This window comes from Glycine soja, chromosome 3, assembly GCF_004193775.1.
Source record: "Glycine soja cultivar W05 chromosome 3, ASM419377v2, whole genome shotgun sequence".
NCBI classification, from domain to species: Eukaryota; Viridiplantae; Streptophyta; class Magnoliopsida; order Fabales; family Fabaceae; genus Glycine; species Glycine soja.
The window spans coordinates 35,472,003-35,542,197 of record NC_041004.1 but is presented as its reverse complement, the minus strand read 5'-3'; the positions used below and the strand labels follow the sequence as shown (position 1 = coordinate 35,542,197).

Below are 70,195 nucleotides of genomic sequence, written 5' to 3'. Positions count from 1 at the left end.
AAAGGTTTAAGGAGGAAGAGTGGTGTAGACCTACGTTGGAGGGAGTTCATTTCCAAATATTTCTCAAGACGAATATGGTAATTTTGAGGAGGATGAGATAAAGAAGGCTATTTGGGAGTGTGGGAGTTCAAAGAGTCTAGGGCCAGATGGATTCAACTTGTAAATTCATTAAGGCTTTTTGGGAGATGTTGAAAGAAGATATAAAAAGCTTTGTCAAGGACTTTCATGGTATTGGTGTTGGAAAAGAACAAATTGAGAAATATGTGGATATTCTTAATTGTAGGTTGAGGTCAATTCCTTTTACCTACTTGGGATTACCTATTGGTTCAAATCCTAGGAAGTTTTCTATGTGTGAACTTATCGTGCGAAAATTTGAAAGGAAGTTGTCTACTCGGAAACACAAAATTTTGTCATTTGTTGGGAGGCTTTGCCTCATTAACTTGGTTCTCTCTTCTCTCCTTCTTTTATTTTTTATTTTTTTAAGGTTTCAGTTTCCATTGTTAACATTTTGGTGAGGTTACAAAGAGAATTTTTGTAGGGTGAAGAGTTAGGTGTGAGGAGGATTTGTTGGGTTAAGTGGGAAAAGGTGTGTAGCGCAAAAAGGATGGAGGGCCAAGGTGTTAGACACCTACGTTGGTTCAATGAGTGTCTTCTTGCTGAGTGGAGTTGGGCGTTGTTCAATGATCATGACTCCTTATGGAGGCAAATCATTGTTTCTAAGTATGATGGGTGGAGAGGCCTAGATGAGGAGGTGGATAAGTTTGTTTCTTTATGGTGGAGGGATGTGCAAAAAGTGTGTGGATATGTGGTTCCATAAGCTGAGAGTGTGGAAGATTGGAAATGGCCACATCACAAGGTTTTGGGAGGATAGTTGGTTGGAGGGTGACACCTTAGCTTCTTTTTTCCTGAGATTGTACAATAATTCTTTGCAACATGGGGTATGTATTGAGAAGATGGGTAGGTGGGCATCAGGTAAATGTGAGTGGGCTTTTAGTTGGAGAAGGAGTTGGTTTGTATGGGAAAGTCTTATGGTGGATCCTTTTATGGGTAAGTTACAAAATTGTAACTTCGTTCAAGGTGTGCCTAATGTGTGGGTGTGGTCTACTGACAATTCTAGTTCCTTCTCGGCTAAGTCGACTTATGCAACACTCCACGATCTTAGATTAGGATCGAAATTGGATGAAACTCTGAGAAGGGTTTGAGATTTGGAAATTCCACCAAAGGCTCAGTTCATGGTGTGGAGGCTAATATTGGGTCGACTCCTGACTAAGATAAACTTGGTAAGGAGAAACATTGTTCTCGAGGAAGGTTAAACTAAATGCATTTTTTTGTGGACTGATTGATGAGAATGTTGATCACTTGTTCCTTCACTTTAATGAGATACATTCATTATGGATTTGGTGTTGGAAGTGGTTTAATTATTCCTATATATGTGCGGGTAACTTGAGGGCTAACTTTGATTTGGCTCCTTCATGCATTTTGACATCTGCTGATCGACGGAGGTGGGAGATAGTGTGGTGTGTTTTTCACTTGGTTTGTTTGGAATTACATGAATGTTTGCTTATTTAAAAATAAGCCTTTTGTGAAGGATAAAATTTGGCAGGAATTTATGCTAGTTGCATGAAAATGGCTTGTGGGTAACTCCTTCGAATTTAGCTACTCAAGCGTTTAATGGCAGTTAAATCCAGGGGTGTGTCTTTATTCTAATGATGGTGGGCTAATCACTAGGTGTCTATCGTGATGGCGAGATTGATATTTTTTGGAGTGTATGGCTATAAAGGCATAGGTGGTGCTAAAAATAGCCAAAATTTCTATTGTGCAGAATCGTTTTCAATAGTTGGATTGTGCTAACACCTTTAGCACATCTTCGTCATTCTTCAATTCTGTTATCACATATTCAATTAAATTTTTTGAATACTTAACATGACCTGGTTGTCGAAAGAACAATCGTCTAACCAATTGTGAGTTGTGAATTCCATTAGGGAGAACCATTATAGGTGCAACTTGCTTGATTAAATCCTTGAGTTTGTCGATGCTGCATCCCGAAGGAATGTCAAATCTTATTGGATTAGTTCCAGTAAAGGAGTAACCCAAAAACTCACCTTGACATGGTATGTTCCACTTCCCGTTGTAATACATAAGTGCATCATCATCATCATTTTTCAATTGTATAGATTGAAAAAAATATTGTTGACCTGCATCTGTGAATGGTTGTCGATAGTAGATTTCATCCACTAATTGATCGTTGGTTAGTTGAAGGGTGTTGTGCATTCTATGCTTGAGTGTATCAAAAGAATTGTCGTTAGGAACTCGCATTGGTGTTGGAGTGGGACTTTAAAAATAAACACCAGTTTGGTTGTGAGTGATTGATCCATTTTGGAAAAATGAAGGCTAATTTGGAGTTAGTAATGGTTTGGCTGCTTGTTTCTCCCAAAAATGACATAGTAATAAGATTGAATTTGGTTTATGAGAGTATGTTGTGTGAGATTGTGCGTTTGTATTGTGTGTGTATGTTGTGTTATTTATAGTTGTATGAGTATCTTGCCACGTTGATGTGTATTGGAATCCAATGTTTCTTTTTTCCTAATAACTGATGTACGAGACGTCCATTATAATTTCAGAGTGAAAAAAGAGATTATGAGTTATCCATCTCATGTCAGTTTTGCACATGTCTCTGAAAATTAAATGTCTCACCTGCAAAACTGACATGAAATGGACAACTCATAATGTAGAGTGTTGTCAATTTAGACTGTGATTTTTCCCATGTAATGATGATTTTTAGAGTGAAAAAATAGATTATGAATTGTCCATTTCATGTTAGTTTTGCAAGTGAGACATTTAATTTTTAGAGACGTGTACAAATTGTAAAGTGTTGTCAATTTGGACTGTGATTTTTCCCTTGTAATTAAAGCAGCAGACGTCCATGATTACTTTCAGAGTGAACAAAGAGATTATGAGTTGTCCATTTCATGTCAGTTTTGTCGATGAGATATTTAATTTTTAGAAACAGTATAGTGTAAATTACAAAGTATTGTGAATTTTGACACTTATGTTACCATGTCAACTACTGCAGTAAAAGTGAGTAGACTAAAAATTGCTAATTTAAATTTAAAGGAAAAATTATTTCAATACGTAAAGTGATAACTGAAGACGAACATAAGACATTACATGAAAATCTCAAAGAAGAAATAACTTAGACATGAATGATCTGTAGATTACCAATCTCGTTTGAATATTGGTTCGTGGGATGGAGACAGGTTACTTCCTTCGGGCCTAGAAGATGAGTCAATATCACTATCATGGTTTTTAACCCAACAAGTCTCGTATTCATCTGATAAGTCCTCAAGATTAGAGGTTGAGCTATGTTGGTTGTCTGGTGGGTTATTATTGAGACAAATTATGGCAAATAACTCCACAAATGGAAGTGATGGGTTGTTGTAAAAAATGTTGAACATTTTTCGAACATCAGCATCATCTCGCAAAATAAAAGATGTGTACATATAACGTTGTCCTGACTCAAATATAGGGCACCGAAAGTGGAGATGTTGGATATGTTGTTGTGGGTCAATGTCTAGTTTTTGGTGAACAAGTTCAAGCAATTGTGTAAAGGTTATGACCTTGTTGACCATGAAAGTTTTTGTGTTGTTACTAAAGAAGGTGGTGCCCTCATTAGTATTGCAAATTTGGTCGTCGTAGTGAACACAAACATATGCAGTTAAGTGACACATTGTGGTAGGGATTGAGATGAAAATTTGAAATTGTTACGAATGTCTTTAGTTATAGTGGTATTTATAGAATTTGATTATAGTTGGGTGAGTCACATAATTAATTATGCATTTAGATGAATGGGTAAATGAACACTTAAGCATATTTACAAGGGTCCATAATGTGCAAATTGCAGAGTGAACAAAACAACTGAGTGAAAAAAAAAAACTAAGTTGTCCACACGTCATGTCAGTTTTACTGGTGTGACATTAATTTTTTTAGAGACATATGCAAATTGCCGAGTGTTGTCAATTTCAACTGTGATTTATCCCTGATAATTGATGGAGCAAAAGTCCATTATAATTTTGGAGTAAAAAAAACTAATTTGTGCAAATTGCAAAGTGTGTTACAAATATTTTTTTTTTTAGATTTTTTGACGTTATTACCATGGAAAAAGTGTCCAAATCATAGTTCTTTTTTATTTTGTGCTTGCATTTTGAGGTGATATCCCATGGAACTAGTGCACGATATAATTTTTTTTGGATTCTTTGACATTCAAAACATAGAAAAAGTGTGTCACGAATATCATTAATGTGTTTGACATCATTTGAAAAAAATGGAGAACATGGATACTCACGCATAGTTGCTAGGGTTCAAATCATAGTTTTTTTTTGTGCTTGTATTTTGAGGTGTCTTTTAATGGAACTAGTGCATGATATAATTTTTTTTTATTCTTTGACGTTCAAATCATAGAAAAAGTGAGTCACAAATATCATTAATGTGTTCAATATAATTTTAAAAAAATGCAGAACATGGGTATTTAACCATAGTTGCAAGGGTTCAAATCATAGTTTTTTTATTTTGTGCTTGTATTTTGAGGTGTTATTCCAGGGAATTGGTACACGATATAATTTTTTTAGATTCTTTAATGTTATTACCATAGAAAAAGTGTATCACGAATACATTAATGTGTTCGACATCATTTGAAAAAAATGTAGAACATGGGTACTAACGCATAGTTGCAAGAGTTCATATCATAGTTTTTTTGATTTTGTGTTTGTATTTTGAGGTGTTATTCAATGGAACTGGTGCACGATATAATTTTTTTTGGATTTTTTGACGTTCAAAACATGAAAAAAGTGTGTCATGAATATCATTAAAGTGTTGGACATAATTTGAAAAAAATGCAGAACATGGATACTTACGCATAGTTGCAAGGGTCCAAATCATAGTTTTTTTTATTTTGTGTTTCTATTTTGAGGTGTTATTTCATGGAACTGGTGCACAATATAATTTTTTTTTAATTCTTTGACATTCAAACCATATAAAAAGTGTGTCACAAATATCATTAATGTGTTTGAAAAAATGCAGAACATGGGTACTTACGCATAGTTGCAAGGGTTCAAATCATAGCTTTTTTTAATTTTGTGCTTTTATTTTGAGGTGTTATTTCATGAAACTGGTGCACGATATAATTTTTTTTAATTCTTTGACGTTCAAACCATGAAAAAAGTGTGTCACGAATATCATTAAAGTGTTGAAAATAATTTGAAAAAAATGCAGAACATGGGCACTTAAGCATAGTTGCAAGGGTCCAAATCATATTTGATGATGTCGTTACAGGGGTACTTAAACATATTTGATCCCATTATCACAACATTTTATACTTCAATGACCAAGACGATGACTAGTCCCACAAGGTGGTGGAAGCCGATTACGTCACGGATTTCTTCTTTCCAGTATGACTGGTTCTCCCACATCATGATAATGCTGTTGTTCTATGTTAGTATTTTCAATGTTGGTTGTTGCAGCTGAAGAACTTTGACCTTGTTCTCCAAACGAATGTGGTGCATCGAACTATTGTAAAGTTGTTAAATATGATGCCGCTGAATTTGGTGTATTGAAATCGACGCCAAATAAATCGGTCATCCATTCATGGGTGGTTGCGGTGACTGACTCGCTAGTGTGGCCAAAAGTTTGATGAACAAGTGAAGGAGTAGAATACATTGGCTGAGGATGTGAAATTTCAAAATGTGTTTGTTCAACACCTAGCCCTGCAACATTATGGGTAATCGTTGTGCATGGATCATGTAGTTGTTGTGCAACAGACAAGAACAAAGTAGTGTTTTTCCTATACCATTCCATGTACGCTGGTGTATGTGTCACTATTCCTTCAACCCATTGTCCAGCTAAAACATCATTGCGTTTGTTTTTCCAGATATTAATCCATTCCGCATGGTATTCCATCCAATCAATGTAATGATTGCCTCGCATGTCAATTTGGTGAAGTAGATCAAGATTCATGGGATCAACAGGGATATCTTGTTGTAGTCCAAATTGTAGCTTCACCTGGTTTGTTTGATGTCATTCGACAATCGAGAAACAAATAATTGCAGTACATGCAGACCAAATCTCCATGTCTCTATATGCACGTCTGGGTAGGTGTTCTTCAAATCCTTTATATTGGACCCAAGAAAACTGAAATATATGCCAACAAGGCAACATGTTAGTATGTATGTACATATTTAAGGTGTAGATCATGATAGTATTATACCTCATGGCTCTCCATATGATCTATAAGAGACCTATATCCGACCAAGTCACCATGAGGTGTGGCCCTATATTCTAATCTACCACCACTCTATTTGAAATGTAAAACATACAAAATTAGTATTCATTATAATGTTATAATACACGTCATTGAAATAAAAAATTTACATTTCGCTATATGTAAATAACCTTTTAGCCAGTGGAAAAGTTGTTTCGGGTCATGGGACTCTTGGTGCAATAAAAGGCATGTAGTACCAAGCCCATGACTGCAATAGTATGACACAACCACCCATAGCTTTACCAAACTCCGATGATGCTCGACATAGTTCTCTATACAGGTTTGCTAAACAAGCCGAACCCCAACTATATTTTTTTGTGTTGTTCAAATCACGTAATAGGTTCAAATACATTAAATGAACTCTATTTCCAAATTTATCAGGAATTAAAGTACCGCCAATCATGTACATTATGTAAGCTCTACACCTGCATTGTAGTTGGTGAGTTGTTGGTTCTTCAGGCAATGGTGCACGCAACATGCTTAGCAACCATGTTAGCTTCAGTGCAGCTCCTTTACGTGCATTTTTGGGAGGGAATTCCCCTAGTAACTCATGGCATAACTCATCCCAGTGTAAGAAGCTAGGTCCAGTCACAACACGACCATCGACTCTAATGCCTAGATGAAGTGCAACATCTTCGAGTGTGATGGTGTACTCTCCCCATGACAGGTGAAAGGTATGTGTTTCAGGCCTCCATCGTTCAACCAATGTAGTAATCAATGCAGTATCAATTTTACACTGTTTGATTAGGGCAATTTGTTGGAACTCGGTACACAATAGTAATGGTATAATTTGTGGTTTTGGTTCAGGTATTGTATGGTAATAGGAAGTGATTAAGTCATTAATCGTAGTACGTGAATGATAAACATATTGATGACGCAATAGAGGTTTATGATCCATGACAATGATGTCAAATGGTAAATCGAATACAAATGATTTAAAATTTGAAGTTGGGTGATGCAAATGTGGTATTGACATGCACCTCCCATCTATTTATCGTTTAAACTATGTTCAATTTTGCAAACACAAATACACTTAAGGTAACTGTGATGCCTCGAGATTCCAAAACACATTTATAATTTGTCTCGTTGTAAGGCCTCGAGATTCCAAAGCACGTTAACACGACTTTGGTATTGTGATGCATCAAGATTCTAATGCACGTGAACCAATGACATTTTTGTGCACATTATTCACCCGAATGCGTATGTTAACCGCATTAACTTCGTTCTCAACTATTCGCATGGGCTCAGCATTACACTTAATGTAACTTTAATGCCTAGAGATTCCAAAGCACATTTATAATTTGTCTCGTTGTAAGGCCTCGAGATTCCAAAGCACGTTAACATGACTATGGTACTGTGACACATTGAGATTCTAATGCACGTGAACCAATAACATTTTTGTGCACACTATTCACCCGCATGAGTACGTTAACCGCATTAACTTCGTTCTCAATTATTCGCATGGCCTCAGCATTACACTTAATGTAACTATAATGCCTCGAGATTCCAAAGCACATTTATAATTTGTCTCGTTGTAAGGCCTCGAGATTCCAAAGCACATTAACATGACTATAGTATTGTGACGTATCGAGATTCTAATTCACGTGAACCATGAACCCATTATTGATTGCATATATAAACATACCATGTCATTCAATACTTTGCACAGTTGCGTTAAATCAAATTGTGAAGGAAAATAGAGAGGGCAAGCAATAAGGTCAGAGCCTATTTGTGCATACGTTTATATCAATGGTGAAATCATTCAAAGTTCAAGTGCAAATGCAATTTTCAGAGGTGACAAGACAAAGTCGTTACACTTGAATCCAACAATGACGCTGCCAAATATAATCACCGCAATACAGTCATCTATTACAGATAATGGTGTTATGCCTATAATTAATGCCCTTTGGTATCGTTGTCATGTATATCAATTCAATGGTGAAGTTCAATATAGGGTAATTCAAATTATTGACGAAGAAGGTGTTTTGTGCATGTTTCATACATTTCTCAATATGACAAGTGTAATATGTATGAAACTTAAAGTTGATGTTCATAATTCATTATCACCTACTCAAGTTAATGACCTAAGTTAGGCCGACATGAAGCAGAATCTGGAGAATACCCAGAAATTAGAATGAATAATTTAACATATTTTGTTGTTGTATTGCGTTGAAGTTTTTCTCCGTCTTTATTATCTAGTTGTAGTTGTTGCATGCTTTGAAGTTGTTATTTCAATTTACTTCAGTAATAATAGTCTACATATGTATGATTTCAGAGATGCGGAGCAATGTCAAACCTAACCCTCACATGCACTAACACCCCATTAAAGTGCGGTGTTGTACACTGTTCACTCACATGCGTATGTTTATCCCATTAACATGTTTCTGAACAATCCGTGTGACCTTGGCATGCGATGCGAAACACTACGGTCAACAATCATGATTAAACGAACAGTCTATCATGTATATTAATGTGTGGGGTTGCACACTGTTCACTCACATGTGTACACTGTTCCGCAGTTGCACAATATTTACTCACATGCACTTAATGTCCTACCTAACCCTCTCACCTAACCCTTGTAACTAACTTTGCTGCTTAACCCTCCCACCTAACCTTCTCATCTAACTCTCTTACCTAACCTTCCAATCTAACACTCCCACCTAACCCTCCAACCTCACCCTCATAACTAACTTTGCCACCTAACCCTCCTATCTAATCCTCGTAACTAACTCTCCCACCTAACCTTCCAATCTAACTCTTGTAGTAAAATTTCTCAGCCTATATATAATATCACCAATTGACAACAACATATCACAAACAATAACTTTCTCACAAAACAAAACTTAATTTGTAACTCTCACACTATTTCCACTCATATTCCATAAGCACCACCATGGCTCCACCTAAAGAAATTGCGACCATCATTTGCCACAATGGTCACATTGTAGACGATCCAGTTCAAGGATCGATGTACACATCTGTGAACCCAATATTTTTTTATGTCAGTCGTTCTATTACATTTACATAATTCATTCGAAACATTAACAATCGTCTCCCTGCTCGAGCAACTGAACAAGTTGCTCAATTGTTATTTTGCATCCCTATTTCATTTCATCTAGGTTAGACACGTTTTATTTCAGCACAACTATTCGACAATGATGATCTCAGAGGCGTGATGGAAACAATTCTCCAGAATCCACAGTTGAATTTTGCCGAATTCTATGTTGTTACTGACCTTATTTCTCAACCACAACCATCGTCTCCATAACCCTCATATCCACAACTACAACTACCGCCTCCACAACAGTTATCGTACAACAACATAGACCTCAATAATCTAGTATCTTCATACAACAACCTTGAATCACAAGATCCCTTTGACATGTATACTTCATACACACAACTATTATCCAAAAATGATTCTTTTTTTCATGCCCAACAAACCTCCTTTGACCAATAAAACCATCATTCATCCCCTTTTACGCCACCTTCACAACTACCACAAACACAAACATCAAATCGAGATGAACATCCTATTGCTAACGAAGATCCCATTATACGATTTCATGATGAAAACATGGATGATTTTATTGAGGATGAGGATCAACAGTTCTTTGATCACATCAATCACCAAAGTGATGACCAAACCGATTACGAGGGTGTTGACAGACCAATGACACCTCTGTCACCTTCGTTGCAATATCACTAACCTAGATGTCTAGTAGACTTGAACTTTGACCACCTACCACATTACAATGATCGACACCATTTTGTTCATCAGCAACACAATGGACAACCACCAATCAGTATACTCGAGGTTGGTATGACCTTCGATGACAAAACACAATGTATTCGAGCAGTCAAAGAATACAACATCATAAATCATTTTGATTGCACAACAATTTACTCTGACCAGAGAAGGCTAAACTTAGTTTGTAAGTTACATGAAAATGGTTGTACATGGAGCTTGGACTCATGTAATTCAAAAAGGCATAACAAATGGATTATCAAGAGTATCAGATGTCATCACACTTGTCTCATGCCAATGCTCAGACAAGATCATCGCCAACTCGACAAAAATGTCATAGCACAGATGATCCAACCAATTGTCAAAACAAACTCAACCGTCTCCATCAAGGCGTTGATTGCAGAGATCAAAATGTTCATGAGTTATACCCCATCCTACAAGAAGACATGGTTAGGAAAGCAAAGAGCATTGGAGATGATTCATGGAAATTGGGAAGAATCATACGCCAAACTGCCAAAACTTTTTGGAGCTTTACAATCTTGTGTTCACGGGACTGTGGTCGCTGCTCAAACAGAATCCTTGTATGAGGGGAGACAAAAATGGGTACAATGCTTTGATGAGGGGAAACGTTGGGGACATATGAATACCAATTTTTTGGAGTCTGTTAATTGCATGTTCAAAAACACAAGACATTTGTCTGTGTCATCATTGGTTGAGGAGACGTATTTCAAGACCGCACAAGTCTTTGCAAATAAAGGTCGACAAACTGGCTCACATTATTCTGAAGTCATCTTCAATGTAATGAATAGCAGTCAACAAGAATCTAATACACACATTGTAAATGAATTCGACAAACACAATCTCACTTTTATTATAACAGAGACTCAATCCCCACTTGAAACATCAGACCACCTGGTAGGTTTAGAGTAATGTTACAATCCCAAAAGTGTGATTGTGGTGAATATCAAGCTAAACACTTACCGTGTTCTCACGTCATAGTTGTCTGTAAATCTGTCAATGTTGATCTCATGACCTATGTGCCGATGTTATTCACTTTGCAACACATTTTGCACATCTACGAAAACTCCTTTGGTTTATTGCCACACGAAACAATGTGGCAAGAATATGAAGGAGATCAGTGGGATCTTGATCTAAGGAGAAAGAGGACTACAAAGGGTCGTCCCGTTTCAACTCGCATTTCTACTGAGATGGACGAAGACGAAAATGAACGAGCAAGTAGAAAAAAATGTGGATTTTGCTAGCAACATGACCATAGCAGAAACAATTGTCCTAATATATTCTCATCTTAAGTTTTTTCTTAGCCAAATGTCATTGTTTAAATATTTTATTGATAATGCAGTATAATATTCTTCTATAAATAAATTGTTAAAAGCTTTAGTTTTATCATTTTTAATTAAATCTAATGTCATAAAAAAAATAATTATATTTAGTAAAATAATTAAATTTAATATTTAAATTTTTTACTAAAATAAATATATTATTATACAAAATTCAGATTTTAAAACAAATATTCAACCAAAAATATCTTAAATAAATTAAATAATGTAACAAAAATAATTAAATTTAATAATATCATTTTTTAATAATAAAGTTAATTTAATCGATCGTTCAAAAAATAATTTAATAAATAAATAATTTTAAAATCAATTAAAAATAATTTTATATAATATAATATTTAATTTTAATGATATTTTAATTTATAAAAAAAAAAAAGCTTCAACAAGGGAAGTCGGGGGGTGGCCAAACCCGACTTCCGTGAATGAAGAAAAAGAGGTGTACTTTGGGAATTATATCTCAAACAAGTGTAGTTTGAGAATTAAGAGGTGAGAGAAGGTGCACCTCCGTAAAAAAACCACTTTCGTGCTTTGGGGTTACTTTGCTTTCATAGCAATTGAAAGCTTGCCCGAAAATTAGTTTTGGGAGAGAATATTATATCTTTTCACTGCTCCAAGTTGAAGATACAAGTATATGTATGCTCATAGTTAATTATATTATTTTCATGGTCCTAGTATTCAAGGATTTAAATATTGTGTAAAATTTCTTCCAACACCAACTTACTAATTTCAGTGCATAAGATGATAAGAAGCATGCATTCTTTGTCATTTTGTAGAATTCCACTATTTACATTTATTTATTTTTACTCAAATAATGATGGAAAGTTGTTGACATGTTGGGATGTGCTTATTCCAAGACTCCTTATCCATGTTGAGATTAATTAACACGTGTTTGCATGTTCATCTTTAGCATCATCATTCTTCCTCTATTTTGTTTTGCCCAAGTCATGTGCAGTTGGGTTTCTCATGCCCAAATTTGAACCCGGTGAAGGGAGCACAAAATTTCCTCCTGCATTAAGGCCATATGCTCTGCCTAAGTTTGATTTTGACAAAAGCCTTCAAGGGAATTTAAGGTTTGATGATAGTTTGGTTGAAACTGAAGTTTACCTTGGTATTGGAAGTAACGAAGATGACTAGTGGATTGACGCATACTCCTGCAGGAGTAGTGGCATAGAGTTTGGCACAACTGTAGTTGAATCTTGCTCTATACCAAGGCATAATAATGTTTGTTTTGAGGCCACTTCCTCAAAAAACAAGGTTGAAATGCTATTAAAATTCGTTAGACAAGAGGAATTTATCCCTAGAGAAATTGTTATACAAGAGTCGGATGCTTGTGATGAACTGGTATGCTTAGCTAAGAAAATGGAGCCCGATCCAAAACCTGATGGTAGAAATGAATTTAGAGATAATATTACTGATTTACAACCTACAGGTTTTATCGATGAGAACTTGGATGGATTAAAGGATGAAGAAAGGGAGCAGTCTCTGGCTGGAGTTTCCCAAGGTGTATTATCCATTGATGGAAGTTTAAGCAATCTGCAATCACATGATATGCTTGGCAATATTGACTTGGCAATGGCTAAGGGGATTCTCTTTACTAATGACAAAAGTAATTATACAAATCAAGGAAAAGTTGAAACTATGGCTGATGGTTCTCTTGAAGAAAAAACTCAAGAGGACTTTATTGCTTCTGGGGGGAAAACTAATATTACTGTAACTTCTTTACAAAAGTTCACTTCTTGTGATGTCTTAAACATTCAAAATGTGCAAAATCATGTAGTTGGCATGGGTGGTGAGGAGCAAAGTTCTTTACAGATAAATATAATGAATAACATTTGGATTCTTCTGTGATTAACAAAGATTCTAATGTTAACACTGGAACTTTGGATGTAAATGCAATTGGGGGTGAAGCGCATCATTCTGATAAACCTCTTTGTTCATTTCCTAAGGAAGAAGCATTGGAAAGTGGCAATGCAGTTGAAGGCCTTTAGACTTCTGGAAGTAGTTTAGAGGGGCTCCTTGAGCATGGTATCTGATGGTATTCCTGAATTGCAGAACACAGAGAAATTGGCAATGAAGATGCATGTTTAAGAGATTTGTCTAAGGACAATGCAAAAAAAGACACAATTTTTACAATTGTGGATAATCAATTTGTAGTAGATACAATAGGCTCACCAATCCTTGCGATTAAAGATGATTCCAGTTCTAAGGGCATATAGTTGGGGTCAGCAAATCTGAGTGTACGTATTACATCTCCTAAATCTGATTGTATCCCATATTCTTAAAGGAAAAATCAATTAAGAATACATGTCTTCCCCTACAAGGCACTTAATTTGAGTTCTAAACCAGGCAACACATGTGAAGTATATTTAACCTTGCTTGTCCTAGGTTTCTTCCCTTTCAAATAAGCACCAACCACTCTATGATTAGTTGATATTAACAAAGCATGTTGCTAATAAAAGGGAAGCTAGAGATAAAAAAAGTCTTATTTCTTCCTATAGAATTTAATGAAGCAGATAAGGTTAGCAATTTTTCTTTCATCCTATATAGCAATGTCGGATGGTAACATGCATGTATCATTTATTGTATACAATAAATTATGTTAGTTTCTGTTTTACATAATTTGTTTCACATATTAATTAGAGGTCTTTAATTTAACTAGGCGTCATTGCCTGTAGCATTCAACAAGTGGGACCAGGGATCAAAAACATAGTCTATATGCTAAAAACTTTTTGCTACAACGAAATTAACTGGTTTAGAGGAGGGAAATAAAGTTGATGTAGGTGGGACTAGGGATCAGAAACTTACAAGATAGAAAACCCCATCCTTCAAAGGTGATGTAATTAATTTTTCCATTGCAGGGTTTGTTAATTATAAGTAGTAATAGGCAACACAAAATATTATCAGGAAAGAGCTGGCAATTTGGGATATTGTGCCACATCTTTAACAAAATGAAATTAATCACATCTTTAACAGAAAAAAATGTTGAGATATTTGGATTAAGCTGAATAATGTGTCTTGTTTTGGTTCTTATACATTTTGATACAATGGTTTTGATCTTCATATTTTTGAAGATTGGTGAATTTCCTCCCTCTTTATAGAGCTTAGGATATTAGGGAGATGGAAATTTCCTCCCTCAAAGGAGTGCAGGCTTTTATGTATTTTGTTGTCATTGATTACTTATTATATTGTGCAATTTGGTTGATATTGATGTGTTAAAAGAGCCACTTTCATTAAATATCTTGTTTATTTTTTGTTTCAAAATTCATATAATTATCTAATATTTATAACTTTTACACTTTGCAAAGGGATGAAAGGATGCCATGACATTCTGGCTCTAAGTGCTTTGTCACAGCTTTGCAAAAATTGACTTTAAGTCATACCAGTGGATATATGCACATTGCTACCTTGCTAATAGGGTTAACGAAGAGTTGTAGTGTGTGTGTATATATATATATATATAAAATGGTAGACCTTTCAAAAAATTATTAGGTGGCAATTAATAAAAACGTATTGGTTTGAATTATTGTAATATAGGTGGTAATGAAAACAAAAAATAGCATTAAAAAAAAAAACACATTCTAAGACAGTTCTAAGGGATCGTCGTCGTAGACGCCTAGACTTTCTACAACGTCCGCTATGACAATGGTTCATAATTGACGTTGCATGTGAAAAATAATCAATGTAATAGGCCGTTTGTGTAGTAGTGGAGGGATGCATGGGTGATACAATGATTATTCTTTATTAATTTTACTTATCTCAATTAATGTTGTGTAACCATTTTGGTGGGTGTATAGTTGGTTACAACCGATGCTCTGTATGTAAATGAGGTATATCTTATACCTTCTTTAATGAAATGCTATTTAGTTGGTTGGCTCACCAAAAGTAGTAGAAAATAGGAAAAATATATTAGCATGTAATGAATTGGAATAAAATATAATAAAAACATTATTTCCATACCATTATACAAAAAGTAATACTTTCTTATTTTATCAATCTAGAGTATTACAAAAGTTAAAATTTGTAAGTTTTTTTCATATACTGTAATAGTCATCATAATATCTAGCATGGACCACCTTATTAGGTGGTTTATGATGAACCATTATTTTTAACCTCTAGATTAGTCTAGTTATTATGGGTCATGTCACATCTGATTTTGCAAAACTCATTTAGTAAATTTTTTTACCATCATTCATCGTCATCTGAGGTGATTCCGACGGAGGAGTTTTATTTTCTTTTCTTTTCTCACCACCTCTACCCGTTCTTTTCTCTGCTGTGGTGATCTCAACACTCCATTTTGATAGACTTGTTTATCTTTGCATTTTGCTGAACTTCTTTGGCAACTAAATTTTGGCAATGATTACCAAGCCCTAAATCAAATATGAAAAAAAAAACAATGATGAGGTTGAGGCAAAATGGGTCATCGAGAAAGGATTTGAAAGGTGCAATTTTCTTTGACGAATTGTTCGACATGTGAACCTCTCATCATCGTTAGTGAGGCTCGCAGCTTGATCATGTCTTTATAGGATGTTTGTCGGCATCCTTGTCAGCCACCATGGGTTTGAACAACAATGCTTTCTTGGAAAACAGACCTGTGGTGGCGGCTCGTGTGGCTAATGGAGCAAATATGGTGGTGCAATGGGTTCTGGAAGATCTTTGTGGTGGTGGCGGATCTTTTGGTAGCGATAATGGGTCTTAAGAAAATTTTATATCTAAAAAAAGTTCAAAAAACAATCGCTACTCATAAACAAAATCATAATGTCAAAAACTTAAAACAATCCAGCACAAACACTCATTAACACAACAAATTAAATAAGTAATATTAAAAACAAATCAACAATCACATTGCAACAATAAAGTGACATCCTTTTGAGTAATTTGAAAGAAACAAAACTACATGGTTCTGCTCAGGTTAATTATCAATTCAACCACATATTTAATCGAATTGCATTGGAATAATTAAATTAATTGAATGACAGATTTGATAAGTAATATGACCAAATAGAATTCACAACCAAATTGGTCAGATTGGTCCAAATCTTAAGACTATGTTTTAAAGTATAAAATATTTGTATATTATATGAAAACTCAATAATATTTTATAATTCATACTTGATTAGATGATGTGTACTGGTTTAAAGCTAAAAAGAAAATAAAAACAATTATATCACAATCATTCTTCTTAGTGTACGAACAAGACAACAATAATCGACCTAGTCTAGTTTGCAATTTTGAAAAGTGATTATATTTATCTCTTTACTTATTTTTTTCTTCTCATATTTACCCTTTTTCCCCCTAATATTATTGGTTATATATTAGTATCATTTTCTTTTATCTTCACTCCCATCCACGTGACAGCGAAGTACTTTGAGCCTTTGAGAGTAGAATGGTACAGTACATGTACAATGCATGTAAGGAACTCTCAAAATCAAATACCGTTCAGAATGGTACCATGCCGCTGTTGTGTCTGTAGTTTGGTTTAAATCCTTTTTGTAAGTAAGAAAATTTCAATTAAATCATTAAACAAGGTTTAATTTTTTTCAATCAATACATATTTTTTTTATCAATCAATAACAATACAGTTTTGATTCAAAACATGATATTTTCTAGTGAATAAATTTAGCCTAATTCAATTCATTATTTATATATAATTAGGATTAGATTTTTTAGTTACAATGACAACATAGAAGTTAGAACTTCAAACCTTTTGAATTTTATTTTTTAAAAGTTTTTTAAGATATATTATTTATTTTATTTCCTTTTTCTTTTTTCTTTATCTTTTTTGTATTTTTTCATTTTTCAAAAAAATAATTTTTATTTATTTATTTTTTTAGTTAATAAACAATAAACAATAAATGCTATAAGTTAATAAGATAAATTTGTTTTCTCTTTAGAAAAGATTAAAAAAAGATGTCTTATACACATAATTTAGCAAAAAATAATTAAATAGAAAGAGTAAAAATTAAATCTCGATAGTCTTAAAAATATTTTTGAAGAAAATAATACTATAAATTCTTTAAAAAATTAACATTATTAACTAATCAACATGTATTAAATAAGGAAGTTTTGTATATAAATGTGTGTTTGATTTGTTAACAAGACACGATAGATAGAATAACACTTGACAAGTAGTTGAATCACAAATAACTTTTTGTATTATACATTGTTTGGTGATCGTTGTACATTACAAGTAATTTTGTGTTGTATCTTGTTTGATGTGGTTATGTACTAGACAAAATAATGTAAATTTTGCTATAATACCATTGGTATTGTACAATGTTTGGTTTGCACTAGGAAAAGATACAAAACAAGATTTTGAAACTTTTTAAATTATTTTATCATTTAACATAAAATTTATTATCACGCAGTATTTCGGCTAACGCTACTTTTAAGTAAACAAGTTTCTTCACTTTTTTGAAGTCCACTACCTCCTCCATCCAGCGTCGTCGATCACTGCCACAAGTGGAAGTAAGCACCGCCATTAGCTCTGCGACAATCTTCTCTTCCACGACGGGGTGGTTCATGATGAGCCAAAAGAACCAGCTTAGCGTCATCGACGATGTGTCCTTGTCAGCGAGGAGGAAGTTCAGCACGGTGAAGTTCAACGGCTTTCTATTGTCGCCACACTTCTTTGTGAAGGAGAGGATGGTGGCGTTGGAGGGAGAGTACGGTGCATGGGAGCAGATCGAGATGACGTCAGATTAGGAGTCGCGGGTGAGGATCATGGAGCTGAAGTTGTTCATGGCGTGGGTGGTGGTTTGAAGGAGCGTGGTGATGAGCTTGTCGAAGGGGGTAGGGCAGGGAGGTTGGACCAAGAGAGGAACCAGAGAAAGACGTGGTAGCGAAGGATGTCAATGAGGGTGGCCAGGGAGAGGTGATCATTGTCGACGAGTTAGGTAGGCGTTGGGGACGACAAGAATGGAGAGGGAGGGGCGATCCCTGGCAAGGGGCGTGATGGAAGTGAGGAGGGAGGTAAATTAGGAGAGCTCTTGCACGATGGAGAGGAAGGTGGTGAGATTGTTAATGTTTGAAGAAGAATATTTAGATGAAGAGGGCATATATGAAAAAATAAAAAAACTTGGGATAATGAGAAGTCAGACAATAAGAATAATATTATATTTTTACTTTTGTTAGACACTCAACAAAAAGTTAAATTAGGTGTAATGATTTATAAGTTTTTGAATATTTATCTAATCTATTGTTTTTTATTTTATACCGCCTCTTAATCATTTTTTAAATTAAATGTTAAAAAACTATTTTTATACCGTCTAATCCTTGTTCACCTTTTAAAAAGAAAAGTCATTTAGAACGTGACACCGTACGTCGCGGTCGTTGAAAGCAACCGAGCGTAGCGGAAACGTAACTCCTCGTCACTGGATTTTGTTTTCCAAATCTCCCCATTATCCCTTCCCACACTCAGAGAAGTTTCCAAGGCACACTTTTTTCACATTAGTATATAATTAATTAAAGGAAAATGCTAATTAGTATCGGGTATCGATTAAGAAAATAAACATTTTATTAGTTACATAATCTAGCAAGATCCTTAATTAAATATAATCATTATCCAAAAAATTGTTGTCGTTGATTGATGATAATGATATAATAATATTGCTTCAAAATAATAATAATAATAATAATAATAAACAATAATAAAAAAGAAAATGCTAGTAAGTAATTTTAGATATTGATTAAGAAAAAAATGATACTCTCATCATCTACCCAAGAAATTTATAAGAAATATAAATAAAAAATAATTATTTTAGATAATTTTTTGTTTTTTTAAGGGACAAAAGCAGTAATAATAAATAATAAAACTGTGTCTCCTGCAATAACACTCCATAAAATCGCATTAATAAGCAACGGCCGCTCCTCGCAACGCGTGGCACATACGAGTCAGCGGAAGACGAGAACACAGACAAAGTAACTATTTCATTGATGTACAGGGTTTTAGCGCGTGAACCACGCGCCCTGCTACAAATAACGAACGAAACCCCAAAAATTCCCAAAACCCATTTCTTCTCCTCCATTTCTCAGAAACCCTCTCGAATGACTGAGTCAATGCCCGCCGTGGAACCGTCGCCGGAGCCTCCGGCGTCCGATATCGTGTTCGATGACTTCTCCACCGACTTCAGCGCCTTCCCCATCCCCTCCATGGACTCGCTCTTCAACACTACTGATGGGCTCCCCTTCCCCTCCGATCTCGAATTCGGCATGGATTTCAACAACAACAACGGAGAATTCGAAATCACCTTCGACGACCTCGATGACATCTACATCCCCTCCGACGCCGAGGATTTCCTCCTCCCCGACGCCTGTAACCCTAATTACGCCTCCGTTTCGCCGCCCATCGACGATTCCTCCGCGAAGAATTCCGATTCCGACGCATCCGCGGTTTCCGGCGACGGCGTTTCCAGGTTTTTCAATTCGCAAGTGTCGGAATCTGATTCCGCCGATAATGTTAGGGTTCCGAGCGTTCCTTCGCCGGAGGCTGAATTCTGCGAACGGGAGGAGTCTTCCAACGGACCGGTTTCGTCGCAGGGTTCCGGCAACGGCGGATCGGGTGTATACGAGGCCATGCACTCGCCCTCACCTGATTCTGGCCCTTACGAGAGAGACATAACATCGTTTCATGCACATGCAGCTACAAACAATGGTGTGAAAATGGAGGAAGTTCCAGCTTTTGATCTGAAGAGGAAGAAAGGGAGTTGCGAGGGAAGTGCTACCAAGCACAGAAGGTTCTCTTCCTCTGTGGAGAATAATAATAATAATAAGACTGAGAAACAGTTTCAATCTGATTTGAATGGAATTGAAGACGAGGATGAGAAGAGGAAGGCGAGGTTGATGAGGAACAGGGAAAGTGCACAGCTTTCTAGGCAGAGGAAGAAGCATTACGTGGAGGAGCTTGAAGAGAAAGTTAGATCATTGAATTCCATCATTGCTGATATGAGTAGTAAGATGTCGTATATGGTGGCTGAGATTGCTACTCTTAGACAGCAAGTGGGTGCTGCTGCTGGTGTGATGTGTCCTCCTCCTCCTCCTCCTGCTCCTGGGATGTACCCTCATCATCCTCCAATGGCACCCATGCCTTATCCATGGATGCCATGTGCTCCTTATGTTGTTAAGCCTCAAGGGTCTCAGGTTCCTTTGGTTCCCATTCCTAGGTTGAAGCCTCAGCAACCTGCTTCAGCCCCCAAGAGTAAAAAGAGTGAGAGTAAGAAGAGTGAGGGGAAAACTAAGAAGGTTGCTAGTATTAGTTTGTTGGGTTTGTTTTTCTTTATCATGCTTTTTGGTGGGCTTGTTCCTGTTGTTGATTTTAGGTTTGGGGGTTTAGTGGACAATGTTCCCGGTACTGGTAGTTCTAATTATGTTAGTGATAGGGTGTATGGTCATGGTGGAGGGAAGGTTTGGTCTTTGAATGGTCCTAGGAATGGGTCTGGAAGAGATGGGGATGTAGGATTTTCTAATGGGAGGTTTAGTGTTTCTGACAGAGTGAAGAATTATGAGAAGAGAGGCCGGAATTTAAGAGAAGAAAGGCATGATCGGAAAGGCCCAGATGATTCCAGTCGTCAGGGCAATGCTAGTGAGCCCCTTGTTGCTTCTCTGTATGTTCCTAGGAATGATAAGATGGTGAAGATTGATGGGAACTTGATTATCCATTCCATTATGGCCAGTGAGAAAGCCATGGCATCTCAAACTGCTGAGGCAAAGAAGGACAAGAGGGAAACTGGGTTGGCCATTCCTAAGGATTTGGATTCTGCATTGGCTATTCCTGGAGTTGGAAGAAGCAGAGATCAACATCCACATGTGTATAGGGTTTCTCCTGAACAGAGGAAGGCTCTTGGCTCTGGTTCAACCAAAGCTTTGAAGGACCATATGAAGTCCTCTGCAACTGATGGTAAAATGCAACAGTGGTTCCGTGAAGGTCTTGCAGGTGATTATCCGTATATTCTGGCTTTCCTTCTGAATTTTACTCTGTGTAGGTTGCATGATAGGGATGAAAATGTTACATTAACTCTTTCTCTATTGGCTTATGTTATGTCTTCCTGGTTTCTGTCTAATCTTAATTGTGAATATTCTAGGCTTAAGGTTTTTAATTTTGGCGATGATCAAGTCTTGAATATGCTAACATGTTTTGTGTTTCCTCAGGCTGTTCCTTAGTTTCCCTCGACTACAAATCATGTTGTTTGGTCATTGAAAATTTGTATGATATAAATATTTATGCAATAAGTTTCCTTAGTTCTTTCATATTTCTTCCAAATTGGTTGGTTAGATGGACTAGTTTGATGAGCAAGGTTTTAAATGTTCTTGATTTAAAAATATCTTTCCAGTAATTTTTGCATTGTTGGTTCATTTCTTCATTGTTGTAGCTGTGGAATAGTTTTTCTTAGGCCATGATATACACTCATTATTGATGGTTTCTTCTGAATATAAGAGCTGAAAACAATGTCTTTGCGGTGTCCACCTCTCAATCATGCCTGAGCAAAGTATTTTTCTTTTATGCCAAAATAAAGGACCTGTTGGCCTATTTTGGTACCCTGTATAACGTTGAAAATATACTGAGTTTTCTTGTTCTCTAATACAGGGCCAATGTTAAGTTCTGGCATGTGCACTGAAGTTTTCCAGTTTGATGCTTCTCCAAGTCCTGGAGCAATAGTTCCTGCAACATCAGTAGCCAATGTTTCCACCGAAAACCATCAGAATGCTACCAGTGTTAAGAAGACCAGGAATAGAAGAACCCTTCATGAGCTCCCAGAGCCGCTTAATGGGTCTAGTCTGAACATAACTGAAGAACAAGTGAAAAATTTGCAGAAAGACCACTTCCATGGTAACAAGTCTTCTATGGTGGTTTCAGTCCTTGTTGATCCCAGAGAGGCTGGTGATGGTGATGTTGATGTTGATGGCATGATGAGGCCAAAGTCACTCTCTCGGATTTTTGTGGTTGTGCTAATTGATAGTGTCAAGTATGTCACTTACTCGTGTGGTCTGCCTCGTGCTTCTCCTCATTTAGTGACTGGTTATGTATGACAATCCATCCTTCGGTAAAAAGTTTTGATGCAGCCGAAGCATCTAACCTGAGTTGTTCTAGTTTCTGTAACAAAGGATGTGGGGGACTGGGAAGGAAAGAAACTCATCTCCAGTTTTGTACATATTAACATATTTAAAGTAGCAGTCTTAAAAATGTACCTGAGAGAATTTAGAAGCTGGGCTTGACCAACTGCGTGTACTGAGTTGAGACCTTTCTTAGAAACTTAATAATATATGCCCACCTTAAGTTTAAAAGTGGATCCCTTGTCATGCGTTGTTGAATTTATAGTTGAAATGTGTTTGGCTTGATTTTGGATAATTATGATTTTACACAGTTGATTTTTTTTTATCAAAGCACGAGCTTGATTTTATGATGGTTATTTTTCTGTAAAATTGATTTAGATTAAAAACCTGCTGAAGTGTCTTTAGTCGCTTTCATTACATATTGGTTAATAGCTTATTATTTGAGTAAATTATTCTTTTAATTTCTAAAAGTGGATAATACTGTCATATTGTCTTAGAATTTTAAAAAAATTCAAAAAAAATCGAAAGTGTAATTTGTCGATTATATTAGTTCAAAATTTATAAAACTGTGATTTTGGAGATAATATTATATATTTAAGAACTAAAAACATAATTAGTAGTTAAATTTAAAAATTTAGATGAAAACGAATAAAAATTTTAAGGACTTATTTAAAACTTTAGTACTCAAATGACAAAAGGTAAAATTTGGGGGTAATATATACTAAAAATTAAATTAGAGTAAAAAATATAATTAAACCTAAAAGTAAAATCAATGTTGTTTTATAATAGTTAATACATAAGTCGTTAGTTCGAGTGATATTTGAAAAGAATAATCATCACTAAAATTGATAAATATTTCGTATCAATAATATTATTAAAAAAATAGTTGGTACTATATAGGTAACATTTTCGAAGACTACAATATATTTATGTACATTTCAATGTTCAGCATGTCTAATATTATGGGAACGAATCTCCTCAATTTATAAAAAACTGCATAATTTTAATTTAAATAAATAATAACTGTTGATTAAAATGAATGGTTAGAATGAATTTTAACAAAACTCGTTGTTTCATTAAAGTTAGAAACAACTCTCCAGCCCTAATTTTATTCCCCCTTTCCCAAATCAATTTGTCCTAACAGGATAATTTCAAGAAGGTTGGCAACGAGCAGTCGAAAGAAGACGCGATAACCTCAACGTTGTGGTGGCTCCCGTGATCGAAAGCGAGGCTTTATAAAGGTTAGTGACAAGGGATGAACAAGTTTTTGAAGAAGACGCGATAACTTCGGCTTCATGGTGACTCTAGCAACTAGAGAGAGTGATTGGTGGCGACGATCAAAGAGCGACACCAACAAAGCTCCACCACGAGACACCAGCGGCAGCGACCAAAGGATGTGCCAAACCCAATTTTTGGCATGATTCATGACTAATTCAATAAAATAATGAATTTTTTTCTATTTCTGAATAAGATGGCCATTGATCATTTTATTATTATTGACAAAGTTGATTTTTGTTGTTTTTTAATTTTAAGAAAATTGAAGAAAGTAAAAAAAGACAATTGGCAAATGCTAGCCATCAATGAAATATGCATTTATCAATTGTCCTAATGTATTCTTCTTTATCTAGGCTTGTCAATTATTGTTCTAAAATGAATTACTTTAAGAACTAATTACTTGTTAAGATTTTGTGGATAATAACTTTAATTAAGTTGAAGATTCTGATAGTGTTTGATGAGTATTTTTTTATGTGTTTTCTATTTTTTAGGATGAAAAAGTGGCCACCATTAAAATTGTTTTTGTTGGCATAGGACTAAAATTGGTGTCTATAGAAGTTTTTCTTTTCACATCTACAACCTCATGTTGTGTCACAAGAGGGGAAACTTTTGTATTAAAATGAGATATTTGGAAGGGATTAAAATCACATCAATATTGTAACTTAACAAAGATAGGAAGCAAGCAAGAACCAATATGAGCAAGACGGTAACAGGAGAAACTTTTTGGTGGATTTTGCTCAAGAACTTATATGTGCTTATATGAAAGTTTAAGATGAAAAATTCTTTAGGAAAATTTCTGTATTGAAATGAGTTGTAAAAGGAAGTTGCCAAAGGAAGCAATGTTTCAGTTCTAGAAGTCATGCATTTAATGTGAGTTAAAAATATGTTAAGGAAAACGGTGTCAAAATTCATCTTAATCATTAATTTTAATCCAACGGTTATTATTTATTTAAATTGAGATTTTGCAACTTTTTATAAATTGTGGAGATCTGCTCCCCTAATACTATTCCATGGATTTAACATCAACCATGAAATAATAAATTTATGTCGGTCTACATAAATGGAGCAAAAATTCGAACTCGCTATGTTAATTTACTATATTTATCATTCAGCAATTTTTTTTTACTATATTTACCCATACTACCATGTTTTACAAAATGTCACTTGAAAGACTGAAAGAGCAATAATGACACAGACAGAAATAAATTGACAGAATTGAGCCAGAATTTGTCAAGATTCATGGGTCCTTGTTGGATAAGTCAAAAGAGTTGGTACTGTTCAAATAACAAAGAGTTAAAAATGTAAAATCATTCTAACAAAATTTCTATCAACAGAATTCTGGTTATCTATTATTTTCCTATTACAAATTTCTCTTTTTTAAGGGAGGATGATTGTGTATGTTTAGAAAAGAGAAATGCAAAACATAAGGTTGATAAAGGGAAGAATGAAGCAATATGCTCAATTTAAAAGCTGGCCACAGCGCTAAAAATATAGCAGTGTGCTTTCTCTGCCAAGATGCATTGGCTTTATAAAAGGAGTGTTTCAAGTGCTTTGGTTTTAGAAGTCCTTAATACAAATAAGAAAATCTTCCTAAAACTTAAGGAGGATTAGTAGAAAGGTTTAGAATCATTCAACAAATAATGTATTTAAGATCCAACAGTCTAACAGTCAGTATATTTTGATAAAAAAAATGCATTAAAATTATACATTAGATGATTAAGGTAAAGGGAACACTTATGTTGAGGCCATTGAAATTTCAATTTTGTACAATTACGTGCGAAGATATTTGTCCTCACCTAAGGTGAAAATAAAAGAGGGCTGGAAGATATTAGAGCTCTTACCATTGAAAATAACTAAGGTTTTGAAATGAGAAAGTTGTAGAGCTCATTAACACTGAAAAGTGTTGAAAACATCAAGAATAATTGTGAGGATAATATGAAAAAAGATTCAGGCAAATGATATTGGTTTCAGAAAAATGAAATTTTTTAAGCCAAAGTGATTGTTTCTACATTGGAAGGAGATAATAAAAATAAATATAGGACAAGAGGAGTGCTATGCAAATGAAGTTAATGAATCAGCTACTGTACTGAACATCTTTATTTTCTTCTTCTTGTTCTTATTTAACTTTTTTTTTTTTGTTAATTTTACTCTTTTGGTTACAAGATAAAATAAAGATAATCAATACATATGTCATTTACTCAATCAGGTATATATATACAAAGAAGAAAAAGGCCAGACTGTTGAAGTTAAAGGTTAACTACGGAACACAAAATTGAAATGGGTGCCAATGCAGCTCTTGCTGAGTAATTTTGTATAAACAAAAACTAGAAGGAAATAAACTGAAGGTAAACTTCTCTTATTTACCTTTGAGAGAAAACTAAACTTCAAAGGAATTAAGCACGGCCTTTAGAGTCTCCTCAGAAGTTTGCCACTGCTTGTCATTGGCACTAACCACAAACAAAACAACAGTGTTTCCCTTTGCTGTTGCTTTTGCAAGATTGTGTGTTCCTGTGAGAGCATATGGTGTTTCGAGCACGTATTTGTAGTACTGCAGACACCATTTCAGAAATGTTAGTCACTAATAATAGGCAACAGCAGTTTTCTATACTAAACAATATTTAGCCAGCAACATGAAGAGAAGATATTTATAAAGAGTATGCAATACAATCTATAATGGTGTGAGTTTCAGTAGATACAAAACTTGGTTTTGTGTTCTGTTTATCGTTTTCAATAGCGGCTGCACAAGGCACAGGGTGTTTCTTAAGAATAGACATGTGGACAGATAAAACTGTTATAAGCACCATATTGCAACACAAAATAATAAATGAAATGCTACTGGTAAAAAGACACTACAGAAAGTTCACAATGCTCCTTCCAGAGATTTCAAATACTTAGTTCTCTGAAATTTCTTATTGCAACTTGTGTAATACATGTGTGCATAAACCTCTTCTACATTGCTCATTTTAGAGAAATGCTTCAACTGGAACATTCTTGTTCTCTCTACGTAGCTAATGCTTGGAGGATAGGAACTGAAGTTAATATCATTGATTTTGTCACAATGTTGAAAAAAATAAAAGACTATTAATTGTTAAACTCATTACTTGAGAACTTTATTCAGTTTCTTCATTTTCTAATAAGTAAAAACAAAAGAAAAGCATAAGTGTTCAGACAAGTAGGCTATGGAAAGAAAATGTACTGTCTGATCGCCAATCTTTTCAACAGAAGTCTCAAGGAGCTCATCTGGATCCAAAGTGTTTCCAGTGACAAATGGCCCAAGAGAAGCAATCAGTTTTTCTGGGCTCCCGATGTCCTCAATTGATGCATTCGGTTTGTTGGTAAGGCGTATCAAAGGCGAAGCAACAACCTGAACTTTTCCTTGTTTTTCATCTTCAAACTTAACCTCCACCCAGGGCTCTGCACATTTAGGCTGGCAGTAATTTCCAGATAATATATTTGCTACACGAGCCTGTTTCCAAGTCGGGGGGAGGATAAACTTGTATGGCTGCACATTTCCTGCAAAGAACTAAATCTAGAGTATCAATTGCACAGAACAAGAGCAGACAAGATCAATTGCCTGAGATATGGTTTGATCTCTTAAATATAAACAAGTTTGGATATATACAAAGAACATATAAAAAGGTCAACAGTAAAATTCATCAGAAGCCGATAACTTTATGGACCATTTTCCAAAAAGGGTGCAATTTAGAATTGTAGATGCATGGGGATAACCTCATAACTACTATTGACTATAATCTATGAATCAGTGAAGGTGGGTGGCAACTTGTACTGCTTTGGTCCTGAAAGGTATTGTCCATACAAATTAGTACTTTGAGGGATGAAGGGTAAACTTGTTATCAAGTTGATACTTCTGAGGATCAATTTGTATAGACCTGAACTTTTTTTTGGTGCTAATGATGTGGTAGAATAGGGAGACATCCCAAATACTACCAAGTAGAGCACTAATGGAATACTGGGACTGCCAACATAAGCCTATCTAGATGGTAACAGCATCACCTAAACTGCAAGCAATTTTATCTAATCGTAGCTACTCACTAGCCGTTGGGTGCCAACCGACCTTCCTGAGGAGGTTGCTCGCCAAGCGGGATTTTATTAGCATCAGGAGGAATCAAACCCACATCCATGGGGAGGATGAGAGTTTATTATAGACCTTCCCTTTTAGGTACCAGATTGTACAATACCCCAGAGTTAATTTTACAAAATTGAATTCTACCTAGATGATAATAACAATAATAAGACCTTCGGAGAGTCATAACCCTCCAAAATTCACAGCTATAATATCAAAATATGCAATTGAAAGGCATCCATTAGATCAAATGAGATATCCAGGGGGCAAAATCATCCCTAGGAAGACCCCAGCTATCAATGAAAGCACCAAATAGTTTGCAGGAAAAGCATCAAAATCATAGTTTCCCTAGGCCAACTATCAAATTATTCAGGTTCTTGGAATATCATAATCATAATCATAATCACCACTTGTCCTTCCACATGAAACCAAAACAATGTGATGCACAAACACATAACCATGCAATCACTAAGTAACCACTCTCTAGTTTCAAATCAATGTACCTGCTCGAAGGGCTGGAGTGTCCTTGGGAGTGGCCTTGAAGAGAACGAAAGAAGGGTCAGAGGGAGAGGGTGGAAGGAAGGAGCCAACCTCAACTTCTCTAGCATGTGAAGGGGGTGGTTCTCTCATCACAACAAGTGGCAGAGGCATCAAAGCAACACCCTTCAAGAATTCCCTTCTAAGGGTGTGTCGGGAGGCAACATACTCAGAATCTAATGAGGCTCTGATAGCATGAAAAGCTGAGAATTTGGAAGATGAAGATGGTGATGAGACTGTAAGTGGGAGCAAGGAAGTGAATGCAAAGGTTGTCATTTCAGATTGAGGGGATTGATGTTAGTGAAATGTGTGTATGATGAAAGGACAAGGTTTAAAGTTGATGTTAGAATCTGAGTCACTGTTTCTTATCCATTGTGGATACACCAGGATCACACTTCTTAGTTCTTACACTTCATTACTCCCCCTCTTCGGAGAAATTTTAACTATGAACATTATTTCTTTACGATTAAGTGGATTTAGTATTTTAATTTTTTGAATTTTCAAAAGTTGTTAATATATTTTTCAAAGTCTCTTACTATATACGACAATTGGTATTTGATTCTATGAATTCTATGAGATAAATATTTATATGTAAATAATTATAATTCATAAAAATAAAATATTTATAAATTTATTAATCATTATATAATTAAAGATTATGTTCGAGAAAACATTTTAACTTTCTAATTTTTTTATTAGTTGAAAAATTCATTTGATTATTTGATAAACAAATTGTTTTAGTAACTTTTCATTAACTTCTAATATTTTTTGGAATGTTACTTCAAATAACTTTTTTTAAAACCTTCTAACTTTTTAAATATTTATATTTTTTTCTTTTTATCTTTAATATATTTATCAAATTTTCTGTTTATCATTTTTAAATAAATTAATATTTTATTATTTTCCATTCATTTTATACTTTTCAACTATTTTAATAGCTAATTTTATCGAATATTTATCATTTAATAAGCTGGTTTTTTTACTAATTTTGTCAAATATAACCAAAATTCATATTAAATAAATATTTTAAAACATTTAAATTATATGTTAGATTTATAGTAAATTTAAATTGTGATATAAAATTATTTTAGAATAATATGAATATATGATTAAAAAATCAAATAAGATAAAAAAAAGGATAATTTAATATAATTGAGAGAAATACTTTTTTTTGCCTAAAAGGGAAATAATGTATCAAATGTACCTTTTAAGGAGAGAATAGAAAGAGGTTGAGAGTTTCACTCTCCAAAGTAGGGATTCTGTTTTATAGTATACAAATACATGTATAATTAAATAACAGTATAAAGCAGATTTAATACCACTAATGTATTGTTGGGAGAAAAATTTTCTTCACACACAATCATGATTAAAGGTATGAGACATACATCATAATATAAATAGCGAAAGACATATCTTTTACATGGTTCGACACCTGTTATTTAAATCCATGAAAACATCCCAACAAATATTCATTACTATCTCATAAAGCATTATAAGTTTTCTAGACAAACTCATCTCATTACAAAACTTTCTTTTTTAGGGTGGTGACCCCTTCTCTAGGTTGGTGGTGACTTTTGTCTTCACATGACCCCTTTATATAGCAAAGGTTCATGGCTTCCTTCATCACTTAGTGGACATTAAGTATTTCACCTATCAACTTACCCTCTTATTATGCAAGTGGAATTCTCCAAGAGTCAAGATGCATTTACCAGCTCTTGGGATGTACCTCTTGACTTTCCACATACTTGTATTAATGATTGGAAATTTGGATTCAATTTTCTCACATGTCTTTTATTTGTTAAAATTTTTATGTGAACTATCTTTTAAAAGTATTATGATTGGACATTAAATGTGGGAGACTAAGCTCTTTCATTAAACCCAATATTTGTTGATACTATCATTGTATTCTTTTTTGGGGTGATACAGAGTATTTCCTAACTTTGTCAATGATTAATTTTCATTAAAAATCTGACTGATCATCTTAGCCAGATCTTCCATCCTAACTAGGAATGACAAAAAAATATGCACCCGTAGAAAAAATCTACAACAAATAAAAAATGAGTATGTTTAATGGGTACCTACAAGTAGTATGGGGTACAAATACTTTTATTAATTGCTTGTTAATGTGGTTGTGACGATCATGGTAGCCATTCCCGTGGGTATCCGTTACCCATTAATATTAAAAATACCTTAATACTCATATATATATATATATATATATATTAATGAATTAATATTTATAATTTTTATTATTAACATAAATTCAAATTAATATTGTATAAAGTCTATTATAACAAAAACTGAAAGCAAAATAGTAAGTAATTTGTATAGTTTTGATTTTTTTTTGTAGAAATACATATTTTTTAAGATGTTGACTAAAAGTTAGGGGCCGACCCAACTTAAATGACAAGGGGACCAATAATAAAAAAATAAAATTCATCTATATATCATGAAAATATTCATAAATTGATGTTCCAAAACTTTAATTACAATAACATTATATCAAAACACAGAATGTCTTTCTTGCATGACATGACAATCATCTATAGTTGAATCCATACTAAATTTTTCACCAATTTACTTTTCAATGTATACTAACAAACAATTAGTTAAGAATTCATCTTTCATTGTCTTACGGTCTTTGATACTTTGATAGACAAGAACTCTTTCGATTGCAAGAAAAATATTTTTTAACCGATATAAATCAACAAAGCTCCATAAAAATAATAACTAGAATTAGTCAAAAACAATATTCAAATAAGATTTCTTTACAAAAAATTACTATTAATGTTATAATTTAAAATCCCAAGAGATAAAAATTGGGTGTATAATAACTAAAATTTGATAAAATATAATATCTAAATAATTTTTCTCACATATCTTTTATTTTTTAAAATTTTCATGTGAACCATCTTTTAAAAGTACTATTGTTGTTCAAGGTATGATAGAACATTAAATGTGGGAGACTGGACTCTTTCATCAAACCTAACATTTGTTGGTACTATATCATTATATTCTTTGTTGGGGTTACCATTACATAGGTGTAGAGCATTCATTATCTTTGTCGATGATTAATTTTCATTAAAAAAATCTAAATGATCATCTTAGTGAGATTTTCCCTCCCACCTAGGGATGACAAAAAAAAATTTATACGTGTGAGAAAAATCTACAACAAATAGAAATGAGTATGTTTAATGGGTAACTGAGGTACAAATACTTTCATTAACGACTCGTTAATGTGATCGAGACGATCATGATAGTCATTTTTACGTGTATCTATTACCCATTAATATTAAAAATACCTCAATAGTCATATATATATATATATATATATATATATTAATGAATTAATATTTATAATTTTTATTATTAACAAAAATCAAATGTAAGTGATTTGTATAGTTTTAATTTTTTTTTTTAGAAATACATATTTTTTAAAATGTTGACTAAAAGTTAGGGGCAGACTCAACTTAAATGACAAGGGGACCAACAATAAAAAATAAAATACATCTATATATCATAAAAATATTCATAAATTGATGTCCAAAACTTTAATTACAATAACTTTTATCAAAACACATGCTAAACTTTTCACCAATTTACTTTTCAACGTATAATAACAAACAATTATTTAAGAATTCATCTTTCATTTTCTGATAGTCTACCGATACTTTGATAAACAATAACTCTTTCGATTGCAAGAAAAATAATTTTTAACAATTATAAATTAACAAAGCTCCATAAAAATAATAACTAGAATTAGTCAAATACAATATTCAAATAAGATTTCTTTACAAAAAATTACTATTAATGTTATAATTTAAAATGCCAAGAGATAAAAATTGATTATATAATAACTAAAATTTGATCAAATATATTATCTAAATAGTATTTTTAACAAAAGATAAAATTGCTATTGATTTAATGATTTTTTAGTTTAGAAAAAAATAGGAGATAAAAATAATTATATAATAAAAATTATTAAAATGCAATCTTAAGATAAGATTTCATTAAAAAAATAAAATCACTATCAATTTTATAATAAAAAAGTTAAGGATAAAATTGTATAGTAAGTAGTAACTAAAATTTTAAGAAAATATAATATTGTAAAAAAGTTCCAAAAAATATATGATTTTTATTTATGTGATAGTATTTGCCCAGTTTTTGCAAACTGCATCCCACTTTTTTATTTTTATTTTTACAGCCACACACTCACTCATTAATTTTAATTTTCAGAAAAAAGTCAGGGGGCTAGGCCATGGCCCCCTCAGTCATACTGCTAAAAGTGTAAGTAATTTGTTGGTTTTTAAAAAGGCGGTTTTGGAGGTAATGCACCACAACATGCCATGTGTAAAAAGTTTCCACAACAATAACTTTCAAATGTATAGTATGGATATAGTAATAAATAGATAAATAGATGTATATAGTAAAAATATAGTATAAGTCAATGAAGTTTAATTTAATTGCTTCAACGGAGTATTTGAATTATCATAAGTGTTATCACATTATTTTTTTATTTTTATTGATAAAAAAGATACAATATAAAGATAAATATAGATGATAAATTAATCTTCATGCACACTGACATCCAAAAACTTACAAACCTCTAGGCATATCAAAATTCAAGAAAATGAAATTTATTTCCAAAATTGAAAACTAAAATGATGATATCTTGGAATTAATAACTCAAATCTTAAATATTTATGGTCAACCAATCATTGGTTATAGTGGAATTGAGTTTAGTTTTCTTAATTAAAATTTCGATTTTAAGTCTTATGAATAAAAAAAATATGTTTAAAATTAATAACTCAAATCTCAAATATTTATCCTGTTGATCAATAAATTTTATGGAGAAAAATAATTATATTTGAAAGGAAATTTTCATTAAAGATGATTAGTTAGGTTTTCTGATAAAAATTAATTATCAATAAAATGAATAAATATTTTACACTAATGATATAATTAAAAGAAAGCTTTTAACTCATCAAAATCTATAGATGAAAAATCATGAGTAAAATATAATAGAAGAATGTTATGGATACTTTTTCTAACACTCTTTTTTATATTTGTTCTGTGATAGTTAAATTTATTAAAAATCATCAATTTTAATAAGTTTTGTTTCTCAATTAATATTTTTATCTTCTAAATTTATTAAAAATTGATAACCAACCAAAAAAATATTAAAAAATGAATGTCAGAAAGAATTTGGTAACACTCCTTAAGTATATTATTAATATATGCAAGAAAGTGTGTCAGTGACAGCACTATGCAGAAGACACTATGAAACTAATTTCTCCTGTGAGTATTTAATATATAACTAGTGCATAATCGTATCAAACACAGAAAGAAAATACTGCATAAACTGTCCCCATACGATGAGATTTGATTATATTCCAACTTCCTTGAACTGTGGTCTGTGGCAACACAGCTTAGTCTCAATTCAGACTAACTTTCAGTTTGGCGTAAGCAATGACGTCATCATAATTGACATTATATACTCACTAAAAAGGTATTTGTCTATTATTGTTTGTAATTTTGATTTTTTTTAAATTAAGAAGAGATGTCTATAATTAATTATTAATAACTACGGTTCTATTTCACGGAAGATCTAACATGAGTGAAAATTATATATATATATATATATATATATATATATATATATATATATATATATATATATATTAAATAATATTTTATCATTTAGACCAGTTTTTCTTATAGACGTACATAGATATAATATATAAAGGGTGTTGTATAATAGTAAGAAGGTTAGTATATGTATAAAAAAGGAAAAAACATTAAGAGAATTTTTTTTTGGGAAAAAATGTAAATTATATTAAACCTAAAATGATACAATAATAAACGGGGCATACCCCGCAGTTAAAGAAAATCAAAAGTCTCCCTAATACAAGAAGACATATATCAAGATGCTAAAATAAATGCAACAGATGCGCTTGTCTATGCATAAGAAACTTAATCTTGCTAATAACCTTTATGACAGAAAATTGATAATCTTCAAAAATCAGCTTGTTCCTAGACAGCCAAATGCAGTAGACTGTAATTGCTATAGCCAGACAACGTAATTTTCCTTGAACACCTAATGTGGATCTGCCCCTAATTAAAGAGTCAGTAATGCGCTGTAAAGAAGTGAAACGTCTGCGAAAAGGAGCCAAATCACGAATGTGAGCCCAAACTTGGAGAGATTTCCTGCAAGAAAAGAACAAATGAGCATTTGACTCAGACTCATTTGAACATAAAGGGCAGAGGGAACCCTTGTTCAAAAAAGCAACTTTGTCAAGAGTAAGCAGCCGATTCCTTTTAGCAAGCCACAAAATGAAAGACATCTTAGGGGGGATTGCTGGGTTCCATATAATAGAACACCAACTAACAGTAGGCTTGACACCTCTAATGTATTCATAGACTTTGTCAACAAGCAATTGTTCATTGATGCTCCAAGATTGAATCCTCTTTTTGGCCTCTTCCGTACTTAGCTCTTTAGAGATAATAAAGTCCCTTATTTGAATGATTTTCTTTATCAAAACTGAATCTGATGAAGAAGAATTGTAATTCCACACATTGCTCCCTCTGAAATAGTAATGGTGAACCCACCGAACCCATAGAGAATATTTCTTACAATGAAAGTCTCACAGGATACGGGAAAGAAGCGCAAGGTTCCAGTCCTTGAGATTAAAAAGGCCTAAACCCCCTTCTTTTTTCGGAGAACAAACTACTGACCAAGCAACCAAGGGCTTGTGATTGCCAATATCCGCTTTGCCCCACAGAAAATTACGGCACGAAGCGTTGATCCGGTCTAGAACAGATTGTGGCAAAGGAAAAATCCCCATCCAGAAATTCTCAATTCCTTGAATAACCGCTCTGATCAACTCTAACTTACCTGCATAAGATAAAGACTTTTTGCTCCATCCCTGAATCAGGCCAGTAATCTTGGAAAGTAAGGGAGCATAATGACATACATTTAATCTAGATGATAAAAGGGGAACACCTAAGTATCTGAAAGGGAAGTCACCCAAGTTAAATCCAGTAAGCTGCTGAATATGAGAAAGCTCATGAGGCCTAATACCGGCTGAGTATATGGCAGATTTATCAGAGCTGATGGAAAGCCCTGAAACCCTATAGAAGTGCTGAAGCTTGGCAAACATAGTTGACACAGAAGGGATATCTCCTCTAGATAGAAGCATAATATCATCTGCAAAAGCCAAATGAGATAGCTGAATACTTGCACAGTTGGGATGAAATTTAAAATTGGCATCTTCCTTGAGGCTGCTCATATCTCTGGAAAAGTACTCCAAACAGAGCACAAACAGATAAGGGGAGAGAGGATCCCCTTGTCTAAGACTCCGCTGCCCTTTGAAGTGACCATAAATGGATCCATTGACTGTCACACTAAAGGAAGTGGATGAAACACATTCCATGATCCAAGTACAGAACTGGGCTGGAAAGCCAATGGACTTAAGCATCCAATCCAAGAATTCCCAGGAAATGAAATCATAAGCTTTATGCAAGTCAATTTTCAGGAGGCATCTCGGAGAGGATCTTTTCCGGGCATATTTGCGCAAAATCTCTTGAACTAGGAAGATGTTGTCCATCATCTTTCTGTTCTTAATGAAAGCAGTTTGAGTTTCCCCAATAATAGTCTCAAGCACTAGGGCTATGCGGTTAGCCAGAATTTTAGATACAATCTTGTATAACAAATTACAGCAAGATATGGGTCTAAAATGGTTAACCTGGGAGCCCTGATCATGCTTAGGAATAAGCGCAATAATAGCATGGTTGAGCTACTTTAGAATTTTTCCAGTTGTAAAGAATTCATTAACCACTGTAAAGATATCATCACCAATGATATTCCAAGCCTTCTTGAAGAATAAAACATTGAAATTATCTGGCCTAGGAGCTTTATTATTATTCATCACAGAAATAACGTTCCAAACCTCTTGCTTAGAAGTAGGACAAAGTAATGATACCTCAATAGTGTTAAAAAGGAGTATATAAAAATTTTACCAAATTAAGAAAGGAGTATATATACACTAAATTATTATAGATTAGGGGGGTATATATACAAGTGAAACCTCAACGTGGGATATATCGATAACCATCCCTATTTTTTTTTTCTTTTGTAAATTTCACTTATACTTCCTAAATAATTTTTTTTTTCATAGACTTTTTTTCTTGATAATAATTTTAGTTTTTGTACTAAGTAATTATATTAACTAATGACATGAAAGTTAAGTGACTTATCCTATTATTAAAGAGTGTAACAAGACTAATAATGTATAATATATTTTTGATAAATTATATTTTTAATTAATTTCTTATAAACTAATTTGACATTATCAATTGGTTTGAACACATACAAGATTAAAAATATAGTATATAAAAAAAAATTGATGTGACTATCTTATGAGAGAGACTCCTAGGTGACAAGATTAGTCACATGACAACTAATACAACAATTTATCTCAATTAAACATGGTTATTTTTCATAAAATTAAATTTTAGTTCTTAAAAGAATTTTAACAGTTTTTATTCCTATTTTTATTATTTTTTTTATCATTACCGTCAAATATCACCATTATATAATAATAATGTGATCATTATTTAGACATTTACATGACTATACACATCTTCATCTAATCAAATGTGACACTCACATATAATTTTTTAGTCATTTTAAGATGTTATATATAATTTTTTAGTGATTTTAAGATGTTATAAATTTGTAACAGTGTAAAAATATAAAAAAAAAGAATTTGAAATTTGAAAAAGGAACATTAAGTTAAATTTTTTTTACAATTTATTATCTAAAAGTGATTTTTTATACAACTTAAATAAAATAAATTGTTTTAAAATTACTGTTTGACGAACATCAAAATATTCTATTACAACTAGTTATGGCAAGATCAAATTCATATAAATAATTATTAAAATAATTTATTTTCCATAAACTATCTAAAATATTCTTTGTTTTGCATATATAGAAGAAAAGAGTGTTCGTAACTCGGTTTGTCTTGACTAAAACTAATTTTGATGGATTTGAGTTTTAGAAATTGAAGCCGCTTTATTTTGAGGACGAATTATAATCATACTTTGAGTTTCCCCATGTCTATACAATATTCTATTTTCTTTTAACATTTATATTTTTTAAATTTATTCATGCATGATATTAAAATTGATATATAAATTATGTTGACAAATCAAGTTAGCTTAGTCTCATCTCATGTACTATATTGGATCTCAATCTAATCAAACTCAGATCCAAACAAATCATATTATTAAGTATTTTAATAAAATATAATCCAAGATAAACTCATCCTGATTTCTTCGTATAAACATGCTCAATTAAAATGTCTTCGTTTCCGACAGTCCCCAAAGAAAGCTTAATTAAGGTTCCACAAATAGAGAGAGAAATGATTAGAGAAATATGGAATGAATTATTGGACTTAAACTTTCCTATAACATATGTCATCAGTTGAGTGTTGTTTCAACTTTCAACTTTTGAACAACTCGCAAATTTTTATGCTAATAAAAACAAAAGGAAAAACGGTGTTGTTGTGCATGCACAGTTTTGGATTGCTATATATTGGAGTGTCAAATATAAATGTAATGTTAAAATATTCTGCTATACAAAGACAACTTTAAAATAATTTAATCTTGTATATAATAACTAGTTATTTTACCCGTGTACACATCCTTACTTATCTTTTTTTAAAGAGCACATCCTTACTTATATTCTAGTGTGAATTATAGTAGTAATATTTAAGATTATACGTTTTATCTTTAAAAAAATTATACATTTTATGTGAAATGTTAAATGCAAATTTCTGAAAATTTCTAAATGATTGATACATTGGTATTAAACAAATTTAATGATTTATACATTGGTATTATACATTTTTTTATCAAAAAAAAAAATTTTAAAAATAGAATGTATTAATTATAATAACAAAGATTTTTCAAATAATAAAATGTGCATCTAAATGTATGGATTAATGGGCACCTGATTGTTTGAACTTAACTAGTAGTCTCAGTTCAAATTTTAAACATGTAAGTGTATTAAGTACTTAAGAAAGAACGGCTATAAAAAATCAATAAAATGTGGATAAAAAAATCTCTCATTTAAAAATGCATTAAATAATGATTGGAAATAAAATTCATTAATTACAGCAATGAATACTTTTCAATAACTCATCAAACAAAAAAAAAACTCGAATATGGAAAAGTCTTAAAAAATTTATTTCATTTTGTTTTATTTTATTTTAAACAATAAAAATATTTTTTTAATATTTTATTTTTTGCATATGATATTATTAGTGAAAATGAGTCGTCGACTAGATTCGAAAATATTTTATACCTATAACATGATAAAAAAATGTTCTAGTAATTAATGAAATTTATTAAATAAATTAGAAATAAAAAAATTAAGATTTAAATGTTTAAAGTACCCTTAGTTTCGGGAGGTTATTATTTTTACGTTTAATGGTAAAAATATTATTTTCTTTTAATTTTTAATTTAATTTTAATTATTTAAAAAATTAGAAAACAAATATTTTTATATTATTTTTTGAATATGATATTTATTTTAAAAAATAAAATAAAATTTAAAATTTAAATAAATAAACGAATTAAAATACTTTTAATTATAAAAATATTATTTTATTTTGATTTTAATTAATTTCAAAATAAAAACAGTGAAATCTATTTTTTTTTGTGTCTGATATTTTTCTCATGAAAATGAAATTCATATATCTAATTAATAAACTTATAATAACCATTAAAAGAATACATAAATTCAAACACTCAATAATCAAATCATTCTCCCAATACCTAATAATTTAAAAAATACAATATTCTATAAAATTTATATTAAAAACTCACAGTATATTAAATATCCTAATAATAATGATCATTTATTAAATAAGTAAATAAATATAATTGTTAAAAATTAATTATCTAAAGTGTCTCTAATTCGAAAAAAAAAATCTATAATTTTTTTTTTAAAAGTTAGTACAAATAGCCAACCCAATTTAACCCACTGCGGATTGATAGGTTGAAAGAGTTGGCTCACCTCAAATGAAAATAAAAATAAAAATAAATTTAAATATTATTTTAATTTTTTTGTGACAAAATATTATAACACTTAAACTATATTAAACATTTTGTAATGATAGAGGAAAAATATCAAATATTCAAGGAGGATTATTAATAATAAAGTCTTATTATTATTATTTTAGTTTACGAGTCAATTGTATTTTAAGTGAGTTAGTTTACTTTTACATAATTAAAATGAGTTAATATTTTTCATTCTAACTCAACCCGACTCAAATTTAGAGTGAATTTATTATTAAGTTAGTGAATGAATTAGGGTCAGTTTAAAATTTGAGTCTTGCAACTGCATTAAATATACATGTGATGTAAACTAAAAACCCAGCCTCAACAAAGTTAGCTCGCGGGTGATTACAACTCAAACAAAAACTTCCTTATTATATTATAGAAATATAAATTATAAAAGATACAAAGAGCAGATTAGAATGGCTATATAAAGAGTGCAAGGTGTAAATATCTGCATAGACAACATCGGTGGTCTGGGGCATATGCTAAAACAGATGTCAGACATGGATACTGTAGAGAACAGCATTAGAGGCAATGGCGAGATAGCCGAGAAAGAAGAGCACCAACACCATACCAGTAAGACGGAGCATCGACGAGGAGGCATCAGAACCTTACCCTTCATCCTTGGTCAGCCACACTCATTCTCTCTCAAACTTGATTCTACTTTTTAACTTCTCATTCTCCATTTCCTTCTTGCATGCCCTTAATTTTGTTTTTCATTCAATTTGTTGGTTCGGCATCAGAGAAATTAAGAATTTTTCATTTTAAGTTATACTATATGAAGATTCAAGACAAAGAGGGAGAGAAAGAATTATAAGAAATGTTACTCATAATTCATTTTTTTGTTATTAACTAAAATTTATTAAGAAAAAAAAATATAAAATTGCATAGTTTTTACTCTCTTTTTTTTTAATATTTTTAATGATTTTCAACCGTATTAACTAAAATTTATTAAGAAAAAAAATATAAAATTGCATAGTTTTTACTCTCTTTTTTTAAATATTTTTAATGATTTTCAACCGATAATGATAAATATATTAAAGATCCAATAATGCATTCAGGCAGTCCTCGGGAAAGCTAAAGCCCAGTGTCTGTTAGTGTTAGCTGTGGTTGTGACAAAATAGCCATCCTCTTATTTTTATATAGAGAAGAAAAGATTTGCGTGCAGGTTAAAATGCATTATTTAATTCATGAAAATTCAATAACACACCCTATGACATACTAGTAAGAAATTATTAGGGAATTCTTTACTATCATAATTTTTATAAGTTTTTACCTGACATATAATCTAATATTTTTTAAATTATAAAATTAAATATCTATTAGTTCAGACCATAAATAAGTACGTAGTGATTCAAAATTACTTAAAATTTCTTCTCAAACACATTTCTTTTAACAATTTTTTAATTTGCAAAGAAGTCTGTTAAACTGTATATTACCCACACTCTTCTTTTATTTTTTTTTTAATCTAGAAATGACGTAGCATATATAAAAATAGAAATAGTTATTTACGTGCACATTTCGTTTTCATGCAAAACATAATTGGCTCCTTTATAAATTAACTAGTTTTTGTATAGTAGACTGCAAGGAATTTTTATGTTAGATGTAAATTATAATTTATATTTTTCATATTTTTAAATCAACTTTTATTATTAAATATCATTGATGGAAGTTAAAAAATAATTATTTAAATATTTTGTATTGGCTATTTTTAATTGGTGAAATATATATTTTATTTTTCAGTTAAAAAATACAATTTCTTAATTGAATTGATTTTATAATATATTTATATATGTTTATATATATATATATATATATATATATATATATATATGATTCTTTTTTTCTTTTATAAATATTAAGGCAAAATTGATTTCAATTGATTATATAAAAATATTATTTTAAATCATATAATAAATGAATATATAATATTAATTAATGAACATATGAAGTCAAATATTCATCAATAAATTAACCATTAAAATCTATTATTCTTTTTTAATAAATGTACATTTAAAACTCACTCACTTTGTATTAAATTTGTCTCATTAAGTATAATTTATTATAAAATTACATATTTTACACCGTTAGTATATCATTTTTTTTCAAAGTATAATATTATAAAAGGTATTTTTTTTTAACTGGATTATAAAAAGTATCTTAAAAATTAAACTAGTACTCTGTCTATTTTTTCCATGAAAACTTCCATGTGGATTTGGAAACGGAAAGTCCACGATTACAGACTTAAAGTAATTGCACCAAATTCAAATCCTCTTATCATAAGTATGTATATAAGAGCATATCAAGGGTGCATGAGAACTTGAACGAATAGAGCAGTGTATTAAAGGGGAGTAAATTTTTGTATATAATTATTTAAATATTTAATTTCTAAAATAATCATTTAATAAATAATAAGTTTAAAAAATATTTTATTATTAATTTGATGAATAAAATTAGAAATATGATCTAATATTAGAAAATTTTAAATAAATATTAACTCAAAAATCTATTTTTCTTATATATTTTGTTTTATTAATATTTTTAAAATTTTAATTTTTTTATTTTTCCTCATATATATACAAAGGATCTTGAGGGAAGCTGGGAACCAAAGTCCCCCGTTTGTCTCCCTTTGATCCGTCCTTGCATGAGAATATATGATATTTATAATTTTTGAAATAAAAGAATAAGAGAAATGCATGTTTAGCAGTGTCCATTGTGCAGGTTTTTTTTATTGATAAATATTAATTATTAATTTATTAATTTTTATTACTGGATGCATCAACAATTATATCAGTTAATCTGCAGTTGTTGGAGGTTAATTGTGCATTATATTACATAATATGCAGCAAATGAATTGTGTGATAGATTTGCGAGCTCTGGTTTTCATGCAAACATGATAAGCTACCTCACTCAGCAGCTGAACATGCCATTGGTATCTGCCTCAGTCACGCTCACCAACTTTAATGGAACTTCTAGCTTCACTCCTCTCTTTGGAGCTCTCATTGCTGACTCCTTTGCTGGCCGATTTTGGACCATTGTTGTCGCTTCTTTCATCTATGAACTGGTTTCTCATCCTCTCCTTTTCACTCTCTACAATCTGAGTCATATTCACCTATCTCACTCATGAAACTTTGGATATATAACCCTCAACTATTTTAAATGTTTTCATTAATTAAAATTAGGATCTTAGTAATGAATTCTAAAAAATTTTAATTGTAAGTTTATACTTTTTGTCAAAAAAATCTTTTTTTTTTACAATGTTATACTTCCTTGCACTCATTAGCTATAAGTAAAATTAAGGCTAAATTACAATTTTGGTTCTGTAATTTTTTAAATTCATAATCTTTTGTTTCCTTGAATTTTAATTATAATATTTGATCTTCTAGTTTTATAAATTGGTGATTTTGATTCTCTTATATATTATTAACAAATAATTTTGATTAATTGAATTATTAAGTTAATTATAAATTAATCAAATTATTAATTATTAAAAAATTAAATAAAAATATTAATCCTAATGTTCAACAATATTGTGTTCCTCCTCCTCTTTTGCAAATACCTCTTCTACATATATTGTGTTCAACAACACATTAAGATTAATAGTCTTTTATTAAAGTTTTTTTTAATGATTAATAACTTTTATATAATTTATAATTAATTTAATATTTCTAATAATCACAATTATTAGTTAATAATTTATCAGGGGAATCAAACTCACAAATTTATAAAACTAAAGAGATCAAATGTTACAATTAAAAATCAAGGGACCAAAATTATGGATTTAAAAAATTAGGGAAACCAAAATTGTTATTCAACTTAAAATTAATCAACTTTGTGTTAATTAATAAATTCAGTAAATATTATTTAATTTTATTAATTACATTTAATTTTTTTTTAAAATGTCCTTAATTGAAACTTGATAACAATAATAAGAAAGAGTAATTACAATTTTTGTCAAAAAAAATTGGAAATAGTTTCTCTATTAATTGAAGAGCATTTTTGAGATAACATCAATAAATAAGATAAAAGTGATTAAAATTTACTTATATTTGAGTGTATCAATTTTTTTTTAATTATTGTTTATGATTGAGTTCGGAGAGAATATTAATTTTGTTAAAAAAAACTAAATGGACCACCTGACAACCTCTAAGGATGGTTCTCTTCAACAATTTTATTTTTCATTCATGAAGTTCGAAAACTTGAGACATTACTTATCTTTAATAAGACATGCAATATATGTTACAAGCTTAGTCCACCAGGAGTTATAAAAGAAATGAGATTAATTAGAAATGTAACAAAAAATGCAGGATTCAAAACATCGTTTTAAAACTTTTAGCAGTTTCAATTTCATTATGTCACTCAATTTTATTTTTAAAAAAAGTTTTGCTGGGTTAAACTCAAATTTCAAACATCTCTATTCTCAATCATATCAACCTGAACCAGTTTCAATCCAAGTAAGATGAGTTAGGAGTGAAGCTTTTCCATTTTAATTAAGTTCTATACCCTGCCAATAATTTTGCCATACCATTCTTCTTGATACAGGGATTGATTGTTATAACTGTATCAGCTATACTGCCCCATATGCACCCTCCACCATGTCCAACTCAAGTGAACTGTACAGAAGCCTCATCCTCTCAAATGTTAATACTCTACCTCTCTCTCTTACTCATATCACTAGGCACAGGGGGCATTAGACCTTGTGTTGTGCCCTTTTCGGCAGACCAATTTGACATGACAAAAAAAGGGGTGGCATCAAGAAAGTGGAACCTCTTCAATTGGTACTTTTTCTGCATGGGGTTGGCTTCTCTTAGTGCTTTGACCATTGTTGTTTACATTCAAGACAACATGGGATGGGGTTGGGGCCTTGGAATTCCAACCATTGCCATGCTCATATCCATCATTGCCTTTGTGTTGGGCTCACCGCTCTATAAGACAGTGAAACCACACGGTAGTCCATTGGTTCGTTTGACACAAGTGGTTGCAGCTGCGATAAAGAAGAGGAGGGAGGCTTTGCCTGAGGATGACAAGCTTTTGTACCAAAATTGGGAGCTTGATGCTGCTATTTCTTTGGAAGGAAGGCTTCTACACTCTGATCAATTCAAGTAAGTTTAGTAAAAAAAATTGGATTTGGATCTTTTCCACTTCAACGACATGATACATTTTTCTTTTTTTTACAATGTTAACAATGAGATTTAAATCTAAAATTCGATGCAAACCTATTCTAATTTTTATTATTAGGCCGGTTCCAGTGGATATAATTAAGACCGCTAATCATGTTACTTCTTTCACGATGAAAAAAATTTGTATCTTTCCTTTCAATTTTGCTCTCCAAAAACCAGGAAAAGATGTAAAATAAAATAACCAAAATAAGTCAAATTTTGATATGATACCGACATTATTATTATTTGATGACCCTCCATTATTAGTTGTTACGTCCATTAGTTGTTTTAAAAATAATACTAGCATGTTTGTTTCCCTAAACAGATATTTATATTTTGGAGACAATGAAATTTATAGAATATTTGGTTGTCAATATCCTCTTTTGTTATTTTGTCATCAATTTCCTCGTACAGTTTTAGATAAGGGTGGCGCTTTGATAACCCTTTCTAGCTCCAAATTTTGAAGTATGAATGTGTGTGGTACTGGTTGGCTTTTCTTGGTTTTTCCCTTTTTGGACTGTATATAAAAAGGAACCTCAAATGCAGAAGCATACAACAACCAAAGTCCATTTTCTCCACCTCCATTCTGATATATTGACATGCTTAACAAAGTCTATTTTATCATAACAAACGATTTCACATGGATTGCATGTACTACTAAATTATCAAGAAATATATAATATAAGGTTTGCTGATACCAATAAAAATTGGTCCAGTTGGTAACGATCAGATTCATATTTCACCAAAACGTGAGACTTTGTCTATAAGTGTTCTATGAAAACACCTCTGTAAATTTACAGTTGCAAATTTAGCGTCACTTGACTATCTCTATAATCATATGAGCACAAAATATAGGCTTTGCTACCAGAGTGACCATATATTGCAAGTATCTTGATAATTTAATGCCTGAATTTACAGTTGCAAATTTAACATGACTTGACTGTTCTCGAGTTAATTTACATCTTCAGATGTTTGGACAAGGCTGCAATTGTGACAAATGAAGAGGGTAGTGATCCAAATGCACCACCAAACTTATGGAAACTAGCCACAGTCCACAGAGTTGAGGAGCTAAAATCCATGGTTAGAATGCTTCCAATTTGGGCCTCAGGAATATTGCTCATAACCGCTTCATCAAACCAGCAGAGTTTTGTGATTCAACAGGCTCGCACAATGAACAGACACCTCTCTCACTCCCTCCAAATCCCTCCAGCAAGCATGTCCATCTTCAACGTCCTAACCATGATGGTAGGCGTCGTTCTCTACGAACGCCTTTTCGTTCCCTTTGCTTTTAGACTCACAAAGAACCCTTCTGGAATCACATGCCTGCAGAGAATGGGAGTAGGTTTTGTGGTTAGCATCTTTGCCACACTAGTTTCTGCATTGGTGGAAATCAAAAGAAAATCAGTTGCTGCAAAGTACAACTTATTGGACAGTCCAAATGCCACTATTCCTATTAGTGTGTTCTGGTTGGTGCCTCAGTATTGTCTTCATGGTGTGGCTGAAGTTTTCATGGTTGTGGGACATTTGGAATTTCTCTATGATCAATCACCTGAAAGCATGAGAAGCACCGCTACAGCGCTATACTGCATAACTACTGCCATTGGGAACTACGTTGGCACACTATTGGTGACATTGGTTCATAAGTATTCTGGCAATGAGAGGAATTGGTTGCCTGATAGGAACCTCAATAGGGGTAGATTGGAGTGCTATTATTTTCTTATTAGTGGGATTCAGGTTGTGAATCTTATTTATTATCTAATATGCGCTTGGTTTTATACCTACAAGCCCTTGGAGGAAATTGGTGATATAAACAAGCAAGAAGACATGGAAAAGGACATTGAAAAAATCAAACATGAAAATTTGTTAGAGGGGTAGGGAGGGAGAAGATAGAGAGAGTTTGCAAAGAATGAATGAATTGATGTTCTTGTTGATGTTGGAATCTGATAATTGTTCAATTCCTCATTGAATGTAACCACATGCCAGGGCGTTTCTTGTTATTTTCTAATGTGCTTTAGTCTTTTGACATTAATGAATGATGAGTGATTTCATTTCCTTAAAATTAATAATACTATTGAAGAATTGTTACTAAATTACGAACTTAAATATCTCTCTAAATATAAAATCATCATAATAATAATAATAATTACTTGTTTGGTTAATGAAAAAATTTCTAATGTATTATTGTAAATATGAAGTAATACATTTAATAAATATAAATATGTATTACATTTAATAAAAACCTAAAGCCATGAAAAGCAATATATGCAACTACACTTAACAATTCCATGAATCAGCCCGATCGAAAACTCATATGTAAATCATACTGGAGTGGTATTGGAACTGTGCTGATGTCTGTGTATCTTTTTCCTATTTATTATTAGTATTAGAAACGAGCAAGAGAAGCAAGTTGACGTGAAAATTTAGCCATCTCAACACAGATAGAGTTATTATTATTTTCTAACAACTTGCATGCACTCGCATGATGATATCGATTAGTCAAAGAAGATGATATCGATTAGTCAAAGAAGAGAGTCAATCATGAACTATTTTAATTACTAAACTTTGAGTTGTCACCTTGAATTAAGATGGGTAAAAGATTCCTAAGATTTTAAAATCTGGTACAATTTGCAAATAAAAACAAGTATATTTGTATTAGAAAAATATAATTAAAGTTGAAAGTATTTATTTTTCCCAATTATTAAGTTTAATTTCTAACTATATTTTTCATATAATTAACTAATTTCTATTAGAAAAATGAAGTAGTTATTAACAGCAGTTACTCATTGAAAATAAGTTAAATTTTAAAAAATTATAATTTTGGAGTTTTCATTTTAAGAAGAGCTTTTCTCATCGAAATTTAGTTGGATGACTATGTTTATAAATTAAAAAGCTTAAATATATTTTTGTCTTTTAAATTTGGGATATTTTTTGTTTTAGTCTCTCAATTAAAAAATTTATTCTTTTTAATCTTTCAAATTCATGAAATGTAATTAGTCCCTCAACTTCACTGTGACTAAAAAGAGCATATTTTATAATTTGTAAATACTTCAAATTAATATATATATATATATATATATATATATATATATATAAGAGAATTTGACGAGTTTATGTAAGAATAAAAATTAACTACAACAAAGAAAAATTTGCTTGAATTGGAAAAGATTTAGAACAGTTTAAAAGATTCAATTTGTGATAATGTTTTGAGTAAACAAATAAAAACTTGAAAGTTTTATGTATGAAAAAAAAATTAGTTACAGGTCTATTAAAGTTGCTTATTTTATTAAATAGAAACTAATTAACTATCTTCAAAAAATCGAGAGATTCAAAATCACGCATTTTCTAAGATTGAAAGGCAATAAATTGTAATTAAACCATTTTTTTATATAAACTATATTGTTTATTGTTTCCTTATTCCCGTGCACAACCGTCAACCACATACAAATAAATGAAATGGGGACAAACTTTATAAATTGGGACAGAATAGCACATGCAAAAGTCGTCACTCTATATTGGTTTTATTATTATTATTATTATTGCTAATATATATTTTTAAATGATTATTAATTGAAAATTTTCAATGAGACTTACAAAATATAAGATGCTAAAAAAATCATTATAAGTTTATACCAATACATAAGAAAATAAACAATAAAGCAGAAAAAAAAGAAGAAGAAAGAAATAAACAATAAAAAAATAGGCATACACGCTTAATTTGAATAGCTAAACATATTAGTAGTCCTAAAACTGCAAACAAATACTTCAGTTCCAAAGAAACCTTGATAGAAACTTTAGGATTCATTTTTTATTTTTAATTGCAAAAATGTTACCTTGTTTTTTTAATATATTTTTTATTTTTAAATATTGTACAGGAAACACCGAAAACAACCTTTTTTTTCTGTTTTCTCCATTTCTTATACAAATTCTTATTAACATAAAATAGATTAAAAAAAACGAAGATATAAAATAGGTGAGATAATTAAGGAAAAAGGAAACACTTATGTTAACAAAAATTAATATTTATTGATAAAAAAATAAAATATATTTAAAACAATGTGGTATTTTTGTAATTAAAAAGTAAAAACAAAAAATAAAAACAAGAAACAAAAGTGCAAGTAAACTCCCCCTTATATCTATTTCATATTTTTATTATTTTTTTCACTTTTAAATCACAAAACTGTCACCTTATTTTTAATGTTTCTTATTTTAAAATATTTATACAAGAAAAATATATATAAAAAAGTTGTTTTCCGTGTTTCTTACACAACCTTTTGAAATAAAAAAGCAGATTAAAACTAAAATGTCAAATTTATAATTAAGAAGTGAATAAAACTTCTCTACACCTTTTCTTCTCTGTCCAATAATAACTCAAATCGAGAGGAACCAAAACTAGGAATAAACAATTATTATTGTCATTATGTTATTTTTGTTACCCAGCTACAGGCTACAAGGACAGTGTGGCCACATATATATCTATATATATGCAATAATGTCTATATATAGATGAGTGCAAAGACTGCAAAGGACGAGTTGCAGAAATCAATAGCAGATATGGAGATAGAGAAGAGCGAGGTGGCGGTGAAAGAAGAGACACGGAAACGCCAGCATCGTCGTGGAGGAATCCGAACATTGCCTTTCATCCTTGGTCAGTTTCTGTTTATTGATTAGAAATAGACACTAGTATTGTGATGAACAATGAATTATATGATTATTAATTTTCTATTCAACAGTTGTAATTATATTTTATTCTCTATTTTTTATTTTTTTATTTTTTAAGTTATAAAAATAGTAGCTATTAGAAATTAATTTCCCAAAAAGTTTTTTTGTCATCCAGTTCTAGCTTAAGTTGTTTGTTTAATTGTCACTATTTTAGTCCATGACGACTAATCTAGTAGTGTAACAAAAAATAAAAAGAAAAAAAGATCGTAATCTTTGGAGGGCTACGTTAAAGACTTTTTTTAATGAACTTTATTGAAATTTGTCTTATTATATGTATTCTCAATCTAGTGGTCGATGTTAGCTTCCTTTCTTAATTAATCATTACTTAAAATATATGAAAGACTTCATGTGCCAGCAATTTAACCATTTTCTTATTAAGTCAAGTTGTTAATTAATTAACTCACAAATTGAATCAATCTTTTGACTAAAATCATCTTACCTTCGTCTTGTAAGGCCTATATTTTATATTTCAAATTTATTATTTTTTTGACGATTTCTTTTATTGAAATGCATGATTATTTAGGATTCATTTATTTTAAAGTTTAATAAAATTAACATTATTATACTTAATTTTAAATATAAAAAATAATTAAAATATTTAACTTAATTAATCACAGTTCTTATGTTAACATTTTTTCCTTAAAAAAATTTAATATTTTTTATCATTATAATATTTATGAGAAATATTTATTAGTTTTATCAATCACTAATTATATATATATATATATATATATGATGTATAAACATGCATGATTGATAACCTCTATGTTAATATCACATGAGGTGTGAGAGTATTTGATTTTATATATTTATAAGGACAACTATTTAAAGTAACTTTAATATTTGTTGTGATCACTTTATTAATCACTTTACTTTCCGGTATTATATCTTAAAATTATAAATAATGCTTATTTGATATTTATTATTTATGAGTTTTGTTGGAAATACATTCTTTTTATTGAATTTTACTATCTGTCATCATTATGACTTGATTAATTTTTCTCTATTAACATTTTCAACATATATGATAATGTCTTCTTTTTCAAATTTATACTATTTATTTAAATTAAAATTTGATTTTTATTTAATATATTATTTTTTACTCATCAAAAATTGTTTTAATATATGTTATCTGCATAGTTAGTTTTTTTTTAACCCCAATACACTTTTTTTCTTTTTTGTAATTTCACTATTCAATTATTTTATTTTTTAAAAAAAAACAGAGTGTTTACTAATATTACTGAATGCCTCTCGGGACAATTTTCATTGTGTAATTTCTCTTTCTAACAGTTAGCGGTCATAATCAAAGTGAATTCCGACCTAAGCACATCTTATCAGTAGTATTGATTTTGGTTAGAATTTTGAGAATTGCTTTAGCTAAAAATATGTTTTACTGAGATGAAACTGCAGTGCTTATAAAAAAACATGAAACTGCAGTTTCAGCAGGTAAAAAACTGATACTGTAATACCTTATGCTTCACTCACTGCCCGTGATTTTAAATTAGTTTTAACTTGATATCATACTACATATAAATCCCTCACTGTGCACATGATACTAATTAACTTCACATCACACCTATTAGGCTAGCTATTACATATGCTTCACTCGGCGCACATGCAACTGCAGTCTTTTGCGGGTTACTCTTTCAGAATAGACTCAAGAGAGAACATCATGACATTAATTATGTTAAAAAGAGGCCTAGCCACTTGAATTACAGTTTCCTAGATAAATATAATGAGGGACAGATCGAGTGTGTATCAAAGGGACAATTAATAACAATCAGAACAATTATTTAAAAAAATATTACTCCTTTCAGAGTATATTCTTACGTGAAAACTTTAGAATAATTAATAATAATTATTATGATTAAATATAATAAATTATTAAAGATAAAAATATTTAAAAACTAAAATTAAAATATAATATAACCATTAAATCTCTAAAAGATTCATCAAACAAATTATATCATAAAATATTTTAATTATCCTTAACTCATTATTATCACCATGACTGTGACCATTTCTATTGGTATAACCATTATTTTTACCATTACCATTATAATCGTCCTCATTGCCATCATCATCGGTGTTGAAGGAGGTGATGGTAGCAATGACAACGACAATGATGATGATGATGATGATGATTGTAACAGTAGTCATGATAGTGACGGTAACGATGAAAAAAGTCATGACAATAAAGGTCGTGACGGTTGATAATAGTGGTGATGGTGACAACGATTATGATGGTGGTTGTAACAGTAATCATAGAAGTGACAATGATAATCATAATGATGATGGGTTAATTAAAATATTTTAGAGAATAATAATTGAAATCTTTATAAATTTGTTTGGTTAATGTTTTTGAGATTTGATGATATATTTAATTTAATTTTAAATATTTTAATCTTAATTATTTATTATTTTTAATATTGATTCGATGATTGTTATTAATTATTCTCACATAAGATAATATTTTTACAAGAGTCGTACTCATTATTAAATATCTAACTTTTAACAAATATTAATTATATGATAAATAATAAATTTAACAAAAATATATATTATTAATTTTATATATGTGTAGACTAAAAACATCATCTGCTACTAGAAGAAAATTAAACAAATATCAATTTAAAACCTATTTTTCTTATACATTTCTCTTTATTAATAATTGTTTTTTAACTTAATTTTTCTTTTTTACTCATATATACACAAAGGGTCTTGGTGGCCCCTCCTTCTCCCCACTGTCCGTCCCTGAATATGATATTCTTACTACTATGATATATTGATAGGGTCTTGTTAACCGGTACTATTAAGACATTAGGTAAAAAATTAAAATGAAAATATTTATCCTGGATAGCATAGGAGAGTGTATAATTTTATGTATTCCAATAAAAATATTTTTCTTTTTCCTTAATACTTTAAGAACACTTATTAAGATTTCAATATACTCTTTCGGGGATAATAACTATTAATTGAAATTTATATAATGTAAATCACATTTTTTATTTAAAAAATTCTCATAATTTTATAAATTTTAATAAATTTCATTGAATGTATTACAAAGAATATGTAGTATATTTTTCTATTTTTATTCATAATGTTTTAACTTACATCGGATGCCACTCATAAGATGGATATCATAATATTGTGAAGTAAACATTAATTAAATGGAGAAAAAAAAGGGAGTCATGCATCCTGTAGTGTCCACTGTCGGATTTCACATTCTTTATGGATTTTGTGGTTGATTTTGACTAGTTTAATTTAATGTGCATATATGCAGCAAATGAATTCTGTGATAGATTTGCAGTAGCTGGTTTTAATGGCAACTTGATAAGTTACCTTACCCAAGTGCTGAACATGCCATTGGTATCTGCCTCCAACATTCTCACAATCTTTGTTGGAACGGGTAGCTTCACCCCTCTTCTTGGTGCTCTCATTGCTGAGTCCTTTGCTGGCCGCTTTTGGACCATTACTATTGCTTCTCTTATCTATCAACTGGTTACTTCCTTTCTCCTTTTCTCCATACAATCTCATTCACTCATAATTGCCTATATCACACTCATGAACCTTCCAAGTACACTTAATATTTCAATTACATTAGTAAATAATTAAAAATATGCTCAACTTTGAGACTAAAAGAAATAAAACTCGAGTTTTAAATCTATTAACATTTATTATTAATTTTTTTAAAGTAAAAAAATATCACACATGTTAATTAAAAAGTCTCATATATCAATCTTTTCTTTAAAATATATTTTTTTTTCTCAATTTTTGTTTTAGGCCTCACTTTTTCGATTAGGTCACCCTAATTAAGAGTATACAAGTACTCCCAACATTTATAAACATTAGTTTTTCCTATATTTCAATTACTAACGTGTATATAATAGTCTTTTCAATTTCATTCTTGTTTGAAGAATGTACAGTTCCCACATTTGACAAAATAGAGAAAACTGTAAATAAGTTGACACTGCTTGAACCTAATTAACTATACATTCCAAACTTAAACACATACTAGTCCATCCACACTCTCCAATTGGCCTGCATTCCACAATTCAACAATTCTCAACATGTGCCTTGAAGCTTTAAAATGTACTAAAAACTTTTGATTTCTCCTGCAAAAACTAAGTCCATGTGTTTTTTTTAGCATAATCATCAATAGAAGTAATTGAATACCTTTTGCCTCCATTAGAGACTGGGTTTATCTGTCCACAAATGCCCAATAGAACTAATTCCAAAGCATTTTGGCACTCCATGATTTTCCTTGTGGAAATTGAGAATGGTACTGCTTGCTGACAACACATTCTTCACAAACTTGGGGAAATGCTAATTTGTGAAGTCCACTCTTCATGTTTTTCTATTGAAGAGTCTTCAATCCACCAAAGTGCAAATGCCCATAAGTCCATAACGAAAGTGCCAAAACCATGTTTTTCTATTGAAGACTCTTCAACCACCAAGCAAGATTGAGCACTCTCAATCATTAATGGAAATAACCTATTTGAACTCATTTGAATGATACCAATAACACCCCTTCAGGCATCATAAATCCCAGTAACACCTTTCTGTATAGTTATTTTCTTAATAAAATTCCTACAATTGACAACCACTTAACGAATTACTCCTCGACTTAGTAACATATATGATAGTCTTAACCCTTTCTCATTACATCAACAGTAGAGCTATCTCTAAAACTCTAGGAACAAAAATCTTCATTTTAATAAGAAAAGGAAGACTTACTTGAGTTACTTCCACATATGCGGTTGTTACCACATGTATCCATATCAGACATCTAAATGAAATTCTTTATTGTCTTTCACAGCCATCAACAAGGTTTCTACTTCTTGCTTTTCTGCAATATTTGATGTCTCTCCCCTTTCTTTGTCAGGGAATTTAGTATAACATTCAAAATTATAATGATCAAATCTATGTATGACATCTAAACCCCTGCACTTTTGAATTGTGTTGAAGATATACTTTTTGTAACTGCATAATATTTTATTTTTCAGTTTTTAAAATAGGATTTAGTAAATAAGTTGATTTCCTATATTTTAGGAGTAAGTCAGTTTTAATTGATTAGCCTAGTCAATAAGTGATTTTTATCTTTAAGGAGCAAGTTAGTTTTAATATTCTATTTTACTAATATCTTGTTATCTAATTAGTTTATCTTTTGCTATTTATTGTATCGTTACTGAGAACAATTTATTGTCTCTCTTCTCTCCTCTCTTTTTTATAATTTCCTCCAAAAAAACCAACAAATTATCAAAAATTTTCTCTCCTCCATTACTATTTAATACCTGTGTCTCAAAATTGATTATCAAATTTGAAATTAATGCCTAATGTCATCATTATTTCCATGACTTTCTCTTTCTCATCCACCATCTTGACCTCGATCTCTACCTCTTCCTCTGATACCACTGTTAGCCGTAAACATAGAATGAAACAGAGAATCGCATTCGCAGGATGCTACTATTTTTTTCATATAACTTAGAGTTATAGCCATTGTATAAGCCACACCTCCAAATAACAAAACAAAAAAGCCCTGAAAGCTAGAAAATCAGAAAGCTAACAAATAAAATTAAACTTATCCTAATAGATAACTTGTCCAAGATATATGATGTTTGCAAAGTAGATAAAGACACTCAAGATGGATTTTAATACATCAAATATTTTCCTTAAATCTGTGTACAAATTATTAACATTTTTTACTTTTTACTTTATCTCTAAATTTTTTAGATTCAATATCCATTCACTTGCTCCTTAAGTGTGCTATGCTCTTTTTCCCACATGTTTTTTTTCTACATTTCCCTTTAAACCAATATTTGAATTCTTGTTAGAAAAAATGTTAACACGTAATATCTGATCATGTCTCGAACATAATTGCTGAAATAGGATACATGTGAAAAACCACAAAAAGCATATCATAAACTCACCTTCATTACTAAAAAGAAAATTAAATTCAATTATTTTCGTCAATTTAGATTTTAAAACTCTCAAACTTGAAGCATCTTTGAATTCTTGGAAGCTTCCATTTTAGTATAGGGTAAATTCTAATTATTTTTTCATTCTCTTGCTTGATACAGGGATTGATAAGTTTAACAGTATCAGCTATACTACCCCATTTTCGCCCCCCACCATGTCCAACACAAGAGAATTGCCAAGAAGCCACATCCTCACAGCTGAGCATGCTCTACATCTCTCTCCTCCTCACATCTCTTGGATCCGGTGGCATTAGGCCTTGTGTTGTGCCCTTTCTGGGGGACCAATTTGACATGACAAAAAATGGTGTGGCATCTAGGAAATGGAACCTCTTCAATTGGTACTTTTTCAGCCTTGGATTGGCTTCTCTTAGTGCCTTGACCATTGTGGTTTACATTCAAGACAACACTGGCTGGGGTTGGGGCTTTGGCATACCAACTATTGTCATGCTTGTATCCATCATAGCCTTTGTGTTGGGCTCACCACTTTATAAGACTGAGAAACCAGAAGGGAGCCCTTTGGTTCGTTTGGCCCAAGTGATTGTGGCAGCTATAAAGAAGAGGAATGAGACTTTACCAAGTGATCCCAAGTTTTTGTACCAAGATAGGGACCTCGATGCTGCTATTTGTTTGGAAGGAAGGCTCTTACACACGGATCAATTTAAGTAAGTCAAAATATTTGGTTCTTTTGATCCAATCCAATAATTTGGACTATTAACAGTGGGGTTGGGTTGAGTTTATTAGGCTATTGCTTCTTACACTTTCCAGTTCCTTGCTGCACTCTCCTTTTGCTTTTCAGAATGGTCAATCCCGAATGTAAAATTACATTTCGAAATGCACTTCCTTTTTTGGCTTCCGGAATTATCATTCCAGAGAAGGTAAAAAAAAAACATTCCAGAAAGAGTGCAGGAAGCAACAACCAGTTTATTATTGTCATGTTTTCCCATTTACTTAAAGTTCATTTTATCTTTTAAGGCTCTTGATTTTATACAGAGCAACTTATATTGATGTCTCTCGAGTTTTTTTTTTTTTTATATGACTTCATATTTTTGAAATGTTTACAACCATCTCCTTATAAAAGTACACATTATAATTGTTTTTTGAGTAACAGGAGTGTTAGTGTAATGTTTAGGTGATGTCAATAATGTATTTCAAATAATTAAGAAAGGTTAGTATAAGGATAAAAAAGGAAGACATACCAAGAGAACTTTGATGAAACTGCAATTAGTGTTAATTAGTTTACTTTTATATGTGCATGAAAATAAACGATTTCACATTGATTTCATGAATTGCAAAAATAACAGGAACTAAGAGGACTTCACTGACCCAACATTGCAAATAACTTCACAATACAGTAGTGAATGGATTTGCACACTAAACATTACTTCACTAATGCTCAATATGTATCCACAGATGGTTAGACAAGGCAGCAATTGTCACAGGGGAGGATGCCAGAGACCCAAATGCACCACCAAACTTGTGGAAATTGGCCACAGTGCACAGAGTTGAGGAGCTAAAATCCATCATCAGAATCCTTCCAATTTCCTCATCAGGAATTTTACTCATAGCTGCATCATCACACCTTCCCAGCTTTGTGATTCAACAAGCTCGAACGATGGACCGACACCTCTCTCACTCATTCCAAATTTCCCCAGCCAGCATGTCCATTTTCAGTGTACTAACCATGATGACAGGAGTCATTGTATACGAACGCCTTTTCGTTCCGTTCATTCGCAGATTCACCAAGAACCCTTCAGCAATCACCTGCATACAAAGAATGGCAATAGGCTTTGTGATCAACACTATAGCCACATTGGTTTCAGCACCAGTTGAAATCAAGAGAAAAGCTGTTGCTGAAAAGTACCACTTATTGGATAGTCCAAGTGCAACTATTCCAATAAGTGTGTTCTGGTTGGTACCTCAGTATTGTCTTCATGGTTTGGCTGATGTTTTTATGTCTGTTGGACTCTTTGAGTTTCTCTATGATCAATCACCTGAAAGCATGAGAAGCAGTGCTACTGCTTTGTATTGTATAGTGATAGCACTTGGGAGCTATGCTGGTACATTTGTTGTGACACTTGTGCATAAGTATAGTGGCAGTAAGGAGAGGAATTGGTTGCCTGATAGGAACCTCAATAGGGGTAGATTGGAGTACTATTACTTGCTTGTAAGTGGGATTCAAGTGTTGAATCTGGTTTATTTTGGAATTTGTATTTGGTGTTACACTTACAAGCCCTTGGAAGAGATTGCTGAAGTGAGCATGGAAAAGGATTTGGAGTTGGAACAGGCCAATTCAAAGGTCTCATGTGTCAATTCGAAAGATGGTGGAGATGCTGAATAATTAAAGTTTAGAAAAAGATTAATGTATTTATGTTCACGTACACGGTGGCTAATTTGCTTTGTTTGTTGGACTCTCTGAATGTTCAACCCCCGAATCTCAACTCTCAACTAGTAACATATGTAATTGTGAGCACAGAGTATTTCTTTTTTTGTTTCAAAAAGTGCTTATTCGTTTGACATTACTGAGGGATATTTGACGTTCTAAGTAATAGAATTGTCTTGAAGTTATTATATTTTTTTAGATATTATTAGTATGGAATATTCTCAACTTTCTTGATGATTGATAATATTTGTGTAGAATAATCTGTTCGGTCACCTTCGATTGAGTCTTAAAGTTACTGTATAATCTCAACTGACTTCATCTAGAATATAATAAACAAAAAAAAAAAAAATATATATATATATATATATATATATATATCATATTTTAAATATAAATAAATTTCAACTAATTTTAATTTATTCAATGATATCATCGTCAAAATAAGTTTTAATTGAGATTGTATTTCTAATTATTTTTATAACAAATTCTAATAAAAGATAATTTAAGAAAATATTTTATTTTTTAAATGAGATTAGTCAGGGATGGATCCAAGACATCAAAGGGAGGCTGGATTTGTTTTTACTTTAATTATTTAAATATCTAAATTGTAATAAATAATAAGTTTTATAAAATTATTTATTAGTTTTACAAGTAAAATTAAAATTAATTTTTATTACAAGAAAGAAATACATTTCTTTATAACTTGTATAATATTTTTCAAGTTTTAAAGTCCTTTTGGTCTCACAAGTACACTAAAAAAACTCACGACATAACCAATATATATATATATATATATATATATATATATATATATATATATATATATATATTACTAGTATCTGGATATCATCCTAAATATAACGCACACCACTGTTCTTCTTCTTAATGTTTTTTCTAGTTTTCTCTTTAAATTATTTTTCTTTACTCTATTTTTATGGCAGTTCAGGTTTTCAAAACTAATACTAAAATAGAATTTAAATAACATCCTATTTATCAAAATATATAAATTACATATCTGCATGCATTTAATTTTTTCTTTTAAAGGAATTACATATAACACTAATTAATAATGCTATAGATTTATTTTTATTTTACTATAAGACAGCTAAACTTGAAAATTCTCAAATAACTTCAATTAGGTGGAGAAAAGGCTCCTTGCCAATCATGATACTTTCCATAATGTTAATATTACATGGTGTTTCTTTTTTATAATGTTAGTAATATTTTTTTAATATGGTTTTTACTATTATATGAAGTGTGTTTCGGGTTATTTAAGATTATTTTTATAAGATATTAGTCTCTAACCCGTGCATACGTATGGGTTGCTTCCCTTTATTTTGTTATATTTTTTTTTGTTAGTATTGAAATTATACATAGATTAAAAAGTAGATAATGTAAAAAAAAAAGTATAAAAATTGTTAATAAAATATAAAAAAACATTTATGTTTTTTTTTCTAAAATACATTTTGGTAAATAAAAGGAGTTTGATCATCTTCATTAATAAAAAAAAAGACATTTTTAATTCTAATATGATTCACATAACACATGATGATTACGCTACATTGTCATATCCAGTCCTATCCGATATAAATCAGTTAATGTTTTATCCTTTTATCTTGTTTTTAAAATTCTCATTTTGGGCATGTTTAATCGACGTGTCGACAATCTAGGGTAAAGAAGCCATATAATTGGATGAACAAATTAATAATTTAAAAGATGAATGAAAATGACTCAACTTTGTTTATTTCACCCTGTACAACTATCATTAAATAAATGAATAACATGTGCATATATTATATTATTATTTAATAACAAAATTATCATATATGATAGATTTATTATAATTATTTTATAAGTTACACTAGAAAAATTTATGATTGACTAATGATTCAAAATCTTTTACAGAAATAAAATTTTTGAATTAACTTTAATATAATATTATTTATACTTGTAAAACTCATGTGGGTTTGGATAGGCGTACACTACTAGAAAATAGGCTTTTTACATCGGTTATCGACGCCTTTTTACATTGGTTATCACGCGTCGTTGTAACACGATGTCGTTGAAACACAACGACGGTTGAGCAACCGATGTTGAATTCTGACATTCTACATCGGTTATTAGGACAACCGATGTAGAATGTCATCATTCTACATCGGGTGTATATTGAACCGTCGTAAATTCCTATCCCACGATGAAGCATTCAACATCGGTCGTTCAAATAACCGATGTAGAATGCTAGACATTCTACACATTCGAGGCAATCAGGGTATGGTTTCCTAAGTCTTTATCAAACTTGAAAGTCATTTCAAATTTAATATAGTAGTGGTGCGGTAATAACAAAGCAGGGTTAGGCAGCAATATGAAAAACAAAATGACATATTATATGCCCAACTAATTTCTGTAAGCTCTTAAACTAATTGATAACAACAAATTAATCAGTTTCAAAGAATATAGTCACGCAAGCAGTGGTTAACAAATGAGTATGTGACATTAACAAACAAATCCGGTTAAATGCAGTTTCTTCATGGCCACTTTGTATTAGCTTAGCCAAGTCCTTTCTCAGTTGCCTTGCTATTGCCTGCCTCTTGTTCTTGAGTAGCCTGAGCCGGCACCGGGCTTGTTTGATCGCCTTCTTACTGCAAATCAGCAAAGCCAAAACAAAAACAAAAGGGTTACATAAACTTGAACTCGTACATGCATGATTGTCAAACAACATAATCTTAAGCTTTGATAAGTTTAGTTACCATTTGGAAGAGCTTTGGACCAACCGAACAATAAGTTTAGTGATCACATACATCTTCAGTTCTACTGTTTATTTGAGGACTTATATATTGCCATTGGCTATATATATATATCAAGGATGCAAGTAGCATATTGATTAATTTGCCTGCAAGAGTTGCATGATTAGGAGATGTGCTTAATTATAACCATGTTCTCTTCTTTTTGCCAAAATTGATGTTGCAAGCAGCTAGGCTGCAGCTCATATAATTGTTTGTTGATGATAATATATATAGTTCCACAATTGATGATGCATGATCACTCCATTATATAATAATGTTTCATCTGTATGTAAGTACCTGTATTTTTGTAAATACGTCACTGCAGTATGCACCAGCACCACTATCCTCTATATATTTTAATCTGTGGAAAATTATATTGGGTAGGAAGTAAGTATTTATAAATCGTTAATTAAACTATCTTTCTGTTGCTGATCACCATTGACTATCTTTCTGTCACTGTTGCTGATCGCCATTGACTATCTTTCTGCTCAATATTATTTTCTTCAACTATTGCAGCATTGTCAAGAAACCTATTCATTAATTGAATTAATTAAAGTTAACTTTCTTCAACTATTTTAAACACAAAATATTATAAAGTTGCATGTAAAAGAAATTGAAATTTGTTATGTGGCCTGAGATATGTCAAAGATATGCAGTATATATGAAGTGTAAAAGCACTCATTATGAAGTTGCATGTAAAACCACATATGTAACATTGACAAAAAGTAAGATGAATAGGGAAGAAAAGAGGACAATATGAAATCGACCTGTGTAGGCATCACCAACAAATCCCCCAATTAGAGGCAACAAGGTTGTCGCTCCTTTCCAGCAGTTTACATTATTGGTTGTTGTTTTTAGGTCTTCATGCATCACTCTAGTCGGATACATTATAAGATTACTGGATATCCCAAAGTGGGTTATCCTCTCACTAAATTCAATTGTTGTTCCAAATTGAAATAGAATCACCAAGTTATGCTCAAATTAAACACACACATATATATATAACGGAGATATTAGATTGATATGATGGTTACAGAAGGAGAAAGAAAGAAGAGAGAAGAGAGTTTACGAATTTGAATCTCTCCCGATTGATATTTCTACAAAAATTAATAAATTAATCTTTTTTGATAAAAAAAATACATAAATAAGTATTTTACCAATGACAAAAGGCGAAGCCATGTACCGGTGGAAGCACGGATGGGAACTCTGCCCTTATAATCCACAGATGCATCATGCACCCATTTCTGTTTTTCATTTCCTTCACTTTTCCCTTGCTTTCTCTTCTCCATTTCCTGCTTCATGCTTACAAATTGAAGTTGTAGCTTAAAATGGTCTTTTCACCTTTTTATTGTGTGCACGTATACAGACAAATGAAATCGGTGGATGAATTTTGTTATATTCGGTTGAAGAATTTGATGATTTAAATTTTGAATCCAAAAAATTCTCTTGGTATATTAGACCAAGATTAACTAAGCATACTAAGATATCTGATGCAATATTAAGGTACATTTAATAAATACCTCAAGTGCACTTTGCGCAGCACTTCCACTTCAAACTCCACAAAGCCATAGGAAAATCCCTGTTCAAACCATTAATGTGCCAAAACATATTAGCTAGTAGTTCAAATTTTTTAATATAAAAAAGGCAATTAAGAACAAAATACCTTTTGGCTGCTAAACAATATGGTCATGTGAGGTAAATATAATCTCTTGTGAAGAACTGTTGATAACACTTACTTCAAACATTGCAATTTGGGACAATATAATTAGATGTACTATGACTGAATGAGTGGAGAATGCAACATCATTAGCAGCTACAGGAATCATCTGCAGTAACAAGAGATTATAAAGCAAAGTTAGATAATGTGAATATCTAATGAAAACAGGGCAGCACGTGGCCATGAAGGTGGTGGGAAAAGAAAAGGTGATAAAGGTCGGAATGATGGAGCAGGTGAAGAGGGAGATCTCGGTGATGAAGATGGTGAAGCACCAAAACATCGTCGAACTCCACAAAGTTATGGCCAGCAAGTCCAAGATCTATATTGCCATGGAACTCGTCCGCGACGGAGAGCTCTTCAACAAGGTCTCTAAAGGCCGCTTAAAGGAGGACGTGGCAAGACTCTACTTCCAGCAGTTAATCTCCGCCGTCGACTTCTGCCACAGCCGCGGCGTCTACCACCGCGACCTCAAGCCGGAAAACCTCCTCCTGGACGAACACGACAACCTCAAAGTCTCCGACTTCGGACTCACCGCTTTCTCTGAACACCTCAAGGAGGACGGGCTGTTACACACCACGTGTGGCATGCCTGCGTACGTGTCGCCTGAAGTGATAGCGAAAAAAGGCTATGACGGTGCCAAGGCTGATATATGGTCATGTGGTGTAATCCTCTACGTTCTCCTCGCAGGCTTTTTACCCTTTCAGGATGATAATTTGGTTGCCATGATAATTTGGTGGGGTTAATGAGAAATGAAGAGATAAGGTTTGGGAATAGAGAGAGAGAGCGGTGCTGAAGAGACAGACGGACTGCTCACATTCATAGTGCGCGTGCTGAAGGGAGAGAGAGCGGTGCATTGAGAACAGCAGAACACGCGAAATGAGACTTTGAAATTTTTTAAAAAATTCAAATTTTTCTTCAAACAAAGACGGTTTCGTAAAAACCGCTTTTGTTTTACATTATTCAAAAACGGTTTTAAAAAACCGACTTTAAAATGATAACCATATTTACAATAATGTCATTACACGTTTAACAACGACGTTTTTGAATTAACTGCTGTTGAACGCACGTCATGGATAACATATTTTACAGTAGTGGTGTTATCCCGTGGTATTAGAATGTCTGATGGTATTAGAAGGTTCCAACAAACTATACTCCTTAAAATATTTATATATTATTTTAAAGTGATTGAAAAAGTCTTATAAAATTTGATAAATGAATAATATGTAGAAAAAATATAATTTAACTTAAATACAAAATTATCATGTATGATAAATTTATTAATTTGTTAATCTGAAAAAAAAATTTAATGATTAATGATACAAAAACTTTGACATAAATTAAACTTTAGAATTAACTTTAATATAAAATATCCTATACTTTTAAAACTACTATAGTTATTATTACATTTGGAATGTCTATTTGGATAAGGAAGTCATAATGTGATTATAGTAGATCTCGTGGTATTAGAATGTTTCAAAAAACCATATTATTTTATATAATTATATACTCTTTTAAAATGATTAAAAATGACTTATAAACTTTAATAATTTTATCCTTCTAACTATAATTTAATAAATGAATAATATGTGCTTAAATTAATTATTTTTATAATAATTGTTTAATAATTTAAACGGTTAAAAATTTATAATTGATCAATGATACAATTTTTTTTACATAAATCAAACTTTTGAATTGTCTTTGAGTTTAGATAAGGATGTCACCCGTGTTATTAGAATGTTCCCGAATTTTATAAAGTTTTAGGAATCTATATACTTTTAAAATTGTTGTAGCTATTATTATACTTGGTCTCTCGAGTTGGATAACGAGGTCATCACGTGATTATAGTAGATCTCGTGGTATTAGAATATTTTAAAAAATTATATTATTTTATATATTTACATACTCTTTTAAAATGATTGAAAATGATTTATAAGCTTTAATAATTTTATCCTCCCCAACTATAATTTAATAAATGAATAATATGTGCACAAATTAATTTAAATTAATTATTTTTTATAATAATTGTTTAATAAGTTAAACGGTTAAAAATTTGTGATCAATGATACCAAGTCTTTTACATAAACCAAATTTTTGAATTGTCTTTGAGTTTGGATAAGAATATCATCCAGTGTTACTAGAATGTCAATGATTTTAGAAGGTTTTAGAAAATTATATACTTTTAAAATTATTGTAGCTATTATTATATTTAGTATTTGAGTTTAGATAAGGAGATCATCATGTGATTAAAGTAGATCCTATTATATTAGAATGTTTCAAAAAACTATAATATTTTATATATTTATATACTCTTTTAAAATTATTTTTTATAATAATTATTTGATAAGTTAAACAGTTAAAAATTTATGATTGATTAATGATACAAAAACTTCTATATAGATCAAACTTTTAAATTGTCGTTGAGTTTGAATCGGGATGTCATCTCGTGTTATTAGAATGTCCGGTGAAACTATATTATTTAACACCTAATATAATATTTTAAATATATATTAATCATTTTTATTTTATCTTATTATACCAATCTTTTATACTGGTACCCTTATTACGTCTATATTTTGTAGTTATTTTATGATATTATACCAATCTTTTATCTATACTCCCAGTACTACTTGGCGTATAACATGGAAGGAATCAAGTGATATGCACTTTCAAGTACTACATGTAATTTGCACTTCCACTTTTTTTTTTAGAAAAAGATAAGAAGATAAAAAAAACTAAAAAAATCAAAAAAGTTTACACATGTCATGTTAACAAATAAAATGAGTTCAAAAATATAATTTTCCTAGATTATTCTTTTATATTAGATTTTTTTTTTCCAAAAATAGCGGTGTTGCTGCTGGTTTTGTCACATTGTCAATAGTGTTAATATGGATACCTAAAATATATTTTTAATACTTTTATATTTAAATCTATATATTATAGCATACTAACAACCGGGAACAATAACATGCCCGAGTTAATTATGAGTGTCCTATTTACAAGGTATGGACGAAGACGAGTCACAAACATAGATGATTATTTTTGGAATTTTAAGTCTCAACATAGAAAGCACGTTCCCAAAGTTGGGTCAAATCAAAATGGACCTAAAACCACTTTATTAGGCCATGAGATAGTGCATAAAAGTTCAAAACTTCAAATTCATTTTAATGAATTTTAATCGATAATAAAAAGATTAATTATATATTTTTTGGAGTTTAAAAAAAAAGACTGGAACTTTAATTTATTCTATCTAAATTTTGATATGAGTAAATATTAATGACTAATTTAATCTCTAAAATTTTGATTCGATCCCACTTTAATATTTGGATTTAACAAATTTTTAAAAAATGACTGGAACTTTAATTTATTTTATCTAAATTCCTAAATTTAACTACTTACAATATGATTAGTGCTTTTTTGAACTCTGGTTATATATTAATGTTATTATTTAAGTCACCATGTTACATGTAATTTTGGACTAAAGTGAGTACGAAACTATAATTTCATTTCAAAGACATTTTTTTTTTTATAATTTTGTTATTTTGGGACTAAAATGACAGTGAATGATCATAATTCAAGAATTAAATTGACGTGATATTGGTGTGCTGATATACAATTAGGAACAAAATGTGCTAATATTTTAAAACAGGGAACAAATGTGGGGAAGAAAAATGAAAGCAAGATGCAAAATGTTAAATTTTTTATATCAAAATGGTAAAAATGATAAAGGATAGAGAGATTAGAACCTTTGCCTACTTCGTTTTCACTAGCACCAAAGCTACTAAGCCAGCTAACTTATTTAATTCATAAACAGAACTTATTTTATATATATATATATATATATATATATATATATATATATATATATATATATATATATATATATATATATATATATATATATATATATATATACATATATATATATATATATTATTGCTATATTTGTTAATTGCACATTTACTTTGCCAAAGCATGACCGTTGTGTGAATTTAATTTTTATTTAATATTAAATTTCTATTATTTTTATTTGAAAAGAAAAATCCTTAAAAATAATTTTTAAAGCACAAATAAACGGCCTATACAAACAAATTTTTTAAAATTTTAACATGATAAAAGTATGTTTGTGAAACCAATTCATGTAAAATATTAAATAAATATTGGAAATGAATTATATTTAAAATGATAGAACATATATACTGAATAATAAGTTTGAGAGAACATTTTTACTCCTACAAATACAAGGAGTAAATATTTTTTTATACACAATCATTTAATTATAAAAATTAAAATCTCCCCATATTATATTATTTCAAAGATTGTTTTTGACAGAAATGTTATTTCAAAGAATAAAAAACATTTAATTTGATTTAAATTTTAAGATAAGAGTATAATTATAAAAATAATATTTTAAAGACCATAGGATTAGTTTTTTTTCTGAAGGTAAGAAGAAAACTAATTTTAAAATACAATCAATTGATAAAATATTCATCATATATAACATTAATTAATACAATATTCAATTTAAATAAATAAATATTATAATTTTGAAAAAATATTAACACACTAATAATAATAATATTTATTGTTATTATTATTAATTTAAAAAATTGTATTTGAGGGAAAATAAAAAATATATAAAAGTGGGTTAATTGAGAGTAGAAAAAAAAATGATAACCTCGATGAAGTGAATATTTGAATTTATAATAGTATTATTTACATTTAAAACCTAAGGGTCCGTTTGGAAGGAATAAAAGTGAAAAAAAAAAGAAAAAAGAAAATTGAGAGAAAAAAATGCGCTTAATGATATTTTTCCTTTATTTGATTAAATAAAAAATAAAAAGAAACAAAGAAAAATTAAATTCAAGAAAAAAAATTAATTTTTCCTTTCACTTTTCCTCCAATTTAAATTTCAATTTTTTCTTTCCTCCCTCAGTTTCTTTTCTCTGTATCAAACATAGGGTAAAAGAAAAGAAACTTAGAAAATTTGTTACATCACAAAGTATTCACGAGCACATTAACACAACCAATCATCAATAAACACTTGTTAACGTCTGTATGCGATCGTGTTAATCACATACTTTAATTATTTATTTCAAGCGTGGCAGAGTTATATATATATATATATATATATAATGCTTGGAAAAATCAAGAGTGGTTTGAATACGTCGACGATCCAGTACCACAGCACAGTCATCACGTTCATTTTATGTCCCTCGGTATTTTTGTCCCTCTCTAGATGTCTGAAGATGTCAAAAAGAATATTTTATGGTTAGCAGTGGCGGACCTACAAGGTGGTGAGGATGTACACTTGCACATTTTCATCTTTTAAAATTTATTAAATTTGTAAATAAAATTTTATATTTTATTTTATTTATATTTATATAATTAAATTTATTAATTTTATTTTTTATAATTTAAACTCACGTCTTGGATCCGATACTGATGATTAGTAACAAAGATTCAATGTACGTTTTCATACTAGTTAGAAGCTGCTATAAAGATAGTCAAGAATCAAGATGATGAAGTGTCCTAGTCCTCCCGGATGCAGGCTATAGTATGATGTGATATTATGATGGTAACGGTGTAATGTAAAAATATGAGGTTGAGAAAAAACAGTCCCATATATTATTCTTGTTTCATTTTGTCTCGCATTTGCCATGGAAAACTTGTATATTTATATTAAAACAATCATTTTTTAAAAATGAAGTTACTGTTTTAAAGTTTTAAACACATGTATAATTTTAAAAGATTTGCACTTTGTGTAGAGGTTTGTCAAACCAATAGGTATGGTAGGAGGATTGTTTCCAACCTTTTTACAGTTAAATCAACTTTTACTTGTTTCTAATCTCAAATATTACAGAAAGTTCACATCTTCTTATTGTTATTTTAAAATAAATTGAAGAGTATGTTCAATGCATTCTCATGAGACCTTTCGTTAGTGATGAAAATCAAGATGGAAAAACTTCCAAGAAGAAAAGGAAGACCAAAAAGAAAGAACCCCTCAATTAGACCAATTGATTATTCATTGCAGTTGTATTTTAGGGTTTTCTTTATAACAAAAAAAAATATAAACTCTATTTCCACACGAACACACCCCAATGGAAATGTATATTGGTTTAAAAGTAAATTACGAGGATCAATCCCAGACCTTTACTATAAATTCAAATAATCAATGATAAATGATGAATAAAAGAAGATTAAATATGTATTTAATCTCTAAAGATATGATATTTGAAATTGCTTTAAGAAATTTTATAATTTTAAAATTAAAAAAAACTAAAAATAATATATTTTAAAAATTAAAAAAAAACTAAACATATTATATTTTAAAAATTAAAAAGTATACTTAAGCTGAAAAAATATTCTAGCATATTGATTGAAAAAGGTCTAGTTATTGTTAAATATGTATGAAGATAAGACATAGACAATATAAATAGAGAATGATAGATGAAGACAAGACATAGACAATATAAATATATTCAAACCCAAAAAAGTGTCAAGCGTCTAGGTAAACATGAGTTATTATAAATCTTGACATTATTTTTTATCTTTACAAATAAAAAAATATAAAAAAAAAAAATCCTTGCACGTTGATTGAAGAAAGGTATATATGAACTTACATATGCAGAAAAATTCAAAATAACATATTTAGAGAATGGTAGATCAAGACAAGACATAGTCAATATAGATAAGAACAGCAGGAACGCATTCCGATCCATTCATCTTTTATTTGTTATAAGATAGACAATCCACTATCATAACGTTTTATTACTTTTTTATTGGATATTTTAGAGTATCTATCCAATATATAATTGTTTATATGGATTGTTAATAATAATTTTGTAAATCTTATAATTTCATATAAATTTAAGTATTTTAAATTAAAAATTATTTCAATATTAAGATTGTTTGAGCATTTAAATTAATTTTATGGGTTTTAGGATGTTTAAAAATATGTTATTTATGATATAATGTTATTAAACAACAATATTTATATAAACAATTTCACATCATATGTTTTAATGGGAAACAAGCTTAAATAATATTATTTAAAGTTAAACAACTTATATAAACATCTCCATCGAAGATGCTATTACAAGTATTAGTAGTATGATTATGAGATTAACCCTCCATTGAGTTATAATTAGGTAAGTCTTTTTTAAATAATTATTATATAATTCAAACTTTTAACATTATTTGTTCATCTATAAAAAATGTTGAAAATTATAATTTTCTGTTTAATTTTATTGTAAAAATTATAATTAACATCTATTACTATCAATCTCCTCCAAAGAAAGTCTCGGATTTGATATTTTGAATAAAAAAATGTAATTAAGAAAAGATAATCCATTAAATTTGGTCAATTAGGTAATTAAATTTTTTAACGTAAACTAATTATCAACAAAATTATTAAATACTTTGTTCCGTTGCTATGGTAAAAAAAAGAAAGAAAGAAAAAACCCACCGTACATGGTTAGCTTTTGCTATCTTGGAATAAGAATATGAGTTAATAAAATTGTATCAATTACTGTCTTTTCAGTTATATTATGAATAAAAAAAAATCAATAATATTATCTTCTTTTGCAAAAAAATTTTTGGTATAAAAAAAATTTAAGTAAATTGAATCTCAATAACTCATTAGGGTTATGATAGACTTTAAAACTTAAAAAATGTTTTCAAAAATACTTATAAATTATCTATGAATAAAATCTTAACATCAACGACCAAATCGAATTTATGTCCTTGTTGGATATGAGTTTCTTCATGACCAACTGGACAAACATTTCTTGGTTTCTTTTGCAAAAGCTGTTTTCAAACATTTTCAATCATATTCTGCATTGATTTAATCTTACTTTGCCCTCATTTCTCCTCTAATACTTCATTTTATTGTTGACTTTTTTATTTAAGAAAACAAAATTCCATTTAATTCCATTATGTAGGAAGATATTTATATTTTTTTAAAACGAACAC

General features: G+C 30.8%; 5 protein-coding genes across 5 annotated transcripts; 4 read left to right on the top strand and 1 right to left on the bottom strand.

The window, feature by feature from the left end:
- The first annotated feature begins 19,336 nt into the window (after nt 1-19,336).
- Nucleotides 19,337-22,759, top strand: LOC114406601 (bZIP transcription factor 17-like). The gene is made up of 2 exons (XM_028369354.1): nt 19,337-21,347; nt 21,999-22,759. Exons 1-2 carry the CDS (start codon nt 19,352-19,354, stop codon nt 22,439-22,441), a joined length of 2,439 nt encoding a protein of 812 aa, XP_028225155.1. The 5' UTR covers nt 19,337-19,351; the 3' UTR covers nt 22,442-22,759.
- A 3,150-nt stretch (nt 22,760-25,909) lies between these two features.
- LOC114406600 (psbP domain-containing protein 6, chloroplastic-like) lies at nt 25,910-28,743 on the bottom strand. The gene is made up of 3 exons (XM_028369353.1): nt 28,328-28,743; nt 26,937-27,253; nt 25,910-26,288 (listed from the first exon to the last, which is right to left on the bottom strand). The coding sequence occupies exons 1-3, from the start codon at nt 28,635-28,637 to the stop codon at nt 26,118-26,120; spliced, it is 798 nt and encodes a 265-aa protein (XP_028225154.1). The 5' UTR covers nt 28,638-28,743; the 3' UTR covers nt 25,910-26,117.
- Nucleotides 28,744-39,878: 11,135 nt separating this feature from the next.
- On the top strand, nt 39,879-46,706 carry LOC114406599 (protein NRT1/ PTR FAMILY 3.1-like). The gene is made up of 4 exons (XM_028369352.1): nt 39,879-40,115; nt 42,335-42,552; nt 44,031-44,590; nt 45,616-46,706. Exons 1-4 carry the CDS (start codon nt 39,971-39,973, stop codon nt 46,520-46,522), a joined length of 1,830 nt encoding a protein of 609 aa, XP_028225153.1. The 5' UTR covers nt 39,879-39,970; the 3' UTR covers nt 46,523-46,706.
- A 2,429-nt stretch (nt 46,707-49,135) lies between these two features.
- Nucleotides 49,136-57,940, top strand: LOC114406597 (protein NRT1/ PTR FAMILY 3.1-like). The gene is made up of 4 exons (XM_028369349.1): nt 49,136-49,292; nt 52,650-52,867; nt 55,447-56,006; nt 56,755-57,940. The coding sequence occupies exons 1-4, from the start codon at nt 49,151-49,153 to the stop codon at nt 57,680-57,682; spliced, it is 1,848 nt and encodes a 615-aa protein (XP_028225150.1). The 5' UTR covers nt 49,136-49,150; the 3' UTR covers nt 57,683-57,940.
- A 4,442-nt stretch (nt 57,941-62,382) lies between these two features.
- Nucleotides 62,383-62,967, top strand: LOC114405214 (CBL-interacting serine/threonine-protein kinase 6-like). Its single transcript, XM_028367843.1, has one exon. The coding sequence runs from the start codon at nt 62,383-62,385 to the stop codon at nt 62,965-62,967; it is 585 nt and encodes a 194-aa protein (XP_028223644.1).
- The last annotated feature ends 7,228 nt before the right edge of the window (nt 62,968-70,195 follow it).

What these genes read in the sequence shown, in the direction of transcription:
- LOC114406601 (XM_028369354.1), top strand. Translation starts at nt 19,352, where the DNA reads ATGTACAGGGTTTTAGCGCGTGAACCACGCGCCCTGCTACAAATAACG. An exon ending in GTTCCGTGAAGGTCTTGCAG is followed by an intron (nt 21,348 to 21,998) that starts GTGATTATCCGT and finishes TCTCTAATACAG; the next exon opens with GGCCAATGTTAAGTTCTGGC.
- LOC114406600 (XM_028369353.1), bottom strand. Translation starts at nt 28,637, where the DNA reads ATGACAACCTTTGCATTCACTTCCTTGCTCCCACTTACAGTCTCATCA. An exon ending in CACTCCAGCCCTTCGAGCAG is followed by an intron (nt 27,254 to 28,327) that starts GTACATTGATTT and finishes AGTTCTTTGCAG; the next exon opens with GAAATGTGCAGCCATACAAG. An exon ending in AAAAGATTGGCGATCAGACA is followed by an intron (nt 26,289 to 26,936) that starts GTACATTTTCTT and finishes TGGTGTCTGCAG; the next exon opens with TACTACAAATACGTGCTCGA.
- LOC114406599 (XM_028369352.1), top strand. Translation starts at nt 39,971, where the DNA reads ATGCTAAAACAGATGTCAGACATGGATACTGTAGAGAACAGCATTAGA. An exon ending in CTTCTTTCATCTATGAACTG is followed by an intron (nt 42,553 to 44,030) that starts GTTTCTCATCCT and finishes TTCTTGATACAG; the next exon opens with GGATTGATTGTTATAACTGT. An exon ending in CTACACTCTGATCAATTCAA is followed by an intron (nt 44,591 to 45,615) that starts GTAAGTTTAGTA and finishes TTACATCTTCAG; the next exon opens with ATGTTTGGACAAGGCTGCAA.
- LOC114406597 (XM_028369349.1), top strand. Translation starts at nt 49,151, where the DNA reads ATGAGTGCAAAGACTGCAAAGGACGAGTTGCAGAAATCAATAGCAGAT. An exon ending in CTTCTCTTATCTATCAACTG is followed by an intron (nt 52,868 to 55,446) that starts GTTACTTCCTTT and finishes TGCTTGATACAG; the next exon opens with GGATTGATAAGTTTAACAGT. An exon ending in TTACACACGGATCAATTTAA is followed by an intron (nt 56,007 to 56,754) that starts GTAAGTCAAAAT and finishes ATGTATCCACAG; the next exon opens with ATGGTTAGACAAGGCAGCAA.
- LOC114405214 (XM_028367843.1), top strand. Translation starts at nt 62,383, where the DNA reads ATGAAAACAGGGCAGCACGTGGCCATGAAGGTGGTGGGAAAAGAAAAG.